This window comes from Phoxinus phoxinus, assembly GCF_949152265.1.
Source record: "Phoxinus phoxinus genome assembly, chromosome: 6".
Taxonomy (NCBI): domain Eukaryota; kingdom Metazoa; phylum Chordata; class Actinopteri; order Cypriniformes; family Leuciscidae; genus Phoxinus; species Phoxinus phoxinus.
Window position 1 is genome coordinate 21735939 of NC_136881.1, and position 72089 is coordinate 21808027.

General features: G+C 41.4%; 1 protein-coding gene and 1 long non-coding RNA gene across 2 annotated transcripts in view; one reads left to right on the top strand and one right to left on the bottom strand.

Moving 5' to 3' along the window:
* Nucleotides 1-16942: 16942 nt before the first annotated feature.
* On the bottom strand, nucleotides 16943-29835 carry LOC307000214 (helix-loop-helix protein 2-like; the record flags this gene model as incomplete). Its single annotated transcript, XM_079615644.1, has 2 exons — nucleotides 29798-29835; nucleotides 16943-17347 (listed from the first exon to the last, which is right to left on the bottom strand). The coding sequence occupies exons 1-2, from the start codon at nucleotides 29819-29821 to the stop codon at nucleotides 16943-16945; spliced, it is 429 nt and encodes a 142-aa protein (XP_079471770.1). The 5' UTR covers nucleotides 29822-29835.
* Nucleotides 29836-68479: 38644 nt separating this feature from the next.
* Nucleotides 68480-72089, top strand: part of LOC307000264 — a 4254-nt gene continuing 644 nt past the window's right edge. Inside the window, exons 1-2 of the long non-coding RNA XR_013797999.1 lie at nucleotides 68480-68605; nucleotides 69568-69619. This is a non-coding gene — a long non-coding RNA (uncharacterized lncRNA). The remainder of the gene's footprint in view (nucleotides 68606-69567; nucleotides 69620-72089) is intronic.

Here is a 72089-nt window from a genome sequence, read left to right on the forward strand (position 1 = left end):
AGAATAGACTAGCCGACAGATGACGTTTCATGGCCAAATCAAATAACCAATCGGAGGAGAGCCCTTCTAGCCAATCAGAGGCGAAAAAGGCTGTACCTTCCCCTAACATCCTGGGGAAAAAAATATTGCGCACTGGGGCCATCTAGCAGGCATACAATAAAGTAAGCATTTCCACGCCCTTTGATTGGATGGTCAGAGCGTTTATTACTATTATTACACTGTAAAAATAAAAGGTGCCTGGAGGAACCTTTTGGCGTTCTTCACTTCGCCACACCGGCGGAACTGTGTGTAGATCCTCTAGGCACCCTTTAAAAAGCGGCAGTTCTCTGAGGAACCACACAGGTTTCCTGAGGAACTCTTATATAAGGCTCTGTGTGGAACCACTTTGGGTGCTTCAGGGAACCAATTTTTATTTTTTATTTCATGTTGTTACTATGGTTACCATTGAATTATATTATAATAAACAAACTGAACCAAATAGAAAATAAGAATTTTTTATTATATGTTTTAGATCCATTTTAATATATACACTTCCATGCACTTGGAAAAAAAAGCTATAAAAGATTAATATCAATGAATACACAAACAAATTGTATAACACATAAGCAACATGAATAATCAACCATGTATATACAGGCTATACAAGAAAAGACATCTCAACAAAATGCATGGAAAAATATGTTCCATGTAATAAATCAATGTAAAATGATGGTGGTGATGGCGCAATGGATAAGACACATGCCTATGGTGTGAGAGACCCGGGTTCGAATCCACTGTGAGACACCAATGTGTCCCTGAACAAGACACTTAACCCCCTAGTTGCTCCAGAGGCGTGCGACCTCTGACATATATAGCAATTGTAAGTCGCTTTGGATAAAAGCGTCAGCTAAATGAATAAATGTAAATGTAAAAAATAATAATTTAACCTAATTAATAATGTCCATCTTCACTTAACTTTGGTGTTTCAGTCCGCTTGTTAAAGGAACACTCCGACTTTTTGGGACTTTAGCCTATTCACCTTATCCCCCAGAGTTAGATAAGTCCATACATACCTTTTTCACCTCCGTGCGTACTATAAGTCTGTTTGACGCACCCACCGCTAGCCTAGCTTAGCACAAAGACTGGATGTGAATGGTTGCAGCTAGCATACTAATCCAAATAAGTGACAAAATAAAACAAACATTTTCCTATTTACATGTTGTGATTTGTATAGTCACAGAGTGTACAAAAAACAAAGTCACATGAGACACAGACATATTTTAACCGTATAAATACTGGGAACTATATTCTCTGAAGGCGAAGCACTGCTACTTGGGCGGAGTGATAACCGCAGCACCTGAGACGCGCCCCGTTGTTTCTTCTGTCAACAAAACCACGTGAGTGACTCTAGCTCCGCTCAAGTGTTACTGGGACGACAGAGCGCGTTCGAGGCAACAATACTAACATTACAGGGGATACATGGAGCCCGTAAACAACTGCAATAGTAGTTACCACCCTATTCATATAATAGTGTCACTAACGTTACATTAGATCTAAGTTAGCTAATGGCACTGTTAGAGTAACGTTAGGCTAAACATTTAAAAAATATAACGGAACACTTACCGCAGCCGCTCCACTTTGTCCTGTATGTGATATCGATGGGTTGGCTGTATCCTTCAGCGCACGTTTCATGGTCCTTGTGGCAAATTCAATTTTTTGAAAATAGTCGTCCTCAGTGAAATGTACCGAGCAAACATAATGTCCCTTGATAATCTCATTAGGTGTGTTTTGATCAATATCCAAAGCAAGTAGCCATTTCTTCATCCGGTCAGCGTTTTTAGTTGGAATTCTATGAAACATCATGGTATTACCTGGTCTCCCCTGTTTATTGTCACAGTTCTATACAATACAGCGAAAATCCATGATTGTAAACTACGCTTTTACTATTTATAAATTGCTGACTCTGTTACCCAAACTCTGAACGAACTCTCTGCTCCTCACCACGGCGCGTCTCAGGTGCTGCGGTTATCACTCCGCCCAAGTAGCAGTGCTTCGCCTTCAGAATAGTTCCCAGTATTTATACGGTTAAAATATGTCTGTGTCTCATGTGACTTTGTTTTTTGTACACTCTGTGACTATACAAATCACAACATGTAAATAGGAAAATGTTTGCGTTATTTTGTCACTTATTTGGATTAGTATGCTAGCTGCAACCATTTACATCCAGTCTTTGTGCTAAGCTAGGCTAGCGGTGGGTGTGTCAAACAGACTTATAGCACGCACGGAGATGAAAAAGGTATGTATGGACTTATCTAACTCTGGGGGATAAGGTGAATAGGCTAAAGTCCCAAAAAGTCGGAGTGTTCCTTTAAGTCTGACGTCTCTGTTTCCAAGTCCAAAAGCTCTTTTAGATGCCCAAAACTAACTGTAATATTCCTGAAAATTTTGATCCTAACCTTTATCTCTATACCGAAATCTTTTGAAAATTTTGAATCATAAAATGTTGAAGTATGGGATGCCGTGAGACTGGAAACAAAAAAAACAACAACAAACGGTGCTAATATATAAGGGACATGTGAGGTACTTAACAAATTAGAAAAGTGAAAATATGCAGCAGCTTCATTTTCTGTTTGTTTCTCCTCTTTCAAATACCTGGGAATCACTATCTGTAGCACTTTTGACAAAATATATGAAGAAAATTACACCTCTTTGCTTACTAAAACTAAAAAAGAGTTAATGAGATGGATGGACCTCCCCTTATCACTGATTGGCAGGATTAATACAATAAAAATGAATCTATTACCCAAATGTATTTCTTTATTTCAGTGTAAAGCACTGAAGGTTCCTATATTATTTTTCAAGGAATTAGATAAATCACTTACTTCCTTCCTGTGGCATAACAAAACACAGAGAGTCAAACTCCTTACATTACAGGCACCTTATTCCAAAGGTGGCTTGAATCTCCCAAATTTTAAATTGTATTATTTGGCTGCACAACTTCGAGCTCTGTGGATGTGGTTTCACTGCAGAGCAGATGAAGTCAAATGGATGTCAATCGAATGACATGAATTACAGGATAATCTATTAACAATCGTACCATTTTTGGAATCTAAAAAGAAACTAAAGAAAATCACTCAGAACCCAATAATTTTTTACTACAGTTAACGCCTGGCAGCAATTACACGTATCAGTCAGACAAAACTCAAAATTATTGGTAAATTTGCCTCTCATGAACAATCCCAACATCCCAGCACCCTTAGTGGATGGAATTTTACAAAACTGGGTGAGAAAAGGAGTAAAACATGTTAGTGACCTTTATACTAATAATGTATTTCTAAGTTTCAATCAAATGTCAGAAATGTATAATATAGATAAACATAATTTTTCAAATATTTACAAATTAGAAGCTGGATCAGGAGTCAAACTAAAGATAGGTTTCCACGCATACCTAAGGAATCTTTACTTGAAAAATGCATTTTTAACTCCAAACGCAATACAATTAAAAGTTTAATATCTACAGTGTACAAAACCATAATTGACAACTTACCGGCTTATGCCAGACATACAAACAAAACAAGGTGGGAGTCTGATCTTGGGTGTACTTACACAGAGGAGAATTGGAACCGATTATTGGAACTGGCACAAACAAAATTGGTGTCTTCTAAACATAGACAAATTCAATTCATTATTTATCATAGAACATACTTTACGCCATATAGGTTAAGTAAATTAGGAAATAACATCTCTGATCAATGTCAATGATGCACTATCTCTGTCGGAACTCTTGTGCACATGCTATGGAGTTGTACTCCTTTGAAGCCATACTGGACTCACATCATCGCAGTAACCTCTCGGGTTTGTGGACAGGCTCTGGACGCTGACCCTAGGATTTGGTTACTGGGGAATGTAACCTTACTGAAGGTGAACCCAAATATGAAGCATATTGTGTTATTAGCAGCAACGGCTGCCAAGAAGTGTATCCTGAAGGATTGGAAGAGTGTCATCCCCCCTAGCCAAAAACACTGGGCTAATGAACTCCTGTCGTACTGCACACAAGATAAAATTCTACATTCTATCCGAGAAAAACTAGATGACTTTGATCTGATTTGGACTCCTTTTTTGAATATCCTGACCCAACTTGACATGACTACAGACTAGATGTAGATCTATGCTTATTACTGTTTATTTCTATTTTGTGGTCATTTAATATCTTGCCTTGTGGAGAGAGGTTTTTTTTTTTTTTTTTGGTATGGTTTTTGTTTTTGTTTTTTTTGTTTATGTGTTTTGTAAAAAAAAAATGTAACTATAAATAAAATATTATATATATATATATATATATATATATATATATATAAAATAAAAAAAACATCTTTGTTTATGTGTAGTGAAGAAAGAAAGTCATACACATCTGTGACGGCATGAGGGTGAGTAAATGATGAGAGAATTCTCATGTTTAGGGTGGACTATCCTTGTACCCACCCAGTCACTACTTTGTTACTTTTACATAATGTATATGAATTTTAAATATGTATTCTGTATTTAGAATTTAGCATTTTGTATAGTAATGTATATTATGAGAATACTGTGCATTACATGTATAGTATATGCAGGTAATGTTTTGTGGATTCTGGTCTTTCCTGTCACAACATTATTCCATCCAAGACTTTCACTTTGACACTTGTGTATATGCCATAGTGACAATAAATAATGTACATTTATTTGAATTCCTATTTTTAATTACATTAATTTAACTGGTTGTATAAGTCACAATTGAAACTGTTGATGATTGTTAAAATTTAAAATTTACACTTTTAAATGTTAGAAGATAATATTAACTAAATTAAATAACTAAATAAAAGTAATGATAAAAAAATTGCAACAAAAACATTCTTTGTGTGAAATATGAAATGCCCTTTGAGGTATATCATCTGACAGCAGGCCATGCTTGTAATTTTCATATTGTTTAAATTCCTCTTATTTAAGTGATCATTGATTTTGATGGTGTAAATGCATATGCTAACAATGAGTAATGTGATGGCCATAGTTGCCAACCTTGATTACCTAGTTGAAGTGAAACTTTCTTGACGGCTGAAAACATCACACACATACTGTCTGCTAGTATTCTCTTTAAATTGTAACAGCTCAACCTAATCAGAGACTAACATGCAAAAGAATCAGCAGGAAAAAACAAATATTCTCCGAAAACATTGGACACTATACAATATTTTCAGTATTATATAATGTACAATTACACCTGAATAGATCTCTTGCGCTCCTAAAAGCTTCTGTCGGTTAAGTAGTAGCAGCAGGTAAATACAGATAAAATAAAAACATAACTTAATATCAGTAAAATGAAATAAAAAGCTGCGCTTACAGACACTCACATCCACACATGTAAACACAACACTGACGTCTTCACTTCCAGGTCAAGGAGCTGTCAATCAAAAACTCAGTAGCCAATGAGAACACACTGCTACTAGCCCCGCCCCCACGAGAGATATGTGTCAGAACTGCGAACGAAAACTCTGGAAGCGCATTTGTAAGTTCAGATCAGCAAAATAAATATGAGAAATAGTTAGCAAAACATGCAGTGTATTAAAAACGAAGTCAAAAAATGTGCCCGTGATTTATTCTTTTTCAGTTTCAAAGATATTTTTTTCAGTTTCAATTGATATTTTCATCAGTTTCTTGAAAAGTTATGTTCATTATTATTGTCCCAAAAGTTATTCCATACAGTAAAGGACTTTAAACGAGTATTTGAGAGAATGAGGGCACCTGTAGTAAGTAGGCTAAACAAAAACAGACCAAACTATATTAACCACTTGTGTTATTCATAACAAACGCCAATGACGACGGCAGGAATCAGCTAAATTAGTTTTATTAGTAATTTGAAGACACAGTTGTACACAATATTGAATTAAATGACTAAAACAATTTAAGACAATAAGTCATTGATTTTCAGATGTTCATGAACATATTATTTAGCATCGCGGCTAAAACCTTCATCATTCCATTGCATTCCATTCCATTCCATTCCATTTGTATTTAAATAGCACATTTAAAAAAACAAGGTTTACAAAGTGCTGAACAAGGGATAACACATAAAAGTACACATAAAACACATAAGTCTACATACAATCACACAGTTCTCATGCTGGTGTAAAAGCCTGTGAATAGAAGTGAGTTTTTAGACGAGATTTAAAAGATTCGAGGGTTGGGGCCAATTTTACCTGTGGAGGAAGCATCATACCACATACTGTGCAATAAACGATGGTAAACACTGTAAAAACTAGTAATCTATAATAAATTGAGTTTATATATGTATGTGTTTGAATATATAGTGAGTAGACTCTGTATTTATATTTCTTTGGCGAGTTTACAAACCTTGTAACAGAGAGCCGAACAAACAGCTGAAGCTTTGATGAGAGGAGCCGTTACTTTCAAATTCGATGATTATCAGCTGAGCGGTGTTGCACACGAGGATCCTCAGTGCGAGGATCACTGAAGTATGACAGCAGAGGAATAGCAGCAGTTTCGTGAATATAACTTTTCTCCTTCCTTCTTATTCTTCATATTATTATTATTATTATTGTTGTTGTTGTTGTTTAAGGTTTAAATTAAAATAGGCCTATAGCCTACAAAATAAATGTAAGCCTATGTATAGCCTACTGAATCAAACTTAGGCAAAGTATAATAATAATAGGATAATAGGTGGACGATGATGCAATTTTATTTTAGAAACAAACTTTGTTGTATTATTTTAGTTATCACTGTGAAGCTGCTTTGAGACAATCTGTATTGTAAAAAGCTCTATATAAATAAAGGTGACTTAACTAAAAATAATCTTATTCTGGCCTCAAAGAACCATTGTGTTCCTCCAGATGCTGGCTTTAACATTATAGATCTTCCAGGAACCACTTAAATGTTAAAATATCTTACAACAACCCTTTTATAGAATTCGAGTTCCTCTAATTTCCCCCAAAGCACTTCGAGGTCTCATGGTAATGAAAAGGTGACTCCAGAACCTCTGAACTGAATACAAAGTGCTTAAAGGATCCCATAAGTTCCAGCAAGAACCGCAAAGATTGTCAAAGCTCCCCCAGTAACCCTACTATAGGAGAAAGAGCTTTGAGGCACTTAAATTACAGGAACAAAAAACGGGTCACAGGCACTCAGTCAAAATAAAGATGAAGAGAAGGAAGTTAAAAAGCCTTTATTAAATATGGCATAAATCATAATAAAAATTACACGAGCCAACATGTTTCGACCAACAAGTGCTCTTCTTCAGGGCAAGGTAAAACAAAGAATGCAAGTGAGACCAAATTGTAACTTAAGTTCCACCCATAATCAGACAGCATTCAATTAGCCTAATGAGGGCATCTACACTCAATTAATCCAATAAGGCAATCAAGTCTACAGGATAGGGAAACAGACATAATGAACAACACCGCAAATAAAGACAACAAAGAAACAACAAAGATAAAAAGTAAAATATCTCCAAAGAAATCGTCCTCAACGTAGGTTAACTGGAGAGGAAAACAAGACAAACATCATGTTGCTCCAGAGATCGTGATTCACTTGCATTGGTGTCACTTGCATTCTCTGTGTTACCTTGCCCTGAGGAAGACCACTTGTTGGTCGAAACATGTTGGCTTGTGTAATTTTTATTATGATTTAAGCCATATTTAATAAAGGCTTTTTAACTTCCTTCTCTTCATCTTTATTTTGACTGAGTGCCTGGGACCCGTTTTTTGTTCCTGTTATTTTTTCCCTACCCCAAGAGCAACTATCACGGACTTCTTAACTTTACCTGAGCGCCGGGTTGAATCTCTCTTAGCACTTAAATTACATTTTGAAGTTCCTTGAGTATCCGACAGGATATTTGAGGCACCTTTAGTTTTTACAGTGTGGTAGTCAGAGCTAGCTAACCGCATCTGTAGCGAACTGTGTAAACTAAAATATATACTTGTAGATTTAATCGTTTTTCAACCCACAAATTAATCTTTCTTTCCTTCCTCAACCACCAGCAGGTTCAAACCTACCAGAAAAAATCCCTTATCCAGCTTACGCAGAGTCACGGAACTCTATAGATCTGTCCCGGGTAAAAACTGAACTGTCTGCAATTTATGCCAGGACTGATTTTGAAGGCAAAAGTCCCACTGATCTCATTGATATCGTTAAAAAATCTGTGTGAGAGCTTGTGTCAGCTGTAACATTACACCTCGTCATGTTTTCCGTGTTTTCCCTGTTAACTGCTGACGTCGAGCAGACACACTAGACACAGCACAAAAGCGAATTAAAACTTATGCCAGAAATACGACGGCGCAGACTCGACATTCAGCACATTAGCCTCGATGGTGATAGAAAAGGTTGTTGTGACTGAAAAGCACGGACAACCTGTACAACCAAGTCATTTAAAGGGCACCTATTATGACATTTAAAATGTTCCTAGTGTTGTTTAGGGAGTCCCCAACAACAGTTTTACGTGCATGCAATGTCAAAAAACAATTTTGTTTTCATATAATATGCATTTATTTTTACCTGATTTGCTCACCGACTCCCAAATGATTCGTTCAACGACTCATTTTTCCAAACCCTTCCTTTGCGCGACGCTAATCTGCGATTGGTCAGATGACCCAGCAGTGTTTACAGAGATAATACTTATTGTTTAACACGGAGTACAATGATGCTTTTATCAATTAAATCGTGTTATAATAATGATTATAGTCCACTGCTTTGTAGTTTGTAGTAAAAAACTAAAAATAAGATAAATAATTTATTGTTATGTTAGTGTCACGGGGTGACAAAAACCTGAACGGGACTAAGAACTGGTGAAGGCACAGTGAATTTGTTGCCATGGCAGCGAGGCCAATTGCCTGAGTGACAGCAGGTGTGGGGCAATCACAGGGAACGCTGTGAGAGAGACACATATTCAGATGGGGCTTTAAAAGCAGAGAGGAAACAGACTGTGGTGGTTCTCCTTCCCGCCTGGGGTGGTTCTCCTCCCCGCCTGGGGTGGTTCTCCTCCCGTGTGGTACTGTGTTTGTCAGCGGGTTGTTCTTTTTATTGAAGCTGGACGTGGAGTGGTGAAGATCGAAGCTGAGGACGAGAAAGGAAGGAGTGAAGGATTTGTCAGCGAGGACCTAATGAATATCGTCAGCGGTGGGAAGGACGCAAGTGAGGAGTATTGGATCCGTTGTTTATATGCACTAATACTGAAGTGGTGTTGAGAGTTTGGGAGTGTGTGACACGAGTGAATTATTACACCGAGTGAATTGTTGATCTGTCTCCAACTTCAGTCCTCTCTTGCCGAACGTAACAACCGCTGCACCATCCTTCTGCTTTTCCTGGAGCGAAGTCAAGCCCTGGCCGAAGACAAGATTCGACCTGGTGGGAGAAAGACCGGTGGTGTCCAACCAAGTGGAGCGTCTCGCTCCAAGTGTCCTCTCCATCTGGGGGTCTCCACACGTCCTCCATAGGAAGCATCGGCCTGAAAACGGAAAGGAAGAAGGTACCCCAGCTGAGTGTTCATATACTGTCGCACCGTTAATCCTTGTCATATTGTTCCAGTGACCTACCTGGACGGCGCGAGGATCCCCCTTGGGCCCCCCTTCAACGAGCCCCCGGCCCGCCACGATCGTTCCTCTCCCTCCATCCCAGGAGGTCCAGCGACGCTCGAACTGAGTAGCCACTTAGTCTTCAAATGCTCCTCCTTGGGCAGATGAAAAAAGTTGGCTTTTGAGTCGCACTTTAGAACACAGCGTCTCGTTGCCATGATATTTTCCCTGGCCTTGGAGCGCAGTAAGTGGGCGTATCGTATTCAAATAACTTGACAAGTTGACGTCATCTAGTCAGAGAAAAAGCTTCGGTCTTCTAACGATTCATAAAAATGACTCCGAGTCGACTCTTACTTTTGAAAGACAATAACTTTATATACGGTGCATTTTAATATTTCAAACTTTGCAGGATGTTTTTGTTCTCTTAGATCTATGTTACACACTACATGAAAGGTAAATTTCAAAATTCCATAATAGGTGCCCTTTAAGTCTTTTTGAGGAAAGACATTAGGAAAAATAATCAGTTACCTAGTTTTGGAGAGTATGATGAATTTTTTGCCCCGTGCTGAATAAGTTCCCTTTAGAGAGTACTCTCGTTTTGCATAAGCTTGCTTCGCATCGGGAAAGCCCCTTTCTCGAGAAGATTGAAGCCTAAAATTATCCTTATAATTTGCTTTAATTTAAAACGCACTTGCTGCAGCAAGCAGACCCAAGCGAGACGGCTCGCGCACTTATTGGCTGCTCTGCGGCAATTGCTGCAACCTATGGAGAGGCACGGCTGACACATGAGAGCCAATGGGGACGCTTCACGCTCTCTATGGGTCACAGCCCGCCAAAATGGGCGTGGCTTCATGTTATGAAAGGCCGTGCCACTATGGCAAGCCGTTTTAGCTTTTATTAATTTCCAGGATATGAATTCTTGATATCAACAATTACATTTTCACTAGTTAAAATGATAGTTATTGATATCAGGAATTAGATTTATACTAGTAACAATGGCAATTTTTGAGATCAGGAATTACATTTCCACTAGTAACAATGCTAATTCTTGATATCAACAATTACATTTTCACTAGTTAAAATTATAGTTATTGATATCAGTATGGCAAGCCGTTTTAGCTTAAATTGTATGGCAAGCCGTTTTAGCTTAAATTGTACCCAGCATTACTCGTCGTAATTGCATTTTTACTAGTAAGAATTCAATTGTAGAGCTCTCCAATTCAATTCTTACTAGTAACAATTAAAATTAGAGATCTCTCAAATTCAATTATTACTAGTAAAAATTACAATTAGAGAGCTCTCCAATTCAATTCTTACTAGTAACAATTAAAATTAGAGAGCTCTCTAATTCAATTATTACTAGTAACCATTCCAATTAGAGAGCTCTACAATTAATTTATTACTAGTAACAATTCCAATTAGAGAGCTCTACAAATTATTTTTTACGAGTCATATGTCTCCATTGACTTCCATTCATTTTTAATTATGGAGCTCTACAATTGAATTGTTACTAGTAAGAATTCCAATTACAGAGCTCTACAATTGAATTATTACTAGTAACAATTACAATTAAAGAGCTCTACAATTCAATTCTTACTAGTAACAATTCAATTAGAGAGCTCTACATTTCAATTATTACTAGTAACAATTACAATTAAAGAGCTCTACAATTCAATTATTACTAGTAACAATTACAATTACAGAGCTCTACAATTCAATTATTACTAGTAAGAATGCAATTACAGAGCTCTCTAATTGAATTTTTACTAGTAAAAAAACGAATTAAAGATATGTATAATTGCAGAGCTCTGTAATTGAATTAAAGAGCTCTGCAATTGCATTCTTACTAGTAAGAATTTAATTAGAGAGCTCTCTAATTGTAATTGTTACTAGTAATAATTGAATTGTAGAGCTCTTTAATTGTAATTGTTACTAGTAAGAATTGAATTGAAGAGCTCTGCAATTGCATTCTTACTAGTAACAATTCAATTAGAGAGCTCTCTAATTTAATTGAAGACCTCTACAATTGCATTCTTACTAGTAATAATTGAATTGTAGAGCTCTTTAATTGTAATTGATACTAGTAAGAATTGAATTCAAGAGCTCTGCAATTGCATTCTTACTAGAAACAACTCAATTGCAGAGGTCTTTAATTCAATTAGAGAGCTCTCTATTTCAATTGTTACTAGTAAGAATTACAATTAGAGAGCTCTCCAATTAAATTCTTACTAGTAACCACTCAATTGCAGAGCTTTTAAATTCAATTATTACTAGTAACAACTCAATTGCAGAGATCTTTAATTAAATTGTTACTAATTGTAAATTGTAATAATTACAATTAGAGAGCTCTCGAAATAAATTCTTACTAGTAACAATTCAGTTAGAGAGCTCTACAATAGCTATTCCTACTAGTAACAGTTGAATTAGAGAGCTCACTATTCAGTGCCATCTCATTATGATAATAGTGCCTCATGTTTATTCATCTGGCAGGTATAAATAGGCAGGCGGGAAAAATTGGCGCACAGACATTATCAAAATGGCCGAAGTACAAGGTGGCGACGGAACACAGCAGGCTGCATTATCTGCATTTGATCGCGTTTTAAGCGCAGTTTCGCGTGTTCGACAAGAGTTGCAGCAGTCAGGAGGTGACACTAATATTTTGTCATCTACAAGACAGTTGTTTCGCAGATCCCGAAGTGGAGGTAAAATTCGATGCAACAACACTAACAAAAAAACGTCATGGTTCCCTCAGTGCTGTCTGAACTGTAGGAACATGATTCATATGTTTTCAACTAGGATCAGGCTACTCCCGCTTTTCTATAGGCCATTGGCTATATTGGCTAAAGCATTAGTGGTGTATTACATTTCAATCTGTACACTTAAAGTTAGTAACTTAGGCCTACTGTCAAAATTGATGGATGATCGAAACTTCTGATTTTGTTTAGATCAGCCAGAAACATTATTAACGTTACATCTTATTTATAAATGTTATCAATCCTAGAATATGTAAGGAATAATTGACTCCAGGCCGTTGAATTATTTGAAAAGTAATGCACACCCGAGGTGGTAATGAGGTCACGACGCGTTGGATAGTCGATGCTATTTCATTGGCTTATGCATCCAAAGGCCTCTGCTGCCCTCTGGGCGTCAGAGCTCACTCAACTAGAGGCATGGCCTCGTCGTGGGCTTGGTCCAGTGGGATTTCACTACAGGTTATCTGTACGGCGGCAGGCTGGGCCTCTCCGTCTACATTTATCAGGTTTTATAACCTAGAAGTTCCCGCAAGGGAGGTAAGACAAGGGAGATAAGACACAACACAAACACAACACAACACTAACACAAAAGCTGAACCCACTGAGTAGCATCTGCCTGCAAAACCGGAGGCTGCATTTTCAGGACCGCAGTTTTAGGACTGCATTTCTAGGACCCTAGGTTTTTAGTGACAACGCCGCCTACCGAATTAGAGGACCAGCGAAGATGGATGACAATCAGAGTGTGAGTATCAAATGCGAATACATTTTTCTTTGTTTAACTTTAAAAACAATTGTGATGCATTTCATTGGAAAGTTAACGTAGCCAACGTGATGGTGATTTGCTAAATATTCTTGAATGAATAGCTGCTAAATAGCACATTCATTTAAAGGGGCTATATGGAACTTTTTCCCCAAAATAAACGTAACAATAGCCTTTTTATTTTACCATTTATGACTCAAACATCTCCTGATGAGCATACTGACACCTTGTCTGCTCACAGTGGGTGCACCTATAAGCCTGTATCCTATTTTTCCTATTTTCTGTCGGGTCGGATTTTTCCCGCGCTGTCTGCGGATGTGACGTCAAGCGCGTTGATGTTAAACGTTTCAGATCACTCAGAACACTTATCTCAAACAATATATGTATTTGACTGTTCTTACCTCTGTAAACATAATGTTGACCTCCTTGCAGCAGATGACTTGTGAAGTGTGCACGTATGAGCGCGCGCTGCGAGAGCGAGCAGAAAGGAAGAACAGTTCTGTTTTTTGGTCAGTCGCGAGTTTAAATTTCAGAATATATATAAGGTCAGGAAAAGTCGTGTCAATAATATGTTATTTCTATTCAGATTTATTGCATCTCTCTCTATTTTTTTTTTCTCAGTTCAGATGGGCTTTATTGACATGAGTGTTTCAAGAACCTTTGTTCCCACAACATCAAAATATTTTTTTTACAAATCGTTGAACAGTATGCAATAATAGTTTTATGAACATTAATTGGTATGAAGATTGATATCATTATTTTTGTATCGTATATGTGTGTGCACTGTGTGGTAACTAAGATATTTTAAATATGAAATTTAAAATTAGAGAGTTGTTCAACTAAATGTTCCTTATTTCATTCACTTCTCGTTCTCTCTCTTATGAGTCAGTGATGATATTGTCCATGAAGTTCTATCTATATGGTTCACGTCATGAACACATTTGTTTTTGTGTGTGTTCAAGTTCAGTTGTAATATATTATTTTGTAAATTATACACTATCTTAAATCTACCCCCAGAGTCATCCTTGTCTTCCCTCTGTACTTGAAAATGTGTTTATCCCTTGTTTACTTTACTTAAGTTATTATATTATGCCACTTAGACCCAATAATTTCTCAACATTCCTAGAAACCAGGTTTAATTGCAATAAAGAAAGTAGTATTTGGGATTAATAAAACTCTAAAACTCTAATGTGAAAAAAACTAGGGTCCTAGAAATGCGGTCCTGAAAGTGCGGCCTCCGGGACTGCATACAGATAATATTGAACCCACTCGCTCGTTTCTCTCTACCTGGCCTTTCCCGAACTCACCGCATTAACCCTATAACTGCCAGTACAAAATAAAACCAGGAATTTCACAACAATTATAGAGAGTATGCGCGTGCGCTGCTACACTATTAAAAGTTATTAATTCATAATTTGAAATGCACGGCCCGCCACAGCTATATATATAGTGAAAAAAATAAGTTTGTGAACCCTTTGAAAATAACTAGATTTCTGCATTGATTATTGCAAAAATACATATAAATGGTCTTCGTGGATGCAATTATAGAAAAATACATTCTGACTAAACTAACCCGCAAACAGTTGTACTTTTCAAATTTTTATTGAAGACATTGGGTGATTATTGACATGGCAGGCTGGAAAAAATAAGTTAACCTAAAAAGTAAGTTATGACTTCTCCTAAAGCTAATTGGAGGCAATTAAAGAGATCCAATTGGAAGTGTGGGTTCCACAAGTATCCTGCTCTTAAAATAAAGGCACACAAAGTCTGGATAACAGCAAAAGACCTACATAAAACTCTACAAACTGTGAAACTCTTTTTTTATCCACTGAACAACATTGATAATATAATTGTTTTGTGTGTATAAGATAATAATGTATATATTCTATTTTTTTCTTTTTTAAATATTAAAAAAATTACAGATAAACCATGCTAATGGCCTAATTGCTTAAGTTTCATGTTTTACCACACTTGTCAGTTTTAAAATATGCTTGTTTTAACTTATATTTATGGGCATATTGAATTGTTACGTTAAGCACACTGTGTGTAATACATATATATATATATATACGAAATCCTTGTGGGGACATTTTTGGTCCCCATGATGAAAACTGCTTGTAAATCATTCTTTGTGATGTTTTTTTGAAAATACAGATAATTTAGGCTAGGTATAGAATATACAGTTTGTACAGTACAAATCATTATGTATATGGAGTATCCCCATGAAACGTGTGTGTGTGTGTGTGTGTGTGCGTGTGTGTGCGTGTGTGTGCGTGTGTGTGTGTGTGTGTGTGTCTGTGTGTGTGTGTTTCCCACGGGAGGTGCCAGACGGCCAGTAATTTGGTTGTCTTGGCTCGTATGGAGTAACACCTGCCCCCTCTCTGGGGAAACGGCCTTTCAGCCAAGAGGGAGAACAAGGAGCAAACACACGTATTGCAAAACCCACACTCCAATGCTTAACGTGACTGACCACTCTTCATCCGTTTTCCATTGAATTTACATATCTCGGCAAATGTATCTGTATTTAATCTTATTAAATGTAACAAATAGACACTATTTTATTTTTGTAGATATTTGTCATGTGTGATCAAAAAATGTATGTTTTGATTGTTATTTTATTTTAAAAAATATAAACGAATAAACAACAAAATATGAAAAACAAAACAGGCTACCTGAAAAAAAAACAGTCACATGTTACTACAAAACATGTGCATAAAGCAATAAAGGGCACGGTCCTGAAAAATCAAGAAAGATCTTTGGATAGCGGATAGGCCTATGTTTTCACACAAAAAAACGGACTATAACGTAGTGTAACTTATTGTATAATTTTAGTGTGGTTGTGAATATAAACATCTCAGACATCAGCACGTGAACACACGTGAAAGAAAATGTAAGACTTATTATGCAATTTTTGGTCATACAACGAATTGCCAGTCTATTGTCTAATAAATCATAGGCCTACAATTCAATCGAGATTAGTGGACCATTGATTTAAATACTTGTTATTCAGAAAAGATTTTGTTAAATTTGTTGTTCTAATTCATGACAAACTCATGAGGAAAAACAGTAGATTTATCTGACTAATTGCATCATAAAATATATAGATTTCTCAAATAAATAAACACTAAAGGTGCAAGTGGATGCTTAACATTTTTCTCATCATTACTGAATAACACACAGTAACTTTTCTTTTACTGTAGCTACATTGCCTACAACCAACATACATTATTCTAAAAAACAATCTTTCAAAATAAAATTTAAATGACATGAATCATATAAAAACATATTCAACAAGTATAATAAATAACATAAATATTTAAAAACGAGTGGTTATAATCTCAATGTCATAGTTCAAGTGGCACTTATACGTCATTTCCTCCTGATTGAACAACTACTAACAAGATCTACAGAGCAGCTAGAGGAGAGGGGCTGTTTTTCCCCCTTACTGATATACAGAGTGATGAAAAGGGTTATATCTGTACTTTTTCCTTTAGAAAAAAAAAAATCCATATACACATATAATTACATAAGTTATTCAATTTGTTTTAAGTCCCTCTCGACCTTACTGCATCATTTATTCTGTGTAGCTTAAAGCAGGGACCACAGTCTGAAATGGTTCACAACTCTTTCAGCAATCACCATTTTGGTTGAAGGGGGTATTATTTCCGCTCTAAGCTATAATATCTCATTAAATGCATTAATAACTGTCTAATGAACACTTGGGTGGTAGCCATCTTACGTGGTTTCAATCTCTTCCAATTGCACTTACAATGTAGGTAGCGCAAAAAGCCAAAAATGCCAGACCACAAACTGCGAAATTAGGATACTTTGTTGTTTGCCGAAAATAGGCCCCCGCGTGTCCTTGAAGTATGTTCATAAATAGGGACCTTATGCTAAACATCCAACACATGATTTAGATATGAAATATAACAAATAGCTAGTCTCAGAATTTCAATCTTCGACAGCTTTTTGTCAGGGGGCAGAGTAGGTAACAGCTTCCTCAGTTCGGCAAAGGCAATATTGAAGGCTTCAACCCGGATTCTCTCACGAGTGGCATGGGCTGAACGGTATTTGGCTGTGGCGCGTCTGCGCCTCCTCTTTTCTTCCCTGCTGAGGGTTTGCGGGGCCAGAGACTTTGTCTTGCCCTCTCCCTCTATGGGCTCATCCGTGATGCAGCCAACCTTGATATCGTTCAGCATAGTTTCAGCGTCTGACTGGCTCCACGGCAGATCTGAATCAGTTTGTTCTGGACTCAGCATCATTTTCAGTTTCTTCTTATTTATCAGTTTCACAAAGTCCTGAAACACAAATACATAATTACAATTAGGTCAATAAAACAACAAACAAATTGTATTGTGTTGTTATTTTGTGTTGTGTTGTTCATCTTGTTATTTTTTAAAGATTAGTTATCTGCCTTGCCCAATGTTTTTTTCTCTTCTTTGCACACTTAATGGTACTGTAGCTACTTTAATAAGATATTTGCTGGAACAACAATAATATTTTTACAACAGCTCTCACAAAAATGCAATGGCTGTGACACTGTAGCAAATATGCTATGCATTTTAATGCAAATCTGTGGTACATTTTAAAACATTTTATACCACTGCTATAGCTATTGGAAGAAATGCACATTTAAATTTTAAGCATCTGAAATTTGATTAGTTATTTTTAAAAGAGGCCAAAATCATTATTTTATTGTTAAAATATAACATTGTTTGCATTTCTAATAAGACACACACATCTGTTTAAAATAGACCTCGCAAATGCACAACCTCTTTTGTTGTCTATTTAAATATGTTTTCAGAACCTTCCAATATAGGGATCCGGCTCCAAAATTAAGTAAAATATGATAATTCTGGAGTCATGTTCTAGCCTACAATTAAAGTCATCCATCTGTCACACTATAACGCTTGCGCGTGCTGTCTGACTAGACAAAACGGAACCAGAATAATAAATGGTTCAAAAGGTTAACATCTGTTGTGGGAACTTTGCTTTTCGATCAACATAAATTCTCGCTCACACAATTGATAATGGACTGCCACGATAGTTGTAAAAGTTATATCCTAAATATTTACAACAATAGCCTACATGTTTCGTTTATTTAAATTAGTTGTTTTAGGTGTTTGCTATATGCGCAATGTGAAAAGGCAATGGAAAACTTTAATTACTGGTGTGTGAACTATATTTATACAGTGTAGGCTAACTCTAAAACGTATAATTTAGGTTAAATAAAAGGTGTAAAGCAACAGTTGTACAAACAATTGATAGTGCTTTTGCGGGGAACAGTTATCAAATTAATTGTAGTATAAACATTTAATTTACAAATAAATATTGAAATTACGGATTAACATCTTTATAAGCTAGGTATAATAAATGTTAACTATACCTTTGAGATAATACAAATATAAATATAATACGTCAGTTAAGTAAATTTACACGAATAAATGAACAAACCGTGTAATGCACTTGACAGCTCCAGAAAGAAGAACTTTGTCCTTTACAAGCTGTCCAACTCTTTACTCTATCCTCGCGTCTTTATGTAATTTCGTTCATTGAGCATCTTCCAGCCGAGTTGTATTATATTTCTTCATTTACTGTGAGATCCTCAAATAACAACGTGATATACTATGTTCCAGTTAAAATTGTGATGGTGAGCAATTCTGCCTTTCACTGTTTTTCGTTTGTAAAAATAAAGGATGATGCCTTCGATCTTGAGATAAAAACCAGGGAGTGATGCATCGTGACCCCAGACTCTAGACAATAGAGATTGCTCTGTCGATAAAATTGTAGAAAAAGTAATGAAATGTTGTCGGTCCTCTTGAGCGAGACTGCGAATACTTGAGAATGAACTGGCGATAAAACAGCCCTTTAATCGAAAACCGTCTCCGTTAAATCCTGTCTCCTCTTCTATTTTGCTAGAGCTCCGTCGCCTGATCAGGCTACAACGGATCAGGGGATGAGAGAATAGTTCTAAGAAAAAGCTGTTCAGAATGACAGAGGGTTGGAATATATGTGTGGGGTGGTATTGTCTAAGACCGCCCCTTCGCATCATACCTTCTCTCTCCACCCATCTCCTCCAGGTAAAACGTACTCGGTTACTAACGTAACCTCGGTTCTCTCTAGAAGAGGGAACGAGTACTGCGTCGAAGAACGCTACGGGAAAGATATTTCTTTTGTCGAGATTGAAGCCTAAAATTAATCCTTAATTTTGTAATAATGTAAAACGCTTTTCTGAAGCATACAACCTAGGCGGAGCAATACAGCTCACCCATTGGCTGCTCTGCCAGAAAAGCACAGCCTATGCGAGGCCAGGACGCTGACCAATGAGGGCGCTTTGCGCCCTTCTGCGTCACCTCCCGCCCAAACAGGCGTGGCCTAGGCCTATAAATACGAGCATAGCTGTCTATGATGCTAATTTAGCCGCTCTCCCTATACTTCTTGGGGTAGGCACTTGTATACCAGGGCGCGCGCGCCCTTAGGTGTCTGTGTCGGTCCAAGAGCACGCACGGCGTTTTACATGGGGTTCCCGTAGCGTTCTTCGACGCAGTACGAGAGAACTCTACGTAAGAGAACGTACTCGGTTACTAACGTAACCTCGGTTCTCTCTAGAAGAGGGAACGAGTACTGCGTCTCATGGCCGTGCGTGTCCGCGCTGCGTCGCTTCATTGACGAAAATCGGCGTGTTAGACAGCTATGCTCGTATTTATAGGCCTAGGCCACGCCTGTTTGGGCGGGAGGTGACGCAGAAGGGCGCAAAGCGCCCTCATTGGTCAGCGTCCTGGCCTCGCATAGGCTGTGCTTTTCTGGCAGAGCAGCCAATGGGTGAGCTGTATTGCTCCGCCTAGGTTGTATGCTTCAGAAAAGCGTTTTACATTATTACAAAATTAAGGATTAATTTTAGGCTTCAATCTCGACAAAGAAATATCTTTCCCGTAGCGTTCTTCGACGCAGTACGAGAGAACTCTACGTAAGAGAACACAAATACACCAGGTAACCAGGAAAAAAATAATAATATATATTTAGGCAAATTATTTATACTCTAAGTATTTTAGAACTACGGGGTACTTATACTATAATACAATCTTACTTTCGGGAGCAATTTAGCGAGGCTGCATACACTGCACCTTTTTGTAATAATAGTGTACACATAGCCTACATAAAGGCTTTTTTTAAATTACCAGTGCATTTATAATGTAGGCTAATTAGTTTTTATTGCAAATGTGCACTGATTAAGTTGATTCAAGGCAAGTAAAACTATTGCAACTTTTTTTTTTTATGCTGGGGAAATATACTCTTGTTTCATGTAGTTACAGTGTAAGTATGACATGACAAGTGGTGCTTCTTACCCTCTTGTTTCATGTAGTTACAGGGTAAGTACAATACAAACACATGTAAGCTATACAGACAATCTTATATCATTTGGAAAACTTTATTTGAAAAACAACTTATTTCAAAACGGATTTACAACACTTTGTGAATTTCCTTCTTTAGATTAATACAAACAAAAGTTTTTTGAAAAATAAATAATTTCTGTGAATGCATAATACAAGCTCATGTGTTCCTAAAAGTTGGCATCAAATAATATGTTAATGCTCACAACAAAATACAAAGAATAACACATAAAAATAATGAAAAACAAACAATACAGAAGAACAGAAAGATGGCAGTTCTCGCGAGTTTCACATCTAACTCCCGTGAGAACGCAATGAACGCTTGAAGCTTCACCAAACGCGAAGCCAAGCCGACTCTCATGCACTCGCTGGTGACAGTTGGTCGGTAGCAAAAAGATGAGTAAATTATGAGAACATTTCTGGGTGTACTGGATTTTTAAAAAATACATAATACAGAATAGCAAAAGTCTCCTTCTTAAGATCAGGCTAATCAATGGAATGATAGAAAAAGAAGAGGAACATGAGGAGGCCATGCAAGAGAAACAAAAAAGGACAAAACGTACTTTCTGTCAGTACTTTAGTATTTGAAATGAAAAGATGATTTTAAAAAAATAAATAAAGAATTTATAAGTGTAATATGTTGTAAATCTGTTTTGAAATAAGTTGTTTTTCAAATAAAGGTTGTCAAATGATATCAGATTGTGTGTATACATGTGTTTTTATTGTACTTACCATAAAACAAGAGGCTAAGAAGCACCACTTTAATTTGCAGCCCGCAATGTCATACTTACACTAACTACATGAAACTGCTGGTATATATTTCCCCAGCATTTAAAAAAAAAAAAAGTTGCAATAGTTGTACTTGCCTTGAAACAACTTAATCAGTGCACCTTTGCAATAAAAACAAATTAGCCTACTTTATAAATGCACTGATATATACCCCGTAATTTGAAAAAAAGCCTTTATGTATTTGTATACACTATTATTACAAAAAGGTGCAGTGTACTCGCTAAATTGCTCCCAAAAGTAAGATTGTAAGTACCCATTAGTTCTAAAATACTTACAGTAGGCTATAAATAATTTGCCTAAATAATTTGTTATTTTCCTGGTTGTTACCTCTTTATTCCCAAGACTTTACATATTGTTCCCCTATACTTACACGTAAGTACTTTATAGGTACACTGTAATTACCGAAAGTTACACTGTAATTTCGGTTTAATTACGCAGTACTTTCAGGGCATCTAAAGCGTTACCAAATGTTCATGTTAGTTCACAGTGCAATGAATAATTATAATAAAAAAATTTATCAAAACATGCAAATTTTGTAGTAGCTAAATGTTGAGATTAACCCTAAGATTAAAGTTATACTTCAGGATTTAGCATTAAGCTTTGTATCAGTAGAAAACCTGTAGTATTTTAAAATTACCGTGCTTCCCTCCCTCAAATCTCCAAGAGACAAGAGTTCTCTTACGAGAGATACTCTCGTACTGCGTTGTCGTAGCAACGCATTGGGGAAAATCCTTTTCCACGAGAATACTGAAGCAAAAAATTATCCTTAATTTTGTATCAATGTAAAACGCATTGCCACAGCATACAGACCTAGGCGAGACGGCTCGCGCGCCTATTGGCTGCTGTGCGGCAAATGCTTAAGCCAATGGAGCGAGCCCATGAGTGACGTCACACCCAATGAGGGCACTTCGCGCCCTCCTGCGTCACGTCCCGCCGAAACGGGCGTGGCTTAGGGCTATATATTTCGCTCACAGGCTTATGAACTCTGATTTTTAATCCTTCAGCGAAGAGCACCTCATCGCTGATCCGAGCAGAGAAGCGGCGCCGTCGAGAGAGCACATCAGCGGGAGAAGTCCCGACAAGCTGCTGGCACCGCCGCCTTCGTCGCCTTCCAGCTGCGCGTTCCGGCGCTAATATCCTTTCACTGTGTTGAGTGTGTGTGAGGTCGCCGGCGCGACTCACACTTTTTCTCTCTTTTGTATCTAGAGCGGCGTCTTCTTCGAGATGCCTCTCTGCGGTTCGTGCAAACGAACCACGCTCAGCGACAGGGACCGCCACGTGATTTGCGCTTCCTGCCTGGGCGAGGAACACGCGGCTATCGCCCTCGCGGATGGCGGCTGCCATCACTGCGAACTACTGCCTCTGGCGACTCTGCGGACTCGCCTGGCGTCGTTCCAGGAGCCCGTGTTCTCCGCTGTTGTGCCGCGCCGTAAAAAGTGCCGTGCACAGCGGAACCCCGAACCTCCGTCAAGCCGTCAAAGTTCGCCGGCGCGCCCGCGAACTGTGTCTCCGGCTTCCTCAGCGTCGATACCCGACGGACAGCGACCGCAGATTGCCGCCGCTTCCGTCGACGACATCGATGACATCGCTATCGACGACCTGCTGAGGGACGAGGACTAGTGCTCGGTTTTGGCTTCCGGCTTTGTCGCGCTTATGCCGCCAACGGACAGGCCGCGTCAGCGCTGCACTCCATGGCGACGCTGCAGATATTCCAGGCCGATCTCCTCCGCAAGCTGGACGAGAACGGACCCGATGCGATCTGCGTGGCGGATCTGAGAAGCGCTACAGACCTGGCTCTTCGCGCTTCGAAGTCTGCGGCCCAAGCCATCGGACGCAGCATGGCGGCGATCACCGTGTCTGAGAGGCACCTCTGGTTAACGCTCTCAGACATGCCAGAAGCAGAACGGACCGCGTTCCTCGACGCCCCGCTCTCCCCTGCTGGCCTCTTCGGGACTTCGGTGAAGGACTTCACCGACAGGTATGCGGAGGTGCAGAAGGCGACCCAGGCTATGAAGCACTTCCTGCCGAAGCGCTCCAGCTCTGCAGCAGGCCGTGCGAAACCGCCCGCTCAGAGCTCACAGCCGAGACCGCCGCCCAGCTCCTCATCTCAGCGCCGCCAGACCCAGAGCTTGAGACCGCGCTCTCGCTCTTCCGGTCGCCGCCCCGCGCCGCGTGGCCCGCGACAGAAGGTAGCGTTGAAGCCAGAGCCCCCGAAGACATCCTAGCATTGCTAGGGAAGCGCCGGTGTTCAAGTCCCGCTGCGGCCGGACCCTCACCGAAGCTCACCGCTCGTGCAGTCCCAAGAGAAGTGATTGTACCTGCGATTATTGCAGTCAACAGGCGCGTCTCAATGGCCGCTTGCCTGCACACAACAGCCGTTTTCACGGCTACCCAGATAAATCCATTAAAGAGTGCATTTTCTGGTGTCCCGGCCACGGCCGATGGTGTTTCTTGTGTAGTAAATCTGCCCGCTGTAATGTGCACATCCCTACACACAAACACGGCCCCACACGCAGGGCCCGCGCACATAAAATCGACACAGTTCGATTGCGCGTTAAAAGTAGCACACGTGCCCACTACCCAGTGCCCACTAATGCTACCTCCTGCTCATCGCACGGTTTCTGTAAAAACGAAACCTGCGTGCAGGCGCTCCGCTCCGGCGAGCGATGCTATAAAGGTGGTAAACGTGCCCGGTCCCCAGTGCCCGCGTTCCCACACAAGCACTACGGTTCCCATGGAACCCGTCCAGCCCTCCCTCTCCCGCCTAAAGGCTGTCGAGGGGTCGAGCGCGGACATTCTGCCCGCTCTCATAAGCGCGGCCCCGGCCTCAGATGTTACGAGCAAGAAACTTATGTCGCAGCTCGCGAAAGCCGCTGTATCGCGAGTCGATCAAAGCGCGCTTTTCACTCAACCCCTAGCTACACGTGCAGATGCATGGGAAAAGCTTCCCGGGGTTTCAAAATGGTTGATAAACATCATAAAAGAAGGCTATTCGCTACAGTTTCGCAGACGCCCTCGCCGCCACGCGGCGCGCGTCGAGACTTCGGTAGATTTGAACGTAGCACATCTACTTCGAGCCGAAATTCAGAAACTTCTGAGAAAAAGGGCTATCGAACCTTTATCTCAGGCTCAGAGCGAAGGGGGGCTTTACAGCAGATACTTCCTGGTACCCAAGAAAGCTTGGGGGTCTCAGACCCATACTAGATCTGAGGCAGCTGAACAAAGCGCTTGTGAAACGCCAGTGCAGAATGCTAACGACCAGAAAAATCCTCGCGCATGTTCGCCAAGGAGACTGGTTCGTGTCAGTAAATCTAAAAGACGCGTATTTTCAAATACAAATTGTGTCACGTCACAGGCGATTTTTGAGATTCGCCTTCGAGGGCCAGGCATACCAGTACAAAGTCCTGCCGTTCGGCTTGTCTCTAGCACCCCGTACATTTACGAAGTGCATGGACGCAGCACTCGCTCCCCTCAAACTGCAGGGCGTTCGAGTGCTGAACTATTTGGACGATTGGCTCATTCTAGCCCAATCTCATTCAGAGATAGTGGCGCACAGAGCACTGCTGCTGAGTCACCTCGAGAATCTCGGTCTCACAGTAAACTGGGAAAAGAGTTCGCTATCTCCCAGTCAGAATATTTCTTTCCTGGGACTAGAACTGAACTCGCTGTCGATGACAGCGCGGCTGTCACAACAGCGCGCGCTGCGCATTCAGCGCACAGTCAGCTCATTTCGCTGCGGCGCTGTTCTCCCTCTAAAGGGCTTTCAGATAATGCTAGGTCTGATGGCCTCAGCATCTGCAGTACTGCAGCTGGGCCTGCTACGCATGCGCCCGCTGCAGATATGGCTCAAGGGGAGGGTGCCATGCAAAGCATGGGCCACCGGTCGGCTTCGCCTCAAGGTCAATCAAGCTTGCGTTGCAGCTTTGAAACCATGGAAGTCAAAAGACTGGTACCTGTCAGGTGTAAGCCTAGGGACTTCCTCGAGTCTGAGGGTGGTGTCTACGGACGCATCCAACGCAGGATGGGGAGCGCTGCTCGAGGGCAGACCGCTGTTTGGCCTTTGGTCAGAGCGGGAGAAGCTCTTCCATATAGTTTATATAGTTTATAGCCTCGAGATGTTAGCAGTGTGCAAAGCGCTCACTCGCTTTCGTCCCCTGATTATGGGCTGCCATGTACTGATACGTTCAGACAGCATGTCTGTGGTGTCATACATAAATCGCCAGGGCGGCCTCAGGTCCCTGTCGTTATACAGGCTGACCAGACGCCTTCTGATATGGGCGCGCTGCAACCTCCTTTCACTAAGGGCTGCGCACGTGCCAGGGCACCTGAATGTTGGACCAGATGTACTGCCCAGGAACCGCGTTCCGGCAGGAGAATGGTCGTTACACCCACACACAGTACAACTGTTGTGGAGGAAATTCGGCAGAGCGGAAGTGGACCTCTTTGCGTCCCCAGAGAACGCTCACTGTCTAGAATTTTTCTCAAAAAGCAAGGACGCGCTGGCTCATCAGTGGCCGCGCCGTCCCCTGTATGCTTTTCCCCCTGTCTCCCTCCTGACTCAGGTGGTGGAGAGGATCAGGGAAGAAGGATGCTCAGTGCTGCTAGTAGCGCCGCTCTGGTTGAATCAACCCTGGTTCCCAGCTGTGATGCAGTTAGCCAGCACCGCCCCGTGGCCAGTGCCTCTGAGGAGGGATCTCCTCTCTCAAGCAAACGGCTCGATTTGGCATCCTCACCCGGAGCTATGGTCCCTTCATGTGTGGGCCATCAACGGGTATCCGCTGACCTCCCTCAGGGAGTGTTAAACACGATCACACAAGCTAGAGCTCCGTCTACGCGACGGCTCTATGCGTCGAAATGATCAGTTTTCTCTGGCTGGTGCACGTCTCGCGGCGTGTCACCACCAGACTGCGGAGTGACAGAGGTTGTATCCTTCTTATAAGAGATGTTGGATAGCGGGAGATCCCCTTCCACACTCAAAGTATACGTGGCGGCTATAGCGGCTTTCTCTGAAACCGCGCACGGCCAGTTCATAGGAAGGAACGATTTAGTCATTCGGTTCCTTAAAGGAGCTATGAGACTTAATCCACCCAGACCTCCCACAGTTCCCATTTGGGACCTTTCCACGGTGCTGGACGCCATGAAGGGTCCTCCTTTCGAGCCTCTTCAGGAGATTGATATGAAACAACTGTCGCTCAAGACGGTGTTTCTCCTGGCTCTCGCTTCAGTGAAGCGCGTTGTAGACTTACACGCGCTCTTGGTGAGCGCGTCGTGCATGGAATTTGGGCTTAATGACTCCAGAGTCGGGCTCAAACCTAAGCATGGTTACCTTCCGAAATCCCTAAACACACCGTTTAGGGCGCAGGTTATTTCCCTGTCTGCCCTTCCGGTCACCGGGGATAGTATGGACGAAAATCTCATCTGCCCGGTTAGGGCGTTGAGAGCTTATGTGTCACGCTCGTCTGCTTTCAGACAGACAGAGCAGCTCTTTGTTTCATTCAGTGGGCGTCTCAAGGGACTGGCCACTTCGAAACAGAGCTTATCCAGATGGATAGTGGACGCTATAGCTCTAGCGTACGCATCCAAAGGCATTCAGTGCCCTTTGGGTGTTAGGGCGCACTCCACGAGAAGTATGGCTTCTTCGTGGGCTTGGTCGAGTGGCATTGCCTTACAGGATATTTGTATGGCGGCAGGCTGGGCCTCACCGTCTACATTTATCAGGTTTTATAACCTTGAGGTACCCGCCTTACAGGCCAAGATATTTTCGGTTTAAATAGCCGTATTTGTTAGACTGACTTTTCAGTCGTCTATTATGGCATAATTATGCTGAAGCTACTGAGCGCAGTTTTTTCTGTACTGATCTGCTAAGCGCAGTCAACTTTATACTGATCTGCTAAGCGCAGTCATCTATATACTGATCTGCTGGATGCAGTCACTTTTGTGGGAGATGGTGGTTAGAACCCACCTCTTTCAGGATTCTCTGTGAGTCCTAAAGGTGATTATGTACTGTATGAACCCCAGCTCAGTGCTCTGGGTCTATGGTGTCGGATCACTGCACACACGGCGTCTTACAGGGTGTTCCCCAATGCGTTGCTACGACAACGCAGTACGAGAGTATCTCTCGTAAGAGAACGTACTCGGTTGCTAACGTAACCTCGGTTCTCTCTAGAGAGAGGAACGAGTACTGCGTTTCTTGCCGTGTATGCGCTCTGGTTGCTTTCGCTTTAAAAATCAGAGTTCATAAGCCTGTGAGCGAAATATATAGCCCTAAGCCACGCCCGTTTCGGCGGCACGTGACGCAGGAGGGCGCGGAGTGCCCTCATTGGGTGTGACGTTACTCATGGGCTCGCTCCATTGGCTTAAGCATTTGCCGCACAGCAGCCAATAGGCGCGCGAGCCGTCTCGCCTAGGTCTGTATGCTGTGGCAATGCGTTTTACATTGATACAAAATTAAGGATAATTTTTTGCTTCAGTATTCTCGTGGAAAAGGATTTTCCCCAATGCGTTGCTATGACAACGCAGTACTCGTTCCTCTCTCTAGAGAGAACCGAGGTTACGTTAGTAACCGAGTACGATTTATATATTTTTTTTCTGTAGAAAATCCTCCTGTACCATTACCAATTATGATTCATTATTAAAGGTATAGCGGAGGATTTTCTTTTTCCGGGTGGGTAGCCTATACTATTGGTCCACCTAAGTGTCAATCATTCTGGTGATATGTTTACGTAAGGCCGTCGTACGTGCTCGTCCCTGCGCCACATGCGTACTTTCAGGTGTATTATGTGTGATGAGTTACGGTTTCAGCCATTCCTTTGAAAATGGCTGAGGGTCGAAAGACAAAAAATGTATACGAAGTGTATGATAAGAAGAGAAAGGCCGCAGAATATAGAAACAAGACCAGAGTGATTTTGGGTGAATATTTCACACGCTGGCGTGCTCTAAAAGCACAGGTTGGGCTTCCCACAGATGCCGCAGTCGCGAAGATTCTAATAGACAGGTAAAGTTTGTCATGCTATTTGGAGAAATCCATTTAAAATCACTGCTAGTAAAAGTTAATGTAAGCTACATTAAAGTTTAATAGGCTTTCCCTCTCGGGAGCAAATAGAGTGTTGCGCATGTGCATTTTTAAAAAAATTGGAGAGGGCGGGTCTTTTCTAAAATTAGGAAAGATCCTCCGCTATACCTTTAATATTTGGGTCAGTTAATTAGATTACCTTGAGGTAGCTAAATTCATATTACAATCAATTAATCAGTTCCAATGAACTATTTTGATTATTCATTTATTCTAAGAAAAGTGTATCTTTCATGGCCACCGAAAAATAATTATTTCTTAGCATGTACAGCGCTTAAAGCAAGATCATCGTAAAATGGACTTTGTTGCAAGCAGAGGATCAGAAACCAAATACATAATTGTGCACAAGTTTTATTAACTAACTCATAGACATAACTACACAAACATAGGCTACATACATTCAGACATACATGCATGCAGTTCCTGTCTTGCTGATCGATTGCTCCTGTCTGCCTCTGTGACTGCTGCTGCTGTAAGTCTGTTTGCGCCGTCTAAGCCTCGTATTAGCTTCGTATTTCTTTCTGTTTTGAACCATCATTTACTATCATTTCTAGTTGTTTATACTACTAAATACAGCTTACCCAAAATCTCAGATTAACCTGACATTGCTAGCTTCCGTTAGTGGTAGCACAACACGCTAACACTCACTAGCCTGTTAACGCACCACCCTTGCGCTCAGTTATTTATTTTTCTCTCGCGCGCCCGCGCCTTTGAGTTCATATAATCCCAGGTGAGTAAGAATCAGTCAACAAACACGGTGAGTCTTGTCCTGTTATTGTCACCTGCACTTCATGTCACATGTTTACCATAGCCTTCTCTGTCGGCAATATAGGGTTTATATGTGATAAATGCAAGGAGACAGTCAGGCTGACGGAGAAGATTTCAGAACTAGAGACACGCATCCAAACTTTAATCGAGAATAGTAAGAAGAGTGCTAGAGCTTTAGATACTTTTTTGGATGCGCCTAGCGAACTCTTTACATGATTCGGTTCCGGCTGAAGTAGAGCCCGTGCAGCAGGGCAGATGGGTGACAGTGAGGGATCGCTCTAGTTGCGGATCAAAAAAACACTTTTCCGTTCCGATAACAAATCTATTTGCCCCGCTCAGTGAAACACCCACTGAGAATTATGCTGATTGTGCCCTGGTAATTGGTGATTCGATCACACGGAACGGGAAAATAGAGACACCAGCCACCATAGTCACATGTTTGCTGGGAGCCAGAGCACCTGACATCAAAGCAAATTTAAAAGTGCTGGCTAATGCTAAACGTAAATTCTCTAAGATTATTATTCACGTCGGCACTAATGATGTTCGACTCCGCCAGTCGGAGATCACCAAAATTAATATTAAAGAGGTGTGTGAACTTGCAAGTACGATGTCAAGCACTGTAATTTGCTCTGGCCCCCTTCCTGTCCGCAGGGTGGTGACTGTTTGGGTGGTGTCCGCCAAATAATATAGAATTCATAGACAATTGGAAAAGTTTTTGGGGTAAACCTGACCTGTTGAAAAGAGATGGTATTCATCCCTCCTGGGATGGTGCTGCTCTTCTCTCTAGTAATTTGGCTCATAGTCTTAGAGCTAAAACGTGACAATCTGGGGCTCAGGTCAGGAAGCAGACAGACTGGCTTAACCGACCGTCTGCTAGCGGCCTTACGTCACCAAGGTCAGATAAAACCCATCACATAGAGACTCTTTCACCTAAATATCATCATATAGAGACTGTGTCTGTTCCCCGAATTTGGAAATCCCAAAAACGTTCAAACCCATCTAAGGTTAAAAATGTAATTGATGTTCAACAAATAAAAAAACAGATATAATACGGAGGAGCAAATTATAAAGCTTGGGTTGCTGAATATTCGATCTCTTACTTCAAAAGCACTAATAGTTAATGATTTTATTTCAGATTATAACCTAGATGTGCTGTGTTTAACAGAAACCTGGCTAAAACCAAACGATTACATTGCTTTAAATGAGTCAACCCCACAAGATTACGGTCATAAACATGAACCTCGTCTGAAACGCAAAGGAGGAGGTGTTGCTGTAATTTATAGTAATATTTTCAAAACCACTAAGAAATCTAGCTTTAAATATAATTATTTTGAAGTGCTGGTGCTTAATTAAAAAATATCTAGTGTAAACGATAAATCACGTCTGAAAATTCTGCTGGCTACTGTATACAGGCCACCAGGGCACCATATAGACTTTATCAAAGAATTTGCGGACTTTCTATCAGAATTAGTATTGGCTGCAGATAAAGTACTAATTGATGGTGATTTTAATGATGAAAAAGATGCATTGGGATTGGCATTTAAAGACATTGTAAACTCAATTGGAGTTAGACAAAATGTGTCAGGACCTATTAATTGCCGTAATCATACTCTAGATCTAATACTATCACATGGAATAGATGTTGATGCCGTTAAAATACTGCAGCAGAGCGATGACATCTCAGATCATTATCTAGTCTCATGTAAATTACATTTAGCCAAGGCTGCAAATCCGACTCCGTGTTATAAATATGTTAGACCGATCACTTCTGCTACTAAAGATTGCTTTATCAATAATCTTCCTAATCAGTTTCATCATCTCAGCATCCCGGATAGCTTAGAATAACTTGATATTCCAACGGAAACTTTTAACTCTCTCTTTTCCAGCACTTTAGACACAGTTGCTCCGCTGCGCTTAAAGAAGATTAAAGTCCAACGCCGTGGTGGCACAACGAGCACTCTCCGGCCCTTAAGAGAGCAGCCAGAAAAATAGAGCGCAACTGGAAGAAAACAAAACTAGAGGTATTTCGGAGTTCATGCACTCTAAAAACTAATTCAGAGGACATTTAGTCATTACTTAAATATATATATTGTTGTGAAATAAAAAATCAAGTTCTGAGATACTGTTAGACTTTTTACTTGTAATTGTTATTTTTTTGAGTTTGGATGACACACAAATTATGCCTATTGATTAAACGTACTATCATGACTTGTCAGAGTTTAACATTTTCAGTTAATCAAAAATAATTAAATTTTAAGTTCTGTTAATGTAAAATACAATTTGATGACGTGTAAACGGCCCACAGTTTCCGCGCGCATGCATGTTCAAGGCCAGACGACGAGTGGGACCACACAGTTGAAACTCAATCTGGTGAATGGCAAGTAATTTTATGTTTAATTACACATTTGCATTCGCTCAGGATTCTGTTGGTGATAGCCTACTGTATAGTAACAGAATACCGAAATCTCAAAGTCCTTATTCTGAAATTTGAGTTGAGTGTTGATAGTCTGCATGTGGCCGAGGTAAAGTTAGCTAACGTTAGCTATAACGTTAGCCTGTCACTGATTGAGTAGCTACACTATTTGTTCAGATACTTTGATCAAAACCATTCGGAGTTATAGGGCCCTATGAATTCCGTTTAATTTTTTCCTAAATTTCGTTTGATTTATTTTTCCAAATTTATTTTTTTTCCGTTCATTTTTTGGAATTCCATTTTTTACCTTTTGCTCGTATTTTACCACAAAAGAGTGTGTTTTTAATGTTTATGAATAAAATTACACAAATTAAATAAAAATGACCAGCATCTGTCTCCTGTTCTCTGCTGTTGGGTCTCAGTGCTTTTTTTCAACAGTACTCTGACAGCCTGCCCTGCTTTCATTGTCTGTTGAGAATTTATTTTGAAGAACCATATTTCATTTATAATGCTGCGTTCACACCAAAAGCTTGAACATTTTGAATGCATTCGCGCGTCTAAAGCAAACCGGGCGCGAATAGCGCGTCAAATTCGCGCCTGCCGCGTCTAGATATACGCTTGACCACTTTGAGTTAATTCGCACTTTAAGAGCGAAATTGACGCGGGTAAAAACAAAAGCTTGAAGAGAAATTTACGCGCGTCAAAGCCATCTTGCAATAAGGCCGCGAAATTAAAAGATAGGCTACTACTGTTTTATTGTGTCACGAAATGTAGTTTTAAGAGTTGTTCAGTCGAGAATGTAGTTGTTTAAAGCTTAAATCTGTGGTTTATTTATAAAGATAGTGCCTATTTCAAAACTTGATCGGACGTTTTCGGGTTGTGTGAGACCCAGGGGATCACCGGGTGCTCGAGCTCATGTAACCGCCTGAAATAGCCTTTACCGCGGCTAGTCCTCCTGACGTCTGCCGCTGGTAAACGAGTCGAGAAATGTTTAAATTCACAATATATAGCTTCTGTTCTATTATATGAAACATGTAATTTAAAGGACATTAATGACTCGTTATAACGTATGTCAAACGACTTCTTTAATTATGTTAATATTATTATATATTAATATTATAGTTCATTTAAATGTTTTGAAAGGGAAATATATTAAAAGATGAATGTTACATCTATGTTTAAAAGAGAAATATATTACAATTTAAAAATGGTGCTAAAAAGATAAATAGTGATTGGAAAGCTGTTTAAAAATATACATAATTCCTTATAAAAGTCAGTCATTTCATTTGTGTTATTTAAAATTAGGGCTGGTCCGCATACCATTTTTTGGTTATAAAGTATTTAGTAGTGGTCAGTAAACTATTTTGGTGAGCTCATCTAAAGTGAGGACTAGTTATGCCTTGTAAAGCATTTATAAAGGAGATTTAAAGGCTGTTAAATATGTTTATGTTCTGTATCACTGTGTGTGTTTGTTTCCTTTTTCTGTTTAGAAAATCAATGAGCCTTTAAATCTCCTTTATAAATGCTTTACAAGGCATAACTAGTCCTCACTTTAGATGAGCTCACAAAAATAGTTTACTGACCACTACTAAATGCTTTATAACTCCCTGCATTTACTACATTTACTTACACTTTCTAAGTGAGCTTATTAATAAATGACAAATACCTAGTTTGTAAATAATGGTAAATAATGTAACTGGTTTGTAAATAATGCTATAGGCTACTTCATTTAGAAATGATAAATTGATCATTAATAAAGCATGACAATACAATTAATAAACACATTATAGATATGCTTATAAATCAAGAATAAAGCATTTATAGCTGTATTTATAAACTGCTTATTAATGTCTATTAATGCTTTATAAATGATGAATTAACTGTTTAGTGATGCTTAACTAATGATTAATAGCATGCAGTTATTATAAAGTGTTACCCATATTTTTTTTGTTGACCCAATGTTTTATTTTTAAATACTTAGTTTGGAAGGAGAGCTCGATTGCTTACAGAGAGGCTTTAAAAGCTGCTAGATCTGCTTATGTTTCAACCCTATTAGAAGAAAATAAACATAATCCTAGTTATTTATTTGAAATAGTGGCTAAACTAACGAAAAAGAAAGCTTCAAGCCCAGAAGCTTCCGGTAAAATATTGTGAATAGAAATGTTTAATCATTTAAGAGAAGTAATTGAGGTATATTACTATGGTTTTTGTATTTCTTTTTTGATGAATAGTGTGAAATATAAAAATACAGAGTCGGTGAACATGAATGTGAAATTGAGAAGTTTATTTTATTGCAGATTGTGAATTGACATGAACACTGAAAGTCATTATAATGTTAAGAAGACATTGAAAATGTGATATGTGAAACATAATGTGACTCTGAGAAGCAGATTTGTTTAATGCACATATTGTGAATAAAATTACTCCAGAGAGCTTGAACGTGACACACTGTCTCCTCGTTTCTCTCCTGTGTGTTACAGGAGAATAATCTGTCCCTTTCGGGTGCTGTCGCCACGGTACCCGTTACACATGCACTGTAATAGTTTGTATTTCATGCTTATTTTATCTATTGTCTATGTAAAGAATTCTGAGAAATGACTTTTAAAAGCGCTATAAAAAATAAAGTTATTATTATTACTCACAGAGAGAGCGTGCAGGTCACCCAACCGTTTGACCGAGGCGAGAGCCATCAGGAAAGCGGTTTTAAGTGAGAGATACTTTAGTCCCACAGACTGTAGTGGTTTAAAATGGTTACCTTTCATGACCTCTAGGACCGTGGAAAGGTCCCAGACGGGAACCGAAGGGGGTCGAGGAGGGTTTAACCTCCTAGCTCCTTTAAGGAAGCGGACGATAAGGTCGTTCCTACCCAGTGACTGGCCATGCGTTGGTTTTATAAACGCAGCTATGGCCGACTTGTACACTTTGAGCGTGGACGGGGACCTGCCCTCATCCAAAAGCTCTTGCAGGAAGGAGAGAACCTCCATCACCCCACAGTATTGTGGATCCAAGTTTCGAGCTAAGCACCAGCTGGAGAACACTGACAACTTGGAAGCATAGAGCCGTCTAGTAGAGGGCGCTCTAGCCTGCATAATCGTGTTTAACACTCCTACTGGGAGGTCAACGGATGATTGCCCACACATGCAGGGCCCAAAGCTCGGGGCGTGGATGCCAAATCACGGCCTTGGCCTGAGAGAGGAGATCTTTCCTCACCGGAATCGGCCATGGAGCCATGCTCATTAGCTGCATTAGCTCCAGGAACCAAACTTGGTTCCTCCAAAGCGGCGCTTCGAACGCTTTCATCTCCAGACAGTTTATGTGCAAGCACTTCTCTTGGCCTGACCACAGGCCAAATGTCGGCCTGCCCTCGTAGAGTGCGCCCCAACCTGATATGGAGGCATCTGTCGAAACCACTTTCAGCTTCAAGACCGCTCCCACATCTACGCCTGACTGATACCAGCAACTTGATCCTACAAAACTAGTCAATTACAGGCCGATCTCTAATCTGCCATTTCTGTCAAAGATATTAGAAAAAGCAGTATCCTCACAACTGTGTTCCTTTCTTGAACGAAATGATATCTGCGAGGATTTTCAGTCCGGATTTAGACCGTACCATAGTACCGAGACAGCTCTCGTTAGAGTCACAAATGATTTGCTCTTATCATCCGATCGTGGTTGTATCTCTCTATTAGTATTACTTGATCTTAGTGCTGCATTTGACACCATTGACCACAACATCCTTCTAAATAGACTCGAACATTATGTTGGCATTAGTGGAATTGCACTAGCATGGTTTAAATCATACTTATCTGACCGTTATCAGTTTGTAGCAGTAAATGAAGAGATGTCTTATCAATCACAAGTTCAGTATGGCGTACCACAAGGCTCAGTACTAGGACCGCTGCTGTTCACTCTGTATATGCTACCATTAGGAGATATCATTAGGAAACATGGAATTAGCTTTCACTGTTATGCCGACGATACTCAGCTGTATATTTCTTCAAAACCTAACGAAACCTACCAATTCACAAAATTAACGGAATTAGCTGATATAAAAAATTGGATGACTTGGAATTTCCTACTACTAAATTCAGAAAAAACAGAGATTCTAATTATTAGACAAAAAACTTCCACATGTAATAACCTAGAGTACTGTCTAACACTTGATGGCTGCTCTGTTAAGTCTTCGTCGTCGGTTAGGAACCTGGGTGTGCTCTTTGATACCAATCTTTCATTTGAAAATCATGTGTCTAGTATCTGTAAAACCGCTTTCTTCCATCTTAAAAATAAATCTAAATTACGTCATATGCTCTCAATGAATAATGCAGAACAATTAGTTCATGCGTTTATGACCTCAAGGCTAGATTATTGTAATGCTCTACTGGGTGGTTGCCCTGCACGCTTAATAAACAAACTACAGCTAGTTCAAAACGCAGCAGCTCGAGTTCTTACTAGAACCAGGAAGTATGACCATATTAGCCCCGTTCTGTCAACACTGCATTGGCTGCCTATTAAACATCGTATAAATTTTAAAATATTGCTGATCACTTACAAAGCACTAAATGGTTTAGCTCCGCAGTACTTGAGCGAGCTCTTAACGCATTATAGTCCTTCACGTCTACTGCAATCTCAAAATTCCGGCCAGTTAATAATACCTAGAATATCAAAATCGACTGCTGGCGGTAGATCCTTTTCCTACTTAGCACCAAAACTTTGGAACAGTCTTCCTACCATTGTCCGGGAAGCAGACACACTCTGTCAGTTCAAATCTAGACTAAAAACACATCTCTTCGGCCTAGCATACACATAACACATTATAGACTTCTATAATTAGGCTGCATAGTTTAGAACAGCCGGGACCGGGAACACTTCCCGTAAATCCTGATGTACTTGGTACATCATAAGAAGGATGGCGTCTACGCTAATATTAGTCTCTCTGTCTATCCCGAGGTTTACCGCTGTCCACCGGAACCAGGCCGTATCCAGATCTGATGAAGGACCAGCGCCAGGACACGACGACGCCACTGACCTGAAGTGTCAACCGGTCTCTCCTCCTCTCCACTCCGACTTCAACCAACCGGAACTGGACAAATACTCTGATTCATTCTGAACTTCATACACTGTTCACTCATTGGCCAGAGGAGAACTGGCCCCCGACTGAGCCTGGGTTCTCCCAAGGTTTTTTTCTCCATTCTGTCATCTGATGGAGTTTTGGTTCCTTGCCGCTGTTGCCTTACCTTCTGGCTTGCTTAGTTGGGGACATTTAATATTCAACAATATTATAGATCTGCCTTAAAGGTGGACGATGATGAAATAGTTTTTTGTATTATTTTCATGTAATCACTGTGAAGCTGCTTTGATACAATCTGTATTGTAAAAAGCGCTATATAAATAAAGGTGACTTGACTTGACTTGACCAGTCGGTCGCCTTCCAAGGCTCCAGAGCTGTAACACAGTTCTGGGTTACCTTGAGGCGTGCCTGACCGGAGGTCCATGCCCGGTGCGGGACGCAGCCAGTGCTGAAGTGGACGCATGTGAAGCAAGCCCAGCCGAAGCACTGCTGAGGCTGAGGCCATGAGACCTAGTATCGTCTGAAAAATTTTGAGAGGAGTGACATTGCCAACTTTGAATGACGCCACCAGGCGCTGTATTCGCAGAGCGCACTGTGATGTAAGCTGCGCTGTCATTGACACAGAGTCCAAATCTGTTCCCAGAAAATAGATTTTCTGGCTGGGAGACAGTGAACTCTTGGTCCAATTGACTTTGAGACCCAAGCCTTCTAGATGGCTGAGTAGTAAAGCCTTATGTCTCATCAGTTCCACCTCTGACTGCGCTGGAATTAGCCAGTCGTCCAAATAGTTCAGTACTCGCATGCCCTGTTGTCTCAGGGGAGCGAGTGCAGCTTCCATGCACTTCGTAAATGTACGAGGTGCTAAAGACAGGCCGAACGGAAGGATGGTGTACTGATAAGCCTGACCCTCGAAGGCGAATCTCAAGAAAGGCCTGGGACGGGGTGCGATCTGTATCTGAAAATATGCATCCTACAGATCCACTAAAATAAACCAGTCCCTCGGGCGAATTTGTGCGAGGATTTGTCTGGTCGTGAGCATTCTGAATGCTCGCTTCATAAGAGCTTTGTTCAAACGCCTGAGATCCAGGATGGGTCTTAGACCGCCATCCTTCTTGGGTACTAGGAAGTACCGGCTCTATAAACCCTATTCGCTCCTTGCCAGAGAGACGGTTTCTATGGCCCCTTTTTTCAGCAGTTTCGCTATCTCGGTGCAAAGTAGATGTGCTTTCGCCTTTCACCGAAGTTTCGACCATGGCTCGAAAGTGCGGGGGTCTGCGAGCGAACTGCAGCGAATAGCCTCGCTTTAAAATGTTCAACGCCCATTCTGACACGCCCAGGATAATTTCCCATGCTTTTGCACGTATGGGTAGGGGTAGAATGGTATCTGGGCTGTGGTCGCGGTGTACTAAGGACCCAGAGACCCGATTCGGCCGATACATTGACACTGCGCTTACAGTGTTTTTATGGGGTGGCGCACTGTAAACAGCGGCTGGCAACACTCCGGTGGCGGTGATGGGGAGTTGTTTTATTGAAGGGAGCCCTATATGTGTGTGTGACACAGGGCGTACAGTGTTTATTAGTGAGCGCTGAGAAGCGGGCACAATTTTTACACTTAAAACACCCTGGGTGTTTATTGATGGGAGGCTCGGGATTCAGCGCAATCTTGGGCCTGGGTCCCCGGGGGCAGGCGGTCTGTGCGGCTCGAGGAGCGCGAGCGCTGATGAGAGTCTCTGGGCTGACGGCGCTGTGAAGCTGGCGGCGGAGGCGATGGGATCACTGTGTTCAGGCAAGGCGGCTGCTTTTTCGAGCGATCTGTCGCGGAACTCGAGCGCCTGGGAATGAAGTGTCGCATGGCCTGCGAAGTCTTCTGTACCTCCGTGTAGCGCTCAGCAAAGCCTTTTACAGACGGGCCAAAGAGGCCGGAAGGAGACACAGGCGCGTCGAGGAAGGTGGCTTTGTCCGCGTCCTTCATCTCCGACAGCGTTGAGCCACAAGTGTCTCTTGGTGACAGTGAGAGACGCCATGCTCCTCCCAATGGCTTGTACAGCAGACTTGGTGGCACGCAGAGCTAAATCCGTGGCGCTTCTTAGATCCGTGAAGCTTTCAGGATCCGGGCCTGCCTCGTCCATAGAGCGGAGAAGGTTGGCCTGGTAAATTTTAAGCACCGCCATAGAGTGAAGCGCTGAAGCGGCCTGACCGGCGGCGGTGTAGGCGCGACCGATGAGGGCCGAAAGCAGTCCGGCGGACAACGAGCGGCGGGCAAAGGTGCGTTGCCACAGCTTCCTCGACGGGAGGAATGGACTGGTATCCTTTGACTTTCGTACCGTCCACAGTGGAGAGCATCGCAGAGACAGAAGTCCGTACCCTGGCCGAAAATGGCACCTTCCAAAATTTAGACAGTTCCTCGTGCAGTTTGGGGAGGAAGGGAGCGGGCCTCGAGTGAGGCGATGAGCGGCGTCCAGGGAGGAAGCAGCCATCAAGTCTGTTGGGCGAGGTTCTCCACGGCCTTGGTAAGGAGGCGGAGACATTCTGAGTCGATGCTGGCCCGTACTCCACTGGATTCTTGCAGCGAAAGGGCGGGGTCCGATATGGGGCCCGGCCACTCTTCGCTCCCCGAAGCGAGAAGAGAGCAGCCGTCCTCTTCCGCGTTGTCCCCGTCGAACTCGTCGAGCACGGTGGGAGCGGTGGCGGAAGCCGGGCGCTGACCATCCGTGAGCGAGGTGGGAGACTCAGAAAGCGATGCACGCAGGGATTCCACCATCGTGTTTTCGCGAAAAAGATCACATTCCGGCGGTCTCCGCGAGTGTCGCCTCATGCCATGCGGCCCGGCCGAGAGAGGTGGAGGCGCGGAGTCCACGTCAAAGATGGCTAGTCAAGGCCGCAGGGTCGACACAGTCATGGTATCGCATTCCGGGCAGCCGCCCTCAGAAAGCACGTGGTCCGCTTGGTTACATCCCAGGCAGGAAGCGCACAGTAAACAATGAACGACGACTGTAGATCGTAAAAGCCGAATCCCGGGCAGACTTCTCAGAGAGACTCACTAGTAGCCTAGCCTTGTTGTTTAACTGCCCTCTCTTATAATTTAACATTTCTACTACATAAATGACCCATTTTTAATACACATTCATCTTTACAGAGATGAAGTATCCCTTTAATAAATGCTGTATATTTGTGTGTGTGCGTCTATATATATATATATATATATATATATATTCCTATTTGACAATAGGCCTAGCCTACTTCATAGCCTACTTCAAAAAGAGTGAAAAATGTTACCCCCTCTTATTGAGAAATATAGAGATTCAGTAGCGAATAAATTTTATTAATAAAAGTCGCGGGCAGCGTTGATAAGTTTCTGTGCTCCTGAATGTTTCGGAGTGTTCGCAATCTCCGATCTGTGATATGTGTGTGTGTGTGTTTCAATGAAAGCAGCGCATTAATATAGAACGGTAATTAAACTGACTGGACCTGCCTGTGCATTAATCAGATTTAAAGTGGTATGATTTTTTTTGTTTTTTAAACTTAATTACTTACCTGTAATGCTGTTTCAGCATTAAAAAAGATCTGCAAGGTTACAAAGCTCAAAGTCCACTCCAAAGAGAGATAGCTATTTTACTTAATCCACTTTCCAAGAACTACAACGAACGGCTCCGTTTGGACTAAAGCGATTTTTCCAACATTATGACCTTATGAAGTCATAATGTTCCTCATTTAAATAATCCCCAACCTCGGAATAGCCAAAAAAATAGATGAGGCCTGATTGAGCTGCTGCTATGTCAAAGAGATGCTGTTTTTTTCACAACTCATAAGGTCAAACAAGGCTGACGAACTTGATTCAAATTTATTTTAAACACTATTCCTGAACGTTATAATCCCGACTTGTATCAGTGCGCTGCACATTTTATGGAGGACAGCTTCTAGAACCAACAATGCCAGCTATGGACAAAAGCTTCTCCTGAAATGGAGCAGTTTCCACTTTGTGGGGACAATCTGTGGATTAATTTAATTAACTTGTAATCTTGTCTTATTATTTCTAGTTGCATTTTCTATTAACAGTTCTAATTATAAGTTTTATGTTGTTGGTATGCTCGCCTGCTAGCCAACATTAGTGTTGATATAGTGTTGTTTATAGCTTTTTAAGCGCCCCTTAGGAAAATTAACCATGTTTTTGTGATCGATTACTGTTTGTATAACCATAGTTTTCTCACAAATATCATGATAAAATGGTGTATAACATTGTATCTAAAATGTAAAAGAAAAAAAAACATAACACTCTGAAAAGTCCTGTGAAATCCGTGATTGCAAAGTCCCTGCATGGAATCTATTCTGCAAGATCCTCTTGTTTATGAACAATAACATTCTCAGGGTCTGAATCAGGCTCAAATTAGCCATCCGTAATATTTACAGTACATTCTGTTCTGTATAATATAAATACATTTTTACAGGAAACTGAGACTTAAAGGAACACTCCACTTTTTTTTGGAAATAGGCTCATTTTCCAACTCCCCTAGAGTTAAACAGTTGAGGTTTACCGTTTTCAAAATCATTCAGCCGATCACCGGGTCTGGCGGTAGCACTTTTAACATAGCTTAGCATAGATCATTTAATCTGATTTGACCGTTTGCATCTCTCTCAAAAAAATGACCAAAAGAGTTTTGATATTTTTCCTATTAAAACCTTGACTCTTCTGTAGTTACATCGTGTACTAAGACCGACAGAAAATAAAACGTTGTGATTTTCTATGCCAATATGACTAGGAACTATACTCTCATTCATGCATAATAATCAAGGAACTGTGCTGTCGTACCAGCAGGCGCAATGATATTACAAATATTACAAAGGGGCGGCAGTGGCTCAGTGGTTCATGTAGATTGTCTACAAACCGGAAGGTTGGTGGTTCAATCCCCGGTACCACCTGACCAAGTGGTCTTGGATTGCTCAATCTTGGATTGCTCGGAGATCGATTGCTCCTGTCTGCCTCGCTGTGACTGCTGCTGCTGTGAGTTTGTTTGCTGCGTCTAAGCCTCGTATTAGCTTCGTATTTCTTTCTGTTTTGAACCATCATTTATTATAAATTCTAGTTGTTTATACTACTAAATACAGCTTACTCAACATCTCAGATTAACATGACATTGCTAGCTTCCGTTATTGTCAGCACAACACGCTAACTCGCTAGCCTTTTAACGCACCACCCGTGCGCTCAGTTATTTATTTTTCTCTCGCGCGCCCGCGCCTTTGAGTTCATAAAAGCCCAGGTGAGTAAGAATCAGTCAACAAACACGGTGAGTAATGTCTTCTCCTGTTATTGTCACCTGCACTTCATGTCACATGTTTACCATAGCCTTCTCTGTCGGCAATATAGGATTTATATGTGATAAATGCAAGGAGACAGTCAGGCTGACGGAGAAGATTTCAGAACTAGAGACACGCATCCAAACTTTAATCGAGAATAGTAAGAAGAGTGCTAGAGCTTTAGATACTATTTTGGATGCGCCTAGCCTAGTGAACTCTTTACATGAGTCGGTTCCGGCTGAAGTAGAGCCCGTGCAGCAGGGCAGATGGGTGACAGTGAGGGATCGCTCTAGTCGCGGATCAAAAAACCACTTTTCCGTTCCGATAACAAATCGATTTGCCCCGCTCAGTGAAACACCCACTGAGAATTATTCTGATTGTGCCCTAGTTATTGGCGATTCTATTACACGGAACGTGAAAATAGAGACACCAGCCACCATAGTCACATGTTTGCCGGGAGCCAGAGCGCCTGACATCAAAGCAAATTTGAAAGTGCTGGCTAATGCTAAACGTAAATTCTCTAAGATTATTATTCACGTCGGCACAAATGATGTTCGACTCCGCCAGTCGGAGATCACCAAAATTAATATTAAAGGGTAACTAAACACTAAACCAACTTTTTTTAGTTAATGATCTGTACGAATGGAGCTTCATAAATGCTGTTCATTGATTCGAGTACTTTTTTTAACATTTGAGTATAAAGTGTTTTAATTTTCAAATATATGGTGTAAAAACGTCTGAGTGCTGCCCTCTTCAGGTTAAACGGAATCTCCTGAAGTAGGGGTACTCTCTGACGTAGGGTACTCTCTGACGCTGCGAGCTCACCACGCCCCTGGCAGCCGCTGGTATAAAAGCATCTGGTTCCGTCAACACCAGAGCAAGTCAGGAGCTGGAAATTGAAATTACGAGTTTTGAAAACGATCAGGATAGCGTATTTTAGCATCTAGTTAGCATAGCATTTATAGTTATTTAGATTATTTTGTGTAGCCTAGGTAGTTATTTAGCATAGTTGTTAGTGTTGTTAGAAGCATAGTTAGTAGCATAGTATAGGATCAGTTAGGATAGTGTAGATTTTTAGCATTAGCTTTATCTGTATTTAGTACAGTGGTTAGGCTGGTATGGGTGTAATGTTGCCGGTTGCAACAGCACTGCTGGACTGTATAACTTCCCACCAGACTTGGAAATTAGGCGCCAGTGTTTACATGCACTTGTGTGCCAAACGCTGCTCTTCCTGCATGGACTCCACAACCGCCGGCGCGTTTTGCTGGATATTTTTTTTCACATAGCGGCAAAATATGCTTAACGGAGGTCAATAGTAATAATAATCCACTCAGATACTGGACCCATTCTGTCTAGCGCGGCTGCTTCGCTAGCATCGTCGGATGCCGATCGCGAGGCGGGAGTTAATGCGATGCGACACCGCAGTTTGAGCTAGCAGCTCGAATTGATATGATTTTAGCTCTGTGTCCACAGACAATTCCTCCACTTCAGGTGAGAAAAGTCCTCAACTTTAAATGACCGCTCTGTTGCAAAGCTACTTGCGTCACTCTCCATCTTAGCGAGTCTGACAGCAGCTGTCAGTCACTGCGGGTCTGTCAATCACCCGCTCAGCCCCGCCCTCGGTTCGTCCGTTGGGCTCTGCCCACTTTTCCAGCATTTTTCAAATATTGCCAGTGGGTGGAGTCAGGCTCTGACCAGGGGTTTAGTTACCCTTTAAAGAGGTGTGTGAACTTGCAAGTACGATGTCAAGCACTGTAATTTGCTCTGGCCCCCTTCCTGTTCGCAGGAGTGATGAGATAGTTAGTAGATTGTGTTCACTTAATGGCTGGCTGTCTGGGTGGTGTCCACGAAATAATATAGAATTCATAGACAATTGGAAAAGTTTTTGGGGCAAACCTGACCTGTTGAAAAGAGATGGTATTCATCCCTCCTGGGATGGTGCTGCTCTTCTCTCTAGTAATTTGGCTCATAGTCTTAGAGATAAAACATGACAATCTGGGCCTCAGGTCAGGAAGCAGACAGACTGGCTTAACCGACCGTCTGCTAGCGGCCTCACGTCACCAAGGTCAGATAAATCCCATCACATAGAGCCTCTTTCACCTAGATATCATCATATAGAGACTGTGTCTGTTCCCCGAACTTGGAAATCAAAAATACGTTCAAACCCATCTAAGGTTAAAAATTTAATTGATCTTCAACAAATAAAAAATAGATATAATACAAATGAGCAAATGATAAAGCTTGGGTTGCTGAATATTCGATCTCTTACTTCAAAAGCGCTAATAGTTAATGATATGATTACAGATTATAACCTAGATGTGCTGTGTTTAACAGAAACCTGGCTAAAACCAAACGATTACATTGCTTTAAATGAGTCAACCCCACAAGATTACGGTTATAAACATGAACCTCGTCTGAAACGCAAAGGAGGAGGTGTTGCTGTAATTTATAGTAATATTTTCAAAACCACTAAGAAATCTAGTTGTAAATATAATTATTTTGAAGTGTTGGTGCTTAATGTAAAAATATATAGTGTAAACGATAAATCACGTTTGAAAATTCTGCTGGCTACTGTATACAGGCCACCAGGGCACCATACAGACTTTATCAAAGAATTTGCGGACTTTCTATCAGAATTAGTATTGGCTGCAGATAAAGTACTAATTGTTGGTGACTTTAATATACACATAGATAATGAAAAAGATGCATTGGGATTGGCATTTAAAGACATTATAAACTCAATTGGAGTTAGACAACACGTGTCAGGACCGACTCATTGTCGTAATCATACTCTAGATCTAATACTATCACATGGAATAGATGTTGATGCCGTTGAAATACTGCAACAGAGTGATGACATCTCAGATCACTATCTAGTCTCGTGTAAATTACATTTAGCCAAGGCTGCAAAGCCGACTCCGTGTTATAAATATGTTAGACCGATTACTTCTGCTACTAAAGATTGCTTTATCAATAATCTTCCTAATCAGTTTCATCATCTCAGCATCCCGGATAGCTTAGAAGAACTTGATATTGCAACAGAAACTTTTAACTCTCTCTTTTCCAGCACTTTAGACACAGTTGCTCCGCTGCGCTTAAAGAAGATTAAAGAACATAGTCCAACGCCGTGGCACAACGAGCACACTCAGGCCCTTAAGAGAGCAGCCAGAAAAATGGAGCGCAACTGGAAGAAAACAAAACTAGAGGTGTTTCGGATTTCATGGAAGGAGAGCTCGATTGCTTACAGAGAGGCTTTAAAAGCTGCTAGATCTGCTTATTTTTCAACCCTATTAGAAGAAAATAAACATAATCCTAGGTATTTATTTGAAACAGTGGCTAAACTAACGAAAAAGAAAGCTTCAAGCCCAGAAGCTTCCAAGAAACACAGCAGTAATGACTTTATGAACTTCTTCACTTATAAGATCGATAATATCAGGGACAAAATTATAACTATGCAACCGTCTAATACAGTATCGCATCAGGAAGTGCATTGTAGTCTCCCTGAGGGAAAATTTGATTCATTCATTGCTATAGGAGAGGAAGAATTTTGCAAACTCGTCAAATCATCTAAATCCACAACGTGCATGTTAGACCCTATACCGACTAAGCTGCTGAAAGAGATGCTTCCAGATGTCATAGATCCTCTTCTTAATATCATTAATTCATCTTTGTCTCTAGGATACGTACCAAAAACCTTTAAGCTAGCTATGATTAAACCGCTTGTTAAAAAACAGCAACTTGATCCTACAAAACTAGTCAATTACAGGCCGATCTCTAATCTGCCATTTCTGTCAAAGATATTAGAAAAAGCAGTATCCTCACAACTGTGTTCCTTTCTTGAAAGAAATGATATCTGCGAGGATTTTCAGTCCGGATTTAGACCGTACCATAGTACCGAGACAGCTCTCGTTAGAGTCACAAATGATTTGCTCTTATCATCCGATCGTGGTTGTATCTCTCTATTAGTATTACTGGATCTTAGTGCTGCATTTGACACCATTGACCACAACATCCTTTTAAATAGACTCGAACATTATGTTGGCATTAGTGGAATTGCACTAGCATGGTTTAAATCATACTTATCTGACCGTTATCAGTTTGTAGCAGTAAATGAAGAGATGTCTTATCAATCACAAGTTCAGTATGGCGTACCACAAGGCTCAGTACTAGGACCGCTGCTGTTCACTCTTTATATGCTACCATTAGGAGATATCATTAGGAAACATGGAATTAGCTTTCACTGTTATGCCGACGATACTCAGCTGTATATTTCTTCAAAACCTAACGAAACCTACCAATTCACAAAATTAACGGAATGCATAGCTGATATAAAAAATTGGATGACTAGTAATTTCCTACTACTAAATTCAGAAAAAACAGAGATTCTAATTATTGGACAAAAAACTTCCACACGTAATAACCTAGAGTACTGTCTAACACTTGATGGCTGCTCTGTTAAGTCTTCGTCGTCGGTTAGGAACCTGGGTGTGCTCTTTGATACCAATCTTTCATTTGAAAGTCATGTGTCTAGTATCTGTAAAACCGCTTTCTTCCATCTTAAAAATATATCTAAATTACGTCATATGCTCTCAATGAATAATGCAGAACAATTAGTTCATGCGTTTATGACCTCAAGGCTAGATTATTGTAATGCTCTACTGGGTGGCTGCCCTGCACGCTTAATAAACAAACTACAGCTAGTTCAAAACGCAGCAGCTCGAGTTCTTACTAGAACCAGGAAGTATGACCATATTAGCCCCGTTCTGTCAACACTGCATTGGCTGCCTATTAAACATCGTATAAATTTTAAAATATTGCTGATCACTTACAAAGCACTAAATGGTTTAGCTCCGCAGTACTTGAGCGAGCTCTTAACTTATTATAGTCCTTCACGTCTACTGCGATCTCAAAATTCCGGCCAGTTAATAATACCTAGAATATCAAAATCGACTGCTGGCGGTAGATCCTTTTCCTACTTAGCACCAAAACTTTGGAACAGTCTTCCTACCATTGTCCGGGAAGCAGACACACTCTGTCAGTTCAAATCTAGACTAAAAACACATCTCTTCGGCCTAGCATACACATAACACATTATAGACTTATATAATTAGGCTGCATAGTTTAGAACAGCCGGGACCGGGAACACTTCCCGTAAATCCTGATGTACTTGGTACATCATAATAAGGATGGCGTCTACGCTAATATTAGTCTCTCTGTCTATCCCGAGGTTTACTGCTGTCCACCGGAACCAGGCCGTATCCAGATCTGATGAAGGACCAGCGCCAGGACACGACGACGACGCCGCTGACCTGAAGTGTCAACCAGTCTCTCCTCCTCTCCACTCCGACTTCAACCAACCGGAACTGGACAAATACTCTGATTCATTCTGAACTTCATACACTGTTCACCCATTGGCCAGAGGAGAACTGGCCCCCGACTGAGCCTGGGTTCTCCCAAGGTTTTTTTCTCCATTCTGTCACCTGATGGAGTTTTGGTTCCTTGCCGCTGTTGCCTTACCCTTCTGGCTTGCTTAGTTGGGGACATTTAATATTCAACAATATTATAGATCTGCCTTAAAGGTGGATGATGATGAAATTGTTTTTTTTTGTATTATTTTCATGTTATCACTGTGAAGCTGCTTTGATACAATCTGTATTGTAAAAAGCGCTATATAAATAAAGATGACTTGACTTGACTTGACCAAGTGTCGAGGTGTCCTTGAGCAAGACACCTAACCCCAGCTGCTCCCGACGAGCTGGATCGCCTTGCATGGCTGACACCGCCGTCGGTGTATGAATGAGTGAGAGAATGGGTGAATGTGAGGCAATATTGTAAAGCGCTTTGGTGGCCATTGGGTCTGTGAAAGCGCTAAATATATGCAATCCATTTACCATTTAACTTAGTGCCGGTCACGTTGGAAGTTACCAAGCTGGGGACCATTTTCAGGCACTGCGTAATATCACTGCGCCTGCTGAACCCATGGTACAGCAGCACAGTTCCTTGATTATTATGCAGCAATGAGAGTATAGGTCCTATATTGGCCTAGAAAATTGCTACTTTTCATTTTCTGTCAGTCTTAGGCCACATTTACACATAGCCGGGTATTTAGAGAAACAAATATTTCTCCCCCTCCGTTTTCAATAATAACATCGTGCACACAACCCGCATAAATACGCCGTCGAGCGCCTTTATAACTATGCTAAACCTATGGGCGGCAGTGTAGGGAGAAGGATAAAGCCATGCAAGCCAATCAGAATCCTCAGAATCGACAAGAGAGAACCTAAAACCCCGTTTCTCCCAGTTGACACGACAACATATAACCGGCGTTTTCAGAAATCTCCACTTTGGCCGGAGTTTTTAGAAATGATCGTTTTCTGGGATAAAAACGGCGTTTTCGTGTAAATGACAGGCCAAAACGCAGAGAAATATCTGCGTTTTCCCATCGTGTAAACGGGGCCTTAGTACACGATGTAACTACAGAAGAGTCAAGTTTTAAATAGGAGTTTTAAAGTTTTCAAGTTTTAAAAACTCTTTGGTAATTTTTTTGAGAGAGATGCTAACGGTCTAATCAGATTCAATGATCTATGCTAAGCTATGCTAAAAGTGCAACCAATAGATCCAGAGATCGGCTGAATGGATTCGAAAATGGTAAAACTCAACTGTTCAACTCTATGGGAGTTGGAAAATGAGCCTATTTCCAAAAAAGTGGAGTGTTCCTTTAAGCTGACAATTTTCTTAAGTTTTTCAGTGTCAATGTTTTCTTGGCACTGAGCTTTCTTCATAATAGTAAGATAGCTACACTATCTTACTATTCCCAGATCACCAAAAGGGATCACAGAAGTATGTGTGTTTGTTGATCAGGCATCTGTGTGTTGTGGGGACCAACCATGCCTAACAAGCGGATTAAAACGATGAAGGAGGCTCCGCTGACTTGCTGTGGCCCTGACCCACAAAACCAAGGGTGGGAAGACAAGGGCTAGTTGCAACTTGCTTCATATTGCCAGTATGGACCATGCATGCGGGAATGTGGCAAAGTGAAGGGTATAGACAAGGAAATGGTGGTGGCAACAGAAGAATGGGGTGAGGGAGGTTGGGGGATATTTTGATAGACAAGTCGCCTTAAGCCATATGTCCAAGTTGAATTTATGTCTGTGTGCATGTGTGTATCAGAGGGATGTCATATAACAAAGGAAGGGATATATTCCTATACTGACAGGAAGCACACAGGGAGTCAATCTAATTGCGCCAGGTCAGAGGGGCAGACAGAGACCTCTTGTCCTGCAACTAGAACTCCAAGAAATATATGTCAAACAAGAGCAATTACAGAACACAAACAGCTTAACAGCTGGATCCCTCTTACTCTGGACTAAAGCCACCATGGTGCACCGACCTATGATCTAAGCTAGCAAGTTCACTTTTACTCTCTCTGCAGGTTCCCCTTTTCATCTTCACCAACATGTGTTTAATTGGTTTAATGTTTTTTTGTTTGGACATATTTTTGCTGTGTTTAATAATCACCCGAGATACATCTAATTACAGGATAAGGTAGTTTAATTAGGGCCCAAGCCTTGAAAAGGCGAAGGCCCTATTGTTTTCCTTCGGATTATTATTATTATTATTATTATTATTATTATTATTATTATTATTATTATTATTTTTCTTACGACTATTCGGGCACTTTTGGGTCTCTTAACATGCTCAAAAACTCTTGAAACTTTGCACATGGGTCAGAACCCGCGGCCATTAGAGCCGGACTGAAGCTGGTACCCGGGCGTGGCAGGGGGGCTCGACAGCGCCCCCTGGAACGGGGTCCGAAAACTTGGTCCATAAATCAAACACGCTTGCGTGGAATAATATGAAACTCGGTACACTTATAGATCTCATCGGTTCATATATCCTTCGTGCTCTGACTTTTTACCCCAGCCCAACAGGAAGTCGGCTATTTGGCGTAGTTTAAAAAACACATGCAATGGAATTTAAAATACTCCTCCTAGACGATTCAAACAATCACCACGAAACTCGGTGTGCATGAAGTCAAGACATTGAGGATGAAAAATTGCCAGGGGATTTTTGATATCTCGAACGGTTTGGCCGTGGCGAGGAAACGAATTTATGGCGAATATTGGAAACAGGAAGTGTGTTATAACATCCTCATACATTAATTGATCTTGATGAAACTTCAGCAGTGTGTTCGTTGTAAGAGGCCGATCACATGGATGTGACTATTGTGAGTCAAAGTTATAGCGCCACCAACTGGCAGCAGGAAGTGTGTCACTTTCAAAATGCTTTGAATTCACCGTCTTATTTTTACCCGATTTGCTTCAAACTTTATGTGTATAATGTAAACACACGGCAGATGTAGACCTGTGAAAGAATTATTGATATCTTAAATACTGTTGCCATGGCAACGCTTTAAACTTTTATATTCTTTTTGGGTGCATTTGAGGCTCTTAACATGCTTCAAATTGCATTAAACTCAACATACATATCAGATTTATTAGGTACTAGGTATGTGTGAAGTTTCAGAAACGGGCGCGGTGGAGGGGCTCAGTAGCGCCACCTTTAGTCAAAAATGGGGTATTAGTTTTACCTACAGTAACAAAAATCGGTATTTATATTTATCTCCCCGAGCCGGACAACTTTCTAATTTACAGTCATTAGCTCCGACCAACAGGAAGTCAGATATTTTGGTTTGAATGTGATTTGATGGGAATTTTGCCAGTCTCTCTCGGTGTCTGTGTGTGTGAGAGAGGAGGGGGGCTTTATTTTAACCCTTTCTCTGCTGTGTGGGACTTCTCGGGCACTTTTGGGGCCCTTAACGTGCTCGAAAACTCTTGAAACTTTGCACACAGGTCAGAACCTGCGGCCATCAGGGCTGGGCTGAAGCTGGTACCCGGGCGTGGCAGGGGAGCTCAACAGCGCCCCCTTGAACGTGGTCCGAAAAACTTGGTCCATATATCAAACACGTTTGCATGTAATAATATGAAACTCGGTACACATATAGATTTAATCGGGCCGAACAACTTTCGTGCTCTAAGTTTTACGCCAGTCCAACAGGAAGTCGGCTATTATGGGCTGTATGAAAATGCATGCCCCTGGAATTTGATATACTCGTCCAAGAAAAATTATCCTATCGCCACCAAACTCGGTCAGCATGAAGTCAAGACATTGAGGACGCTAAATTGCGGACGGATTTTTGATATCTCGAACGGTTTGGCCGTGGCGAGGAAACGAAGTTATGGCGAGAAAAGAAAAACACAATGTGTTATAACGTCTTCATACATTTATTGATCTTGATGAAACTTCAGCAGTGTGTTTGTTGTAAGAGGGCGATCACATGGATGTGACTATTGTGAGTCAAAGTTATAGCGCCACCAACTGGTAGCAGGAAGTGTGTTACTTTCAAGATACTTTTGACTAAAGTGGGTGGGTTATTTTTACCTACAGTCACAAAACTCGGTCTGTATATTGTGCTTATCGATCCGGACAACTTTCTAATTTACAGTCATTAGCTCCGACCAACAGGAAGTCAGATATTTTGGTTTGAATGTGGTTTTGTCTCTCTCTGACAGAGTTCCCCCTGCCATTCTCTGTGTGTGTGTGTGTGTGTGGGGGGGGGGGGGGGGGGGTATGGGGGGAGGGAGGGCACACACACAGACAGCCCCCCCCTTTTCTGTGTGTGTTTGGAGGGGAGCAGAAAGACTCACACTGATGCAAGCTCTAAAGCAGACTTCTTCTCGACAGTCAAAGCGGGGTTACGTTATTGCCCGTCGTGCACAGGAACCCGAAAGGCAACGGGGTGGCGGCTTTTTATATATATATATATATATATATATATATATATATATATATATATATATATAAAAATAAATATAGCTGCAAGCAGCGATGGAGGGCCCAAGCCGGTGGCAGCGCCAGCCCGGTGCCTTTAGTGTAACTAAAGGCATCAGGGTGGCGGTGCCACCGGCTTGGGCCCGTAATCGCTGCTTGCAGCTATATTTATTTTTATATATATATTTATAAATTGTGTTTGGGTGCTATACAGTGTATATGAGGTCAATGAGATACTGTATATATCAAATCTAATTCTAAAAAGCTCTGAATTAACTAAGGATTTAAATGATTATTTTTTTTGTACACCATAATACATTTCATCCCACTAAACTTGAAGGCGTCATTTTAAAGCCCCTCACATACTTATGGCAATGTTGTTTTTCATTCTTCGCTTAGGGGCAAAAATACGTTTGAAATACCTTTGCATAGATATACTGTTAGCAAGGAAGCGGCGTTTAGATGAATATGAAGTATAAACAACAAAAATGACTTCAGTGAGTAAACAGTAGTTAATGAACGCATCTGATCATAGCAATGTGAATATGTTTGCACCAGGCGTCCGTTCTTTGTACGTCGCTAAATACATCCGAGATCAAATGACACATCCAAAAAGGTGCTAATCATGATTTGGCTAATTAGGTTCTTCGAACACACCTGTTGTTTATGATTAGTATCGCTGGATTGAGTTATCTGATATAACTGTACGTTTATACATTGGTTTAAAGGGGATTTGATAGTAGAAACATTGCTAAAATGCTGCTATTGGCTGCTCACTGTGGAACAATTAGTTCATGCGTTCATTACCTCAAGGCTACATTATTGTAATGCTCTACTGGGTGGTTGCCCTGCATGCTTAAACAACAGCTAGTTCAAAACGCAGCAGCTCGAGTTCTTACCAGAACCAGGAAGTATGATCATATTATCCCCATTCTGTCAACACTGCATTGGCTGCCTATTAAACATTGTATACATTTTAAAATATTGCTGATTACTTACAAAGCACTAAATGGTTTAGCTCCGCAGTACTTGAGCGAGCTCTTAACGCATTATAGTACTTCACGTCTATTGAGATCTCAAAATTCCGGCCAGTTAATAATACCTAGAATATCAAAATCGACTGCTGGCGGTAGATCCTTTTCCTATTTAGCACCAAAACTTTGGAACAGTCTTCCTACCATTCTCCGGGAAGCAGACACACTTTGTCAGTTCAAAGCTAGATTATAAACGCATCTCTTTGACCTAGCATTCACATAATGCATTATAGACTTCTATAACTCAATGTTAGGCTGCATAGATTAGGTCAGCCGGAACTGGGAACACTTCCCTTAAATCCTGATGTGCTCGTTACATCATAAGAAGAATGGCATCTACGCTAATTTTAGTGTCTTTGTTTATCCCGAGGTTTTCCCGCAGCCTGCCGGATCCAGGCCGTATCCAAATCTGACGAAGGACCTTCGCTTGGACCCGATGTCAACGCAGTGCTCAAGTGCCAACTAGGCTCTCCCGATGAAGGATCCCTTTATCACTCTACAGATAAAGCAAAAATTTGCGTATCTATCTCGTAGTGATAAAAAAAAAAAAAATTCTGTATCAAATTTATAGGCAGGACAAGTAGTTTGTTTAGGCTTGGTTTATAGAGAATTACAAACATGCGCACATATATTCCAACACACATAACTATAGAATTAATTATTGATGCGCACGTGAGCGCCATCAGTGTTTTTCACAGGTTCGCATTTGAAGTCTGTTTAGAGAGAACTGTGTCGTCTTAGCGGCCCCTAATTTAATAATAAATGATCCTTTCGACGGAAGTGAATCAATCAAAACTAACTTAAATAATAATAACATTATTCAAGAACCGCTATAAAGCCAAAACAATCTGTTACCTTAAATTATCCATTTATCTCTGTAAAGCAGCTTTGAAACAATCTACATTGTTAAAAGCGCTATATAAATAAAGATGACTTGACTGGTCTTCGGTCAAAAATGACCGCCCCATAGGAAATGAATGGGAAAGTGACAAAAATGTAAGTACAATCTACAAATCGGCCACAAAAAAAGTACACAGCAGTAAAGGGGTGACACTCTACAACATCAAGAGTGCAAAACAGACACACCCACCCACACACACACATACAAACACACTTTTATACACATACACACCAATACATTTTGATTACAAAAAATCTGTTTAGAATTTTTAAAAATCACAGCTTCATCAGAATGTTACGCCTTTTATGGCATATTGTATGTGAACACACAAAAAATTTAGGTCATGATCCGAGCATGCTAAGTGGTCGTAAAAAAAAAAAAAAAGTCACTTGTGGTCTTCGGTCAAAAATGACCCCTATAGGAAATGAATGGGAAATTGACAAACTAAAATTCACCGATTTTTTCCCCCACAATTGTTATTTTAATTGTTTAAGTACACAGCAGTAAAGGGGTGACATTCTAAAACATTGAGAGAGAAAAATATACATATATATATATATATTAAAATATATACATTTATATTAAACATCATTAGATCACTAAGCCATGATAACATATTAGGTGGATTGTGTGATTTCCACTCTAGGAGAATTCTTCTTCTTGGCAAGCTTCTCTTTCTAACACAATGTTTAGGTTTGACTAATCATAATGCAAAAACTAACACTTTAAATCACTATTTCTAATATATATATACTTGATACTTGATAAGAAATAGTTTTTGAGATTATTTAAATATATTATTCACATCCACCAAGAAAAATAAAAAAAGTAAATGTGTCCATAAACAACTGGGGAATTCACATGCCTCTCCACAGAGAGATGTGCATGCCATCTAGTGGTTACACTATGGTTCTACGCTTTCTCTCCATACTCTCACCAGATGGTGCTAATCTGCTTAAAATTTCAATAAATTCAATGAGATTTTCTCAAAATACAAAAATTAAAAAGAAAAAATATTATAGAACAAAAATAATTTGCATTGGTTTTACTGGGATGGAGGAAGTTTCATTTTTAGGTGTCAGGTCACTTCTGACCGGGAGGGCCCATGATGTGACTCCGAAACGTCTTAATGCTGATGTTGAGGAATTACAGTTGCAATATCTCATAATGTACCTCAAACTGAGTAGTGCATCACTGAGAAACGTCCTGCTCGAGTTGTCCTTGCAATGGAGGTTCGGGTTGATTGAATAGTTCTTCCAATGTTTCATCATCGGACTTGCGCTCGGATTGATATGGTAAAATCGACGTCATTGTTCGTTACTGTCTTTTTTTTCACCGTTTACAGTGTAGGAAACCTCAGGACACGAAGAGCTGATGTTATGGCAATGGGAGTTTTTATTTTCATGGTACGCGGTAAACCAATCACAACAGACTGAGCTGTCTGGCCAATCATAGCTTGCGGAAAAGAGGGATTTAGAGAGATTGATTAATCTGGCGAGTCGTTTGTGAATCATTGAAAATCTGGTTATGTGCACATGTTTATTATGAGAAAATGAAACATGAAATGAAATTTTTTTTTTTTTTTACCTTTGATGCATGTAAAATTGTTGTAGGGGACTACAAAACAACATTAGGAAACTTTAAAATAGCATAATAGGGGCAGTTTAACAGTAAGAAGCAAAGCATGTTGGGAACTAGAAATCTGTGTGAACATACATTCACAAACATGTGTGTGCAATATATGTACAGAAAGGATATACCTTTTTGAATATTATATGTAATGCTATTTTTGTCTTCATTTATAAATATTTTATATGTATTAATATAGCCATACATCCCATGGTCAATGTATATATTGCAGTATATTGAAAAATATAAGCACTAGTTTCCCATTTATGGAAATGTATTATGTATATCGCATTATATGTTGCAGTATAGGCCTAGGCTATTCCCATACTTATTTTGTTCCATAAGGGACTTGCAAATAATCTGAGAACAATTTATAGTATAGCATGTCAGCAATAAAGGATTTACATGTGATAAATGCAGGGGGACAGACAGGCTGACGGAGAAGATTTAAGAACTAGAGCCAGAGCGCCTGACATCAAAGCAAATTTAAAAGTGCTGGCTAATACTAATCGTAAATGCTCTAAGATTATTATTCACTAATGATGTACGACTTTGACAGTCGGAGATCACTAATTAACTTTAAAGAGGTGTGTGAACTCGCAAGTATGTAATTTGCTCTGGGCCCCCTTCCTGTTCACAGGAGTGATGTGATAGTTAACAGATTGTCATCACTCAATGGCTGGCTGTCTAAGTGGTGTCTGCAAAATATAGAATTCATAGACAATTGGAAAAGTTTTTGGGACAGATCTGACCTGTTGAAAAGAGATGGTATTAATCCGTCCTGGGATGGTGCTGCTCTTCTCTCTAGTAATTTGGCACATAGTCTTAGAGCTCAAACATGAGAATTTGGGGCTCAGGTCAGGAAACAGACAGACAGCCTTAACCGACTGTCTGCTAGCCGTCTCGCATCACCCAGGTCAGATAAATCCCATCACATAGAGACTCTTTCACCTAGATATAATCATATAGAGACTGTGTCTGTTCCCCGAACTAGGAAATACAAACAACTCCCAAACCCATTTCAGGGTAAAAATTTGATTGATGTTCAACAAATAAAAAAAACAAATATAATGCTGTTCAACAAATGATAAAGCTCGGGTTCCTGAATAGTCAATCCCTTTCTTCAAAAGCACTTTTTTTTGTTAATGATGTGATTCCAGACTATAACCTAGATGTGCTGTGTTTCACAGAAACTTGGGTAAAACCAGACAATTACATTACTTTAAATAGGTCCACCCCGCAATATTACTACTATAAACACAAGGCTTGTTTAAATCTAACAGTATCTGATCAATATCTTCAGTAGTACTCAGAAATCTAGTTTCAAAATATAATTTATTTGAAGCTTTCTGTAACGTTTTGTAGCGTAAGTGATCAATCCCTTTCGACTTTTGTGCTGGCTACTGTATACCAGAGCCATATATATAGAGAGAGTTGCGACAATGGAATTTGCGGCGCCAATTGAAATTGATGGAATAATAGAGCAGAACTGTGATTTTTGGTAGTTTGTAGTCAATAAATGCATAGATTTACAATATGTATTGTGACGTCATGAGAGGCTACAAAGTCCTCAGCAGGACAGTTCAAGTAGTCCACGGACACAAAGTTCAAATATAAACAAGGATTTTTATTAATGTTCTTGGGAATTAACAGAAACAGCATTCCAAACTCAAGAGTGTAACTAAGGATAAGGTTGGTCTTCAACAATCAAATCTTAAATGATGCCTCTTCTGGTGGTGAAATCATAATCCTGATTCCCTCAGGTAAGTAATCTTTTCCAACCTTACTTCAATCAGTGCTGCAGCTCATGGCCAATCCAGCAGTAAGTCCTTCAAATGTCAGTATTTCCAACCTTCAATGTTCCTCGTTGAAACGACACTGTGGTGGTCTGGTCCTCCGCAGAAAGCACAGACTGAAGCTTCTTTCCCACAACTCACACTCACTAAAGGCAAGTCCACACTACAGGATTTTAAAACGTCGGGCTGAACTGTGCAGTTCACACTACATGACTTGCTCTCTGTGAAATCAGGAGTGTTCAAGTTGTTGAGCTGTTCACACCACACGACACAACGTGATTGATCCGCAACAGGAGGTAACTCACTACACGAGGTGACAACAACTCTGTCAGCCAACGATTCTATCTTGTCTACAAACCACGTTTTATCACGAAGAAAACACGCGAAAAAACGAACCGGAAATGACGCAATACAGCACGCGCGCCACCATAGATTTTATATAATATATATATGATGTCTATGCGCGCCACTACCCAGCGAAGAAGAACACAAGTACACAACACGCGAGTCTTTGTTTGAATATGGACGTCAGACAGAAATTAGTGCTGCAAACTGTTTGCACGATGATTTGCTCTGAAAAAAATAATAATAATCCCATAGACAGTATATAAACGGTATTTTCCCAGTGACCTCAACCCATGCCTTGCTCTGATTGGCTGTAGCTCATGGCATCACAAGTGGTTGAGTCGTGCGACAGCTCCAGATATCTAGCATGCTTGATATTTTTCTGGGCTCGGCGACGCGTCCGCGAGGCGTCTGCGAGCGTCTTTGATGCGTTGTTGGCTCTTTCATACTAACAGATTGGCGAGCGTTCATCGGCCGCTAATCCCCCGCGATTTGCACGCGATAACAACCCGACCTGTCGGCGAGCTCAACGATTTGCAAATCGGGCTTAAATCGGGCTTAAAATCCTGTAGTGTGAACTAGGCATAACTGTGTCTCTAACCCTTAAAAAGCCCTTCAGCTCATCAGACCCTGATCAATCTCAGGTGTGCGGGAATGTCGTGTATTGAGGGGTGGAGTTCCCGACTCCACCAGCAGATGGAGCCATAGCTGTTCGTGGTTGCAGTTATCTCAGGGGAATGTAGCGTCCCTCCAGGACAGCCTCTCGTGACATCACAGTATATAATAAATTAATACATAATATATTCAATTTTAAAACAAAACATGATTATACACACACACACATTATTTCCTAAGTGTCCAAGTGCATTATTTAATTTTAACATAATTTGATAAATTCCTGACATCACTTTAATCTATAAAACCTATTTAGTTTAATCATAGCCAGATTAAAGGTTTTTGGTACGTATCCTAGAGTGTGCTGCCTTATGGCAGTCTATAATTTAATAAATATGTTAAGTGGGTTAAAATGTTTAAAAAAGCATTTCTAAAAGTTTCTGATAGTATTTCATGTTTATTTGTAAGTGTATTTAAAAATATTAGCGGACAATTTCATTTCCGCTTTTGCTGCGCTAAATTCCGGTTTCGGTTTCATGGTAAACAAAGCAGGCGGAATCCAGCATGACACGGTCAGCGATCTGTCGCCATTCTCTCTAAAGCTCTGACAAGGCAATGCCGTAAGTTTATATATGTGTTTATATGGATCTTAAGTAATATATTTTTGTATTGTCTGGTTGGGAAATGCACTTTAAAGCGCCGATGTATGACTTTAGTTTCGTCTGTATAGAGCTCAGTTTTTCTAAGAGCATGTTGTGTATGCTTTCAGTTTTCACCATCTGGAGAAGAAATAAAAATGCAAAAACATCCCTTGTGGTCCTGGTCTTCAGTGGTTTATCTACGTGTTAATTTGGCAACATGACAGTGAAAAGGCAGCATTAAGAGCTTCATCGTGGTCAAAATTGCAGCTAGCAACAGATCCGCTACAAATGCTTCAAGTCTTTCATCCTCATCTGCAAGCAGTGCCGCTCGTGGGCACATTCATCACATGGAATCCTTCTGAAAACGACGTTTCAGACGCAGAGCCTTCACCTGTTAACACTAGGCACAGGCGCCACAGCCAAAACACATCTGTGACTAACCAAACCACATCTTCCTCTCCTAAAGGTGAGAGTAAACCAAAAAGTAATCAGACAAAGAACGCACTCAACCCATTCTCCAGCCCTTTCGTGCCTCTTTACAACTCACCTGGTAGCACGTCACACCAAGCAGAGCCACTTGCACAATATATGGCACGCCGTGACCTCATCACTTCAGGTCTATACCAATATGATGACAAACCAGAGAACTTTAGAGCATGGCTCTCCTCATTTACCGGGGCTACAGCGGACATTCACCTCACGCCAACACAAGAGCTCGATTTGATGACAAAATGGTTAGGAAAGGAGTCAAGCAGTCAAATTAAACGCATTCGCTCTGTGTATGTCAATAACCCTGCAGTAGCTTTACAGAAAGCATGGGACAGACTCCAAGAGTGTTATGCGGCTCCTGAAATCATCGAAAAATCGCTCTTCCAGAGATTGGACAGTTTTCCTAAAATGACTGCAAAGGATAATCTGCAACTGAGGGAACTTGGGGACCTGTTACAGGAGATTCAAGGAGCAAAAGAGGATGGGTATCTGCGCGGTCTTCTCTATCTTGACATGTCATGCGGAATCAGGCCAATTGTGGATAAACTCCCATATGGAATTCAGGAGAAGTGGATGTCACTAGGTTCACAATATAAGGAGGATCATCATGACTGCTTTCTTCCTTTCAGTTACTTTTGCAAGTTCATATGCAAAGAAGCTAAGAGACTTAACGATCCAAGCTTTAACCAACAGAACAGCCAAACACAATTAAAATTAGAAAGACCCAACCTGAGAAAATTTAGCTCCGCCAAACTCATCTCCGTAAATAAAACTAATATTACACCCCCCAACAAGGACTTTAAAATCAACTGCCCGCTGCACAATAAGCCCCACCCACTCAATAAATGCAGGACATTCAGGTACAAACTGCTCGATGAAAGAAAGGCCTTCCTCAAAGAGAAAGGAATCTGTTTCAAGTGCTGTGCCTCGGACACTCATCTCGCTAAGGACTGCAAACCCACAGTAAAGTGCTCCGAATGTGAAAGTACGAGCCATGAAACAGCAATGCATCCTGGCCCTCCACCACAAACCTTCAAGGCTCCTGCTCCCGCACAAGAGGATGGCGGGGAGGGAAAATATATCTAAAATAGCATCGCAGTAACAACAACATGCACCAAAGTGTGCAGTCCAGGTCAGTGGGGTCGTTCTTGTTCAAAAATATGTCTCACAAAGGTGTATCCAGAGGGTCACAAGGACAGTGCGGTTAAGGCCTACGTCATACTTGATGATCAGAGCAATCGTTCCTTAGCCAGGCCAGAGTTATTTGATCTGTTCAAGATCAAAGATAAGCTAGTCAGTTATGATCTAAGAAAATGTTCGGGCCTCGTTGAAACAAGGGGGAAAAGGGCTGAAGGCTTTCACATTGAGTCTTTAGATGGGTCTGTGGTAACCCCACTCCCTCCTCTCATTGAATGTCAGGACATTTCCTAATGAAAGAAGCGAGATCCCTACACCAAACGCTGCACGGCACCAGCCACACCTTCGGTCCATAGCAAAGTACATTCCAGAGCTAGACCATAAGGCAGAAATACTTCTACTGCTTGGGCGAGATGTTCTACGTGCACACAAAGTAAGGGAACAAGTTAATGGCCCTCATCATGCGCCCTTCGCCCAGCGCCTAGATTTAGGGTGGGTCGTAGTCGGGGAGGTGTGTGTAGGTAAGGTCCACAAGCCCACAGTCAACTCATTCAAGACAATTATTCTTGAAAATGGCCGCCCTACAGTTTTTGGACAGTGTGATAACTTCCGTCAGCTCAGGGAAACGCCATGCATTAACAGGCACTCTAAGGCTCCAGAGCAAAGTCTGGGACAGTCAGTTTTTAACCGCAGCAAAAACGACAATGAGCCAGCTCCCTCCATAGATGACACACTCTTTTTAGAGATCATGGGCGAAAGCATGTACAGAGACGATGACAATAGCTGGGTCGCCCCACTTCCTTTCAAAGAGCCTCGCCGGAAAATGCCTAAAAATAGAGAGCTAGCAGTCAGACTTTTTTGTCTCTCAAACGGAGCATGCAAAAGAAACCCCACATGCAGCAGCAATACGTGGAGTTTATGGAAGGGATTTTCTCCAACGGTCACGCTGAGATAGCGCCCGCTCTTAAGCAAGGAGAAGAATGCTGGTATCTCCCCACGTTTGGGGTCTACCACCCTCAAAAACCCAACAAGATCAGGGTAGTTTTTGATTCCAGTGCGCAAGAGGACGGTGTCTCACTCAATAGTGTACTCCTCACTGGCCCCGACTTAAACAATAGTCTCATTGGGGTACTCCTCCGCTTCCGTAAAGAAAGCATTGCTGTCATGGCTGACATACAGAAAAAGTTTCACTGTTTCATGGTGCGTGAGGATCACCGGAACTATCTTCGCTTTCTGTGGCACATGGACAATGATGTTGAAATGGAGGTCATTGACTATAGGATGAAGGTCCATGTGTTTGGGAACTCTCCATCTCCCGCTGTGGCTGTTTACGGATTGCGCAAAGCCATTGAAGCTGGAGCGAAAGACTATGGAGCTGACACAGTCAAGTTTGTAGAGAGACACTTCTACGTCGATGATGGACTGATTTCTGTGCCTTCTGCAGCCGAAGCGATCGACTTGCTCCAAAGAACGCAAGCTTCACTTGCTGAGTCCAATCTGTGCCTGCATAAGTTTGCTTCTAACTCACCAACAGTCATGCAAGCCTTCTCTCCTGAAGATTGCGCAGCAGTCCTGAAAGATCTGGATCTGAGTGGTGAGGAGACACAATCACAGCGCAGTCTGGGCCTAATTTGGGAAACCATGACAGACACATTCACGTTTTCAGTGGCCACAACAAACAAGCCATTTACTCGCCAAGGTGTCTTGTCATCTGTTAATAGTGTCTTTGATCCACTAAGCTTATTAGCACCAGTCACCATTCAAGGAAGGGCTCTACTCAGAGAACTCACCTCAGAAAACTCTGATTGGGACACACCACTTCCAGAAGATAAGCAGAGCAAATGGGAAGCTTGGAGGGATTCGCTGCAGGACTTAAGGGAACTTCATAGTTCCCTTAGAACTTCAAGAACGTACACATCTACCTCTCTCAGTCAGGCAAAGCGCAAAGAACTCTATGTCTTTTCAGACGCATCAACAAAAGCAATAGGTGCAGTAGTCTACTTGAGAGCTCTGTTTACGAATGACAAAGTTGAAGTAGGGTTTGTCATGGGTAAATCAAAACTAACTCCTCTGTCAGAGCCCACAATACCAAGATTGGAACTGTGCGCCGCTGTCTTGGCTGTAGAGATAGCTGATCTTGTCAAGAATGAGCTGGATATAGAGTTTGACGCAGTTCACTTTCACACAGACAGCAAGGTGGTCTTGGGCTACATCTGCAACAAATCTAAAAGATTCTACACATATGTTCACAACAGAGTACAGCGTATTTGCCAGTCTTCAAAGCCGGAGCAGTGGCACTATGTGCGCACCGAGGAGAATCCAGCGGATCACGCATCACGCTCGCTCACAGCATCTCAACTAGCAAAAACAACTTGGTTCACGGGACCCTCCTTCATCCGTCGTTCACCCCCAGAGGCAAAAAATGAAAACGACCAGTTTGAGTTAGTTGAGCCTGACAAAGACTGTGAAATCAGGCCACAAGTGAGCACTTGTGCTACTCACCTTCAGGTAGTCCCCTGTAAGCGCTTTGAGTGCTTCTCCACCTTCAAGTCTTTGGTCCGTGCAGTCGCCTTCCTCATTCACATGGCAAAATCTTTCAATGGCTCCAATTCAAACCATGGATGTAAAGGGTGTAAAGGGCTCTACTCAGAGAACTCACCTCAGAAAACTCTGATTGGGACACACCACTTCCAGAAGATAAGCAGAGCAAATGGGAAGCTTGGAGGGATTCGCTGCAGGACTTAAGGGAACTTCATAGTTCATCTGGAATAATGCGCATGCGTCGCGACTGAGCGCGTTGTTTGTGTTTGGAGCTCCGTCGAATTGATTCACAAATCCTTGATTTTCTTCTTTACACTCATTTATAAACGAGCATTTTCTATTTTTCCAGCGTGTGAACATATCTCCGATACTACTCTTTATAAAAAACAATCGGATTGCTTTGATATCGCTAGTTATATTCAACTTTCCGAACTTCCATTACTATCTTTAACTTAAGCTTGCTAGCATTGCACGCGTGGTCTCGCCTATCGATCATCTTATTTACACTCGTATCACTGAAAGGATACGGGTTCTATCCATGATTTCAGTCCTAAATTAGTAGTGATATTGGTAGTATCACTGCTAATTTATTGTTCATCTGTTATAATGGCGAATATATTGGATGTGTGTCTACCTCTGAGTGCAGGTGAGGACACGTTTGAACTGCATTCTGTGCGGTTGGAGCTGGAGTCCGTGGAGAAGCAGATCCGTGATCTGCTGGGGAGGCAGGCCGAGCTGCGAGACCGGCGATCAGCGCTTGAAGCATCACGCGCCGATCCTCACAAGTCAGTGGTTAGTAACTTTTCGACTCCGTCCTCTTCTACTCCGCATGTTTCTCTGCACAGGACGCGATCCCTGGTTTCATTCACTCCGGCACCCACACAGCACCATGGACCCTGGATGATTCCACAGCGGAAGACACGAGCCAGGACCAGAGCAAGGACCTCTCCGCCCCTCCCGGTGTTCGAGATCTCCACCCGGAACCGCTTCTCCCCTCTTCGCGAGACGGATCGCGACGACGCTGTGATCATCGGCAGTTCCATCGTCCGGCATGTCCGCGCTACCTCAGGTAAAGGTAAGGTGCGCACTCACTGCTTTCCTGGTGCTCGTGTTCTCGATGTCGCTCTGCAGGTCCCCGAGATCCTGAACGGTGACGAGCGCGTCAGAGCTGTCGTGCTGCACGCAGGGGTGAACGACATCAGGCTGCGGCAGACGGAGGTTCTGAAGAGGGACTACAGGAGCCTGATCGAGACGGTACGCAGAACATCGCCTGAAGCAAAGATCGTCGTGTCTGGACCGCTTCCCACGTACCAACAAGGACAAGAAAGGTTCAGTAGATAGTTTGCACTAAATGAATGGTTAATGTCATGGTGTAATGAACAGAGACTGCTCTTTGTAAATAATTGGAATCTGTTTTGGGAGCGACCTAGGCTCTACCGTGCTGATGGCCTGCACCCCAGCAGAATCGGAGCGGCTGTTCTGTCAGACAACATCTCCAAGACGTTACACACCATATGACTAGTAAGTCAAAGTTACATTCTTTGCTGTCCCAAATTAATTGATATAAGTACCAGTGTAGAACACTATATAGAAACTGTGTCTATTCCTCGTTTAGTGAGGCCAAACAATAAATCTACTGTAGGATCTAAGAAAAATCGAATTGTGATTAAACCAGAAAATCTCAATATTAGTGAACAAAAACAATTTCTAAAGCTAGGTCTTCTAAACATTAGATCGCTTACACCTAAGGCGGTTATTGTAAATGAAATGGTCACAGATAATAGCTTCGATGTACTTTGCCTTACTGAAACCTGGCTTAAATTGAATGATTATTTCGGTCTTAATGAGTCCACTCCACCAGGATACTGTTATAAGCATGAGCCCCGTCTGATTGGTCGTGGCGGCGGTGTTACAATTTATAGAGATATTCTTAATGTTACTCAGAAAACAGGTCACAAAGTGATGATGTCACTGATCATTACATGATAACTTGCATACTACGCACTGCTGAAATGTGTCATGTTGCGCCGCGTTATCGACCAGGCAGAACAATCCTTCCAACCACTGTAGATAGATTCTTGAATAGCTTACCTGATCTATCTCAGCTCCTCAGTGAACCCAAACAAACAGATGAACTAGAGGAAATGACTAGCTGTATGAGCACCATTTTCTCTAGTACATTAGAAATTGTTGCACCAATTAGATTAAAAAAGGTCAGAGAGAAAACTAAAGCACCATGGTACAACAGTGCTACGCATGTTATCAAGAGAGAAACTCGTAACTTAGAGCGAACAACTACAGCGCTTTACAACTATAGGACAGGAATAGCTAAATAAACTTATCACTGCATCTAAACCAACAACATGTTTATTAGATCCAATACCCACTAAACTACTGAAATAAGTGTTACCTGTAGTAGAAGAGCCTCTTCTCAATATTATTAACTCGTCTCTATCGTTAGGTCACGTTCCAAAAACGTTCAAGCTGGCAGTTATAAAACCTCTTATTAAGAAACCACAATTAGATCCAAATAACCTAGCAAATTACAGACCCATTTCAAATCTTCCATTTATGTCTAAAATACTAGAAAAAGTTGTGTCCGCTCAATTGTGCTCTTTCTTGCAAGAAAACGATATCTATGAAAAATTTCAGTCAGGATTCAGGCCACATCATAGCACAGAAACTGCGCTCGTTAAAATTACAAATTATTTACTTTTAGCTTCTGACCAAGGCTGTATCTCAATACTAGTTTTACTCTATCTTAGTGTTGCGTTCGACACTATAGATCATAAAATACTCTTAGATCGACTTCAAAATTACACTGGTGTACAGGGACAGGCATTAAGCTGGTTTAGATCGTACCTATCAGACCGTTACCATTTTGTCCATTTAAATGGGGAAAAATCAAAGATAACGTCAGTAAATTATGGAGTGCCGCAAGGATCTGTAGGCCCTCTGCTATTCTCAATTTATATGCTGCCACTTGGTAATATTATAAGAAAACATGGAATAAGTTTCGACTGTTATGCTTATGACACTCAATTATATATTTCATCACGACCAGATGATAACACTAAATTATCTAAAATGACAGAGTGTGTTAAAGATATAAAATATTGGATGACGTGTAATTTTCTTCTGGTCCAAAAAGCTGCCCACAAAACCTCTTACAATACAACCTTAATCTAGAAGGACATCCTGTTACTTTATCCTCTACAGTAAAAGACCTGGGTGTCATACTAGATCGCAACTTGTCTTTTGAAAATCATATTTCAAATGTCACAAGAACAGCCTTTTTCCACCTTAGAAACATTGCTAAGCTACGTAATATGCTATCAGTTTCTGATGCAGAAAAGTTAGTTCATGCATTCATGACCTCGAGACTAGATTACTGTAATGCTTTAGCTGGTTGTCCTGCATCCTCCATAAACAAGCTACAGTTAGTCCAAAATGCAGCTGATAGAGTTCTTACTAGGTCAAGAAAATATGATCATATAACACCAATTTTATCATCTCTACACTGGTTACCTATTAAGTTCCGTATCAATTACAAAGTATTGTTACTGACTTATAAAGCCCTAAATGGTTTAGCTCCTGTGTATTTAAGGGATCTTCTATCGCTTTACAATCCATCGCGCTCTTTAAGATCGCTAAATTTGAGGCTTCTGGTCGTACCTAGGATAACTAAGTCCACTAAAGGAGGGAGGGCGTTTTCACATCTAGCTCCTAAACTCTGGAATAGCCTTCCTGATATTGTCCGAGGCTCAGATCTCTTTAGCCAAGCATTCACATAATACATCTCATACCTTTTATACTACAGTTAAATCAGATCAAATGCATTCATATTATGAACAGCAGCTACGCTAATTATTTCCCATCTGCCTTTTTTGTTGTTATCTCGGGACGCCTGTCCCGAGATAACTCAAATAGAGTTCGTCAGCTCCAGTTATGTATCCAGCCTCTCATGGAGACTTCAGATGCCCCAACGCCTGTGATGAGACGACTCAACGCCTGTGAAGAGACGACCCAACGCCGGCGATATGTTATGCCCTAAATTTACGATTAACTAACTGTATTTTTGTTTGTACATTTTTGAAATGCATTTTCTGTAAAGCTGCTTTGAAACAATATGTATTGTGAAAAGCGCTATACAAATAAATTTGAATTGAATTGAATTGAACATATGTCAGCTTCCTCATACACCAGATGAAATGGATCAAGCAAAACGTGCCATCCTCCAACAAGTGCAACAGGCCACCTTCGCAAAGGAGCTGTCTGCCCTCAACGTTGGCAAATCCATCACCAAGCAAAGCCCTTTGGAAAAGCTCAGCCCAGTCCTGGACAACGGCATCATTTCAGTTGGAGGTCGACTCAAACACTCAGAGCTCGAGAACTGTGAAAAATACCCGATAATTCTCCCAAAGGACAGTCATGTCTCTATCCTGCTCACTCGCCACTACCATGAACAGGTCAAGCACCAGGGTCGTCACCTTACAGAAGGTGCGGTAAGGGCTGGAGGTCTGTGGATAATCGGTGGAAAGAGACTAGTTAATTCAGTTATCCACAAGTGTGTTATCTGTCGCCAACTGCGGGGGAAAGCAGGAAGAGCAACTCATGGCGGATCTTCCCCCGGAACGGTTGAAAACATGTCCTTCCTTTAGCTACGTCGGCCTTGATGTTTTCGGGCCTTGGTCAGTAACCACCAGACGTACCAGAGGTGGACATGCACAAAGTAAGTGTTGGGCTATCCTGTTTACCTGCATGAGCTCTAGAGCCGTGCACATTGAGGTGATTGAGTTCTTAGACACCAGCAGTTGTGTAAATGCCCTGAGACGTTTCTTTGCCCTGAGAGGCCTTGCCAAAAAACTTGTATCGGATCGTGGCACTAATTTCATTGGGGCTTCCAAGGAGTTAGGAATGGACAAGGCTCTGCAACTGTACCTGAATGATCAAGGTTGCAGTTAGGAATTCAACCCGCCTCATGCGTCCCACATGGGAGGCGCCTGGGAGCGCATGATCGGCATTGCACGGAGACTACTGGATTCAATACTGCTTCAAAGTAAGGTGCAACTCACGATGTATTGTGCACACTTATGGCTGAAGTGTCTGCCATCATAAACGCCAGGCCACTCCTTCCAGTTTCGTCCGATCCAGACAATCCTTTCATTCTCTCTCCCTCTATGCTGCTAACCCAGAAATCGTGCCTTATACCTCCTGCTGGAGATTTCTTGGACAAGGACCTTTACACCAAACAATGGAGACAAGTTCAGGTTCTTGCTAACCAGTTCTGGACACGCTGGAGGCGAGAGTATCTGCCTTTATTGCAGCAGAGACAGAAATGGACTGTACCTTGTCGAAACCTGCAAGTTGGTGACCTTGTTTTGCAAAAGGACAAGCAGGTTCCCCGGAACAGCTGGCTCATGAGTAGAGTCACGGCAACTTTCCCTGCACCGTAAATGCAAACATGGTATTTAATTAAAAATAGTAAATTGACCTTAATCAGTTTTTATCAACCTGCTATTAACACTCGCTTTTAGTAAGTTACTTGTACCTTGAGGTTGAAAAATCTTACCAGCTCAGTCTACTTGAGTTGGATTAATTTAGAAAAAGTAAGTTTATGACCTGTGGGCATGCGCAGATCAGCTGCTTCATAGGGCGGGTCTTGGCGTGGCGGGATTCGGTATTTTGCAGACATGTCAAATCATGCCCGCAACTGACCAGGTCGAGCTGGACCTAAACATCGCTTCAACGGCACTTCTGATTATCCTCAGCATAACAGCGATTCTTGTGCTTGGCACACTCATTTGGTAAGTAAATATTTTTCCCTCGTGCTGCTTTTGTTTCTGTAAGTCAGCGCCAGTGTTTTGCGCTTGCTAGTAATGATGCGTGTAGTAATGTCGGCTAACGTTAATGCTAGCTAACTAACGTTATATTATGGACATATAATATATTTTGATGAAACTTGGTCAATACTTTATTTTTTCAATCCATAACTTCCTCGGTGTTGAAAATAGGTAACTTTCAAGAATTATGTCACGTTAAAATTGAAGAAAAACTTTAGTTAACGGTTGCGGGCCTGCTCGTCACGCGCACGCGGCCGCGCCCGCGCCCGCGCCCACCCGCCATGCATGCACGTAACTTTGTTGAGTACTGACTAGCATGATGATGACAGACTGATCCCGGCGGTTTGTGAGTTTCCTGATTTTTACAACTGTTGTTTATAAACTCAGACAGAACATCAGAACAAGTTTGGATGTATCATTTTAGTTTAAGTTAGGCTGTAAAGTTAGGGTTATGCTAATTTAACTATCTTTAGCTACCAACAATAACAGTCTGTTTATCAAAGACAGATTGCCGCTGTGTGTCGACATATGATTGGGGATATCACCACAGGCAACTAACTTAATGTTATTTTATTTAACACTCCGCACTTAACAACTCTAGTCGATATTCTAGCTGTGCCGTTTCCATGGTTACCACGTGTAGTACCAAGATCAGACTCAGTACAGAAGAGTGTCTCCCTGTCTGAAAAGATTTTTAAACTTAGTTTATTATAGCCTGTTGTGATAGGGAACGTATTTGCTGGCATACTCGGTGGCTTACATTTATTCTTTAAGGTCATCTTGTACATAATGTACAATTTAATACTGGGAACTGTCTTTGTGGGTTATAGGCCTATGATACTGTTTTCACAAGTATTTTTTTTTATGAGTTGTGGTGAGCTTTGGATGTGTTTAATTGTTGTATTTTTTTAACTGTCCCCTTCCAGGCTCAAGCAGATGGTGATCAATCCACACATTCCATAATCCCAGCAATAAAAGGTATTTTCAACTAATAACTGTAGTATTATTGCATGCTAAAGTAAAAGTTATGCTTATGTCACGAGGTGACGAAAGCAAAGCGGAACTGAGTTCCCGCTGGAATTGTGTTCCGCCCGGAACGGTGTTACTGTAACACCGGCCCACTTCCGGGTTGCGCGGTATGTTTCCATAACGGCACTGATTGGCCGATTGACATCTGGTGCGGAGGGTCTGATGTGGCGATCTGTGAGAGGATTATGGAGGCGGGGCAACCCTATAAAAAGGAAGTACAGAGGCCATAGCAAGGTGTTCGATTCTTCCTGTGTGTTCTCTCTCCGCGTTGTGTGGTTGTTTCTTTGTCTTCCCCCGGCGATCTGGTGTGGTTCTCTCCCGTTGGGAAATGTTTGTGGAGTGTTGCAGCTGAAGGACCATCGTGAAAGAAGAGGAGTGTTACTTGTGGGATCCGAGGGCAGTTTTGAAGAGTGGAATTCGTCGTCTGGACTGGGAAAGAGTGAGATGAGTGATTGACAAATTGAATCTCATAAACGCATGTTTTCTACACTACATTGGATACTGGTTTGAAGTGCTTGGATCACGTGGTATACATCGCACTGAGTGAAATAGACTGATTCCTTGTCGATCTCTAGCCTCCCCCTCGGCCATTGAAACCAGCGAAGTGAAGCCGCTTGTAGTGGTGAGGAAATTATTCACCGCATCTGTCCCAACTCTGACTATCATCGGCTCTTCAGATCGAGACCTCTGGGTGAGTGTTGGCCTTACTTTACACTTGAAGAGTGGATTTGTAGTGCTGAAATTGACGTTTCCCATCACGTTGCATGTTTGGAATTGGACTGTCGTGTGTGTGTGGAAGATTTACCTTTTATCGCCGGGCACTCCCCATGTGTTATGCTGGTCTACCGTCCATCATAAGAGTCTAGCAAGATCGATTGCAGTCACCTGTTGGATGTCAGAAGGAAAAGCCCCCGTGTGCACACTACACGTGAGAACTGGTTACCTCTGCTTGAAGTTTGTGTGCTGTCTGTTCCAGTGAAAGCCCTGTCCAGCTATTGACTCTGTCTCCTACAACACACGTGAGAGCTGTTCACCTCTATTTGAAGTGTTTATTCCGTCTGTTCCAGTGAACGTCGCTCAGCTTGTGACTTTGTCCCCTGCAACCCACGTGAGAACTGTTTACCTCTGCTCGAAGTTTGTGTGCTGTCTGTTCCAGTGAAAGCCCTGCTCAGCTTGTGACTCTGTCCCCTACCACCAATGTGAGAGCTGTTCACCTCTATTTGAAGTGTTGATTCCGTCTGTTCCAGCGAACGTCGCTCAGCTTGTGACTTTGTTCCCTACAACACACGTGAGAACTGTTTACCTCTGCTTGAAGTTTGTGTGCTGTCTGCCCCAGTGAAAGCCCTGTCCAGCTATTGACTCTGTCTCCTGCCACCCATGTGAGAGCTATTCACCTCTATTTGAAGTGTTGATTCTGTCTGGGCCAGCCAAAGCCCCACTCACCTGTGATACTCACCTGTGATACCCACCTGTTCAGTACCTACCACTGTGAGTTGGCACCAGCGCCAGAAGGAAGTAAGCCTGACTCATTTACTTACCTGCGATACCCACCTGTTCAGTACCTACCACTGCGAGTTGGCACCAGCGCCAGAAGGAAGTGAGCCTGACCCCCACTTGCCTTGGATTCCTGGGAAGAGGAAGGAAGAGGAATTTTAGATTAGGATTTTCAAATTGTTTTTATATTTAATAAAGCCTGTCATTCTTTTTATTCCTGTCTCCTGCCTCCTCCTTTGACACGCTCCTCAGGGTGATCCTGGTCTAGGGGTGGGTGCAGTCTGGCTTGGCCCACCTCGACCTGTGACACTTACATCAGAGCAATTGGATTTAGATGGTGGGCCTAACGCGTTTTTCGTGTTGTTGATCGATCTCCATCGATAGAGTATACGGTTCTTTTATGTACGATATTAAGTAATTATATGTAGTCAAATAAAATTTGTTGGCAATTCTGGTTTGATCATATATTTTCACAATCATATGTTTTCATTGTTAATCTTCTTAGGCAAATCGCGGGACAGCTCTAGTAGCTGAACCAATCGGATTGTAGTTTTTAACGTCATTAAAAATATTAACCAATCGTAGACGGCCAGACTAGGACCCCAGAGAATGGCTGGGATGACGGCGCCAATGTTATATTGTAGGCCTATATTTATCTTTATTTATATCATAAATTACACTTTATGCTAACAAAATAAATATTGAGAACCAGCAAAAAGAAAGAAAAGACAGTACAGGAAGTTGAAGGTTTTTAAAGCAGCTTTATAGTGGTTAAGTGTAGTTGTTTGACCTCATACGTTTGGTTAAATCATGGTATAAATGCTTAGAATCCTTTATAATTAAATGACAATTCAAATATTAACAACAATAAATAGATCCCTCCGAAACTATGCACACCTGGAATCTTGGATGCCGGTGTTAATGT